The following is a 67,380-nucleotide window of genomic DNA, read 5'->3' as shown; positions in this document are numbered from 1 at the left end:
TTATATACTCACATTTTGTTAACGCATCTAGCAACAGAAGCAACATGCAATGCTTTTACGTTACGTAGTACAGGACGTCGGAATGCGAACTGCAGGTGCAATAGGTTACACACCCCTTGCATGTCTCTTATCTTTGAGACGCTTTCATTTGACCAAATACGATAGTTATTGCATTTGTGGGGATTATGGGGAGGGAGAACAGTGCAAGGCAGGATCGAGAAATACAGATCTGCAGTGCAGCATGAAAGAGAGCTCTCCCATTCAGCGTTTCTGTGCCACAGGGGAAAAAAGCAATACGAGCATAGACAGAAATCTAGGTCTCAAGTTCCTTGCTGGAGCTGCATCTTTCCTCAGCGTTGCAGGAGTTGCTAATAGCCACAGCAGCTGCCAGGGAGAAGGGGACGCAGAAATGAAAGCTTGTCATTTAAATTGATTGCACCATAATGTGGAAGGTGTTCACGTTCTCGCGCAATGTAACGAATACCGCTTCCGTCGCTGTGTTCGCACAACAGCCAGGCACCTTTCTGGACCTTGTGAGAGGATACGATGTCATTGTCGTACCCCCGAGCCAGGTTGGTTGCTTCTCTTACCACCCTGCTCTTCCCTTGGTATTGGGCATGTTCATAGAGCGTGATCTGGGGATTGCGCAGATCCTCAGTGATCATCTGCAGAGAAGTGATCGTATCATTCATCTGTCGACCAACAAAGCCATGTTCTCCCTCCTCAAATACCATTAACCGGCCTGTATAGTTGTGGTGCTCATAAGCCACCCAAGGCTGGCCAATTACTTTCACTGAGGAGATACAATCATTCCAATCTACAGCTTTTAGATTGGCAATGTCATTGGTGAATTCTCTGGAGTAACCTTGGAAGTTGGCGTGCTCATAAACGATGATTTTTCCCATCTCAGTAGGCCTTCTGTAGTTCGGATTTCTTGCTGTAGGAGCTGGATGACAGCCTGCAGAAAAGGAAAACAGAAAATAAACAATGACTGTAAGAAGCCAGACACAAAAAGCTGGAGGGGGCCGGGGGGAGGAAGGAAAAAAGGAAAAGTAAAACATTTTTAGCAGACGGTAAACGCAGCAGCAGCTGGAAAAGAGTGAGGACATGACATAGAAATTTGAATTTGGAAGAAAAAAGTAAATTGAGATATGTACACCAAAACTGTCCAGTTTTATTTAGTTGTGTATTTTGGTTTATGTATATGTGCGAGGGACATCTGAGCATTTAGTTTAACATCTTATTGGTATATCCTAAATAATAATGAAATAAAATACATAATTGCTGATAAATCTTTCCGTTGATAATTGACACTGCGTTTGAGAATTATTTTAGAAATTGGTGTTCGTTGTTTGGACTAGATTTCATGATCCACGTAATATTACAAGTAAAGAAGTAGTGAGACATTCAATTAATTGCTAAATCAAAGTGCATTTTGTACTGTAAATAGGAAAAATATCTATTCTGTTAAGGCCAGAACTGAACTTTTAGATTCACTGGAATACCTCATTCCTCATTTTACATGAAATTCTATTGAAATCAGGATATTTCTGCTGACCTAAGCCGAGAAGCAATCAAGTTCAAAGCATCAGCTCTTGGAGTCAGACTAAATTTCAGGTTGTAAATGTCTTTTTGTAGCACTATTACAAATACTCATATATAATTCCACCCAGTCATCTGGAATCACATAAAGAACCACAGTATTTATTAGTAACAGCTGCAGGAACAAAAAGGAGCAGCCAGTTAAGTTGACAGCTCCCTTTCTAAATCACATAACAGTCATTGAAGCAAAGTTTTAGATTTCAGGGCAAATATATCTGAGGATAAGAAGCAGTTACTCTAGTTGATTCTGGGAAGGGATGCGAGAAGATCAGATCTGCCCAAGTAAGATTAAAAGTCAGACTAAAATTGCAAGACCTGAGCAACAATCAACATTAAAAAAAAGATCTCACTTAAATCTCACTTTAAAAAAAGTCTCACTACATGATTAAAAGCATTTAAGTGTTTTTTCGCAGTTATAATTGAATTTATGGAGGCTGTGGGTACCTGAACTTTAATTTATTGATTGATTGAGCACTAGTATAACGACCTTGTGCCTGCTGAAAAAGTACTAATAATAAGCCAGTTAATTTTGCTGACAGAACATAAAGATCCTATGCCCAATATTAATTTGTAAAATATTCTCACTTTCACCCCTTGGAATTTTGTAGCAATGGCTCTCTCCACCCTCTCCCTTTGTAAGGTACCCTTATCCTGCAGCTGTTTTCTCATCACCTGAAAGATGGGTCAAGTTTCTGCAAATCCAGACATCACATCCTCACATACATGTTGCAGCTCTCAGCCCAACACTTAAACATCTTTCTCTTCAACTGCATTTCACAGTAGCTGCCCAAGAAGCCGTTGAAAGTTTTTGTGTAAAAAGTGTGCATCTCACCTTGATGACAGCGTCTCGGATGGGGAGAGCTGACGGCACTTCCTCCAGCCCGGTGCTGCTGTCTGCGAGAGGTGGCTCGCTTGCCTACATTTATAGCTTGCACAGAAGTCTTGTGAAACACCCTGTTCCGAGAAGTGGCCCCTATTACCCTCAGGGATCAAAAACCATTAACTGTTTTATTTCGGTTTTGATCTTCCTACAACCAGCCATCTCGTTGCTTGGGTTCAAAAGTCCACTGAAGAGCAAACATCTTGATAATTTTGGTTTTGATCTTCCTACAACCAGCCATCTCGTTGCTTGGGTTCAAAAGTCCACTGAAGAGCAAACATCTTGAAAATCCTTAGAGCTTTGGTTCTTGTTTGTCTTCATTCTCCAGAAGCCAGATGAATTACAGGAATAAAAACACATCAAAGTATTTTGTGACGCATGGGCTGTAGAATTTTTTTGCTTGCTGCAGCCTACATTTTTGCTTAACTGGGAAGCACATCTAATACACAATGTTAGTTTTCCAAAGGGTTTCTATGTGAGATGTCCAGGTGACATTTAAGTAGCTTTTTTTTTTAAATTCACTTTCCCCCTTCTCACTGATGTAGCCATTTGAGCAGCCACAGGGATGCAGAGCTGGTAAAGCAGGGTGGGGAGGCTCTGACAGAGCTGCAGTGGCAATATTTTTGCTTATTTTCATATTGCAGGTTTATTCTGTAATATATTTTCAGACACGTTAATTGGCTAGCATGCTGGCAAGCTGTACTACAGTGGGAGGAAACAACAGGATCTTTGTTAGTGCAGAGCAATCCAGATCCTAGAAATACCCACAGCAGTAAAAAGAAGAGGCTTCTTTTAAAGGCTGATTTTGTCTTGGCCACCTCCGAATTTTGAAATCAAGCAACAGCCTGATGAATGATAACGACTGTGTAAAAAAGGAACCAGCTGCACTGCCAATGGAAGCAAATGGGCGACCGTGTAGCTTCACAGGAAGATATAGGCGGGAAGGGACGTATGGAGGTTTTGATTCCACCCCCCCCTTCCTCATAGCTGGGACGAATCTAAACCTGCCTGGGGCTGCTCAGCACCTCGCCCAGGTGACTCCGAACATCTCCGAGGTTGGAAGTTTCCCAGCCTTTCCGGGTGCTGAACCACCCTCAGAGGAAAGCGATCCCTCCCGTTACCACCAGACATGAGAAAGCTCACAACAAGGACTCGGAGGAGATTTAGTGGTTACTGGAGCAAACAAATCAAATCACCCACAGGCTCAGTAGCGGTAGATCTCAAATATAGCTTGGATATGGGCAGACTGGCCGGGCACTGTGTGCAAACCTCCGAGAGGAACCCAGGAGGCAGGGGCTATGAGCCAGTTTTTCATACACTAGAACTCCCGAGAAAGAAAATACATAGTTGTGCTTACTGCTACAGAGCAGATGCTGCCCTAGGCTGTCGTTGAATGTAATGACCTCGATGGGCAACATTTGACAAGCAGAGCTTCTTTCAGGGTCACTGTTAGGACGTGCCCTGCTGTAGGATGCTTCAGGGACCCCTGCTCTGTCAGGTAGGATGCTACTGGAGAAGCTGGGGAGCTGGGAAGGGAGAGAGTTCACCCCTGCCAAAACAGGCAGCCTGTACACTAGCTCCAGCCAGCTAGAGAAACCCATGACTGAGAATTCTTTAACACCAGATCACAGAACTAAGCTTGCACAAAAATACATGGGTTTTTTTCCATGTCGTTCATTCTTTTGCTGCTCTGCAGAGGCTGGAAGTAGAGCAATTGAAATTTGCATTTTGGGGTTTGGAAGAGAGAAGCAGGACCTCACTTTCTAGCAGCAGCTAGATGTGAAATCAGCCTTGCTCTACTGCCAAATCACACCTTTATGGCACGGTTTCATGTGTTGCAGTGAGCAAACCCTACAGTTCAGTGCTGCTGGAAAGGGCAAGGCCCCATTCCGCTCCTGAACCATGGTGTCTACCAGGATAGAAGGGAGAATGAGCACGCCAGTGGGAGGACTGTTTGGAAGAGGGCGTAAAACATCCCAGAATAGGATGGATTTATGCTGTCATTCAACAACATTCAGTCTTCTTACCTTGCTACTGTATTTTACTGATGAAATTAGTTTAGTTGTGTTTCTGAAAAAAAATATTTTTTATATATGCATAATGACATAATTCATCACAAACTAAACATTCCCATCTTTCTCAGCACCTGCAGACTCAGAAAAGCCCTTTGGACAAATGTATGAGCCATGAAGGCAACACAGAGAGTGAGTCTGAGTGTGGCTCAACTGTCACCAAAGCTGGCAGTGGGGCTTTTCATGGTACCGAGGAAAATCAAAAGGTGATATATGATGGGATGTGTTGACACAAAAGCTTGGCAAAGGATCTCTGTATAAACACTCCCAAGCTCACAGAAAAAAATGAGCTCCTGGTTCTAATGACCATCTTTCCTGGTGTTATTGGCATTGGAAACTAAATGGATTTTAATATCGCTCATCTCATTTATATGGTGCTTTATGCACAAGGAAGTAAGCCACTGAACAAAGCAGAATACAGAGTGGGGCTAGGAGTTTGATATTGGAAATATTTATGGCTTGGGGGTTTTATTGGAGGGTTAGGGGTTTTTTTCCTTATGGGAAATTGTGTTTCCCAAACTTCCCCCCACGCTGCTTCCTGCAGAAATAGCAGTATCTCAAAATGAGGAAAAGAAAGTGTGTGAGAAAAGTGAAAAGAGGAAGAAGAAAACTCAAAGAGGAGAAGGATAAACACCTCTTCCTCTATTGCCCTCAGCAGACAAAAAGCAAAAGAATGAGCAAGAGGAATGATGAACATGCAGAGTCTTTGAAAGCATCGAGAACTACATTATGCAAAAAACACTTGAACAATCAAAGACTTATTCTGATTTGGAGCAAAAATTACTAAAAGATTTTTATCTTTTTCATAAAACTGGCTTTCTTTTTTTTTTTTACAAGACTGAATAGTGAGCTTATTTTTTTGTTCTCCCGTAGAATTGTTCCCAAATATGTCAAAACTCTTATGTATTTATTTATTTTTATTTCCTCTGTGGTTGGCTTCATCAACATTGCACTGCAGTAGTCTATTTTCCACTAGATTGCAGGGTGACAAACAATTTCACTTAAAGCTGTGGATGTCACATATGTACCCACTTCACAGTGCTGGAAAAGGTAAAATGGTAGAAAAATTAAATTATCAACAAACTCCTTCCCCACTCTAGACCCTCTTGTGTTCCTACCCTTCTCCACCACAGTGGATACCTTAGTTTGTATCTCAATAATTATGCATCTCTTTTCATTCCTTCCTTTAACATGAGGGGGTTAAAAAGAACAATAAAAACACATATGAACTGCATCTCCCCAGTTTCTGACTGCTGTTTTGTCTGGTAGTTGTGGACTCAAGGCAGCAGGACACTGGTTTCTTTGTTTCGGAGGGGTTTTTGTGGCTGGAGGGGGTGGTTTTTTGGTTGTTACCCTCTTTGCAGTTGTTAGGGCTGGTAGAGTAATTCATCACAAAGATGGAGTCTCTTTCTCACTTTTGGCTCTAAGACTTCTGTTTCTCAAACAAAACAGCCCCCAAAGATGCAACATAGGAACATGCAACTGGACCACAGAGCCCCAAGCTGTGAACAGCCCACCCACCAATAAATACACTCACTGCCAAACCCTTGAGGGAAAAAAGATGCCTCCTTTTTTGCCTAGCACGTATCTCACACACACTCCCCTTTTTTTCCTTTTCTCTCTTTCTTTGCCACTGTGTTTGCTGCACTCCCCAATTGCCAGTGCTCAGTAAAGTGGACTGAACAACACTACTTTTTCAGCAAAGACTAAAAAAAGGGACGACAGCACCCTGTCGGACAAGTGCTGCGTATCCACTTGCAGCACTGGGAGTGAGCTCCACAAAAGATGTGCTGGGAAGAGAGGCACAGCAAACACAGACTGACAAAAGCCTCATAAGTCCCACTTGACAAGACACAGAAGCCAGAAAGGAAGGGTAAGAGCTTTTCTAACTGTTATTTCCTTCCCAAAGTCTCCCCTTCCCAGATAAAGGAAAAGGCAACAAGATTGTCTATGAATAATTGTTTTAGTTCAAAATGTCACAAACCCAACTGGGTTGCTTTCTGTCCCCGTCTTTAATAAATGTGCAAGTGGGTTTCCATGGCATGGTTGCTAAGCTGGACTCCACAAACACAAAGGCCCAGACTAATTAGATGCTTAGTACCAGGAGGGGAAAAAAAAAAAAAAAAAAAAAAAAAAAAAGGCATCACAGACCACCAAAAGGTCCTAGCTTCACAGCACCACATTGGGCTGGGAAAGCCTCTCCAGCTCCCAAGAGTCACACGTTCGGAAAAGGCATCCAGCATTTTGTTCCTCTCGTGTTTTATTAGCAGGTTGTGCTCCTAAACCTTTTAGTGGCCTGGTCCAGGCAAGTGTGACAGGCACGGACCTGCCCTCGACTCAACACTAGGTGTCACTTCTGCTTAAGAAATGCAACAGAGAAATTGAACAGTTTCAAAAAAACCCCTACCTATCAGGCATCAGATTGTCAGGGGATGTCTGTACCTACGACTCTTCCTAAAGTCACGGACAGTTACAGAGTTTTAAAGTTTCACATGTCTCAAATCAGGCATCCAAACGCATCAGAACATACCAGACAATGCTTTGCCATACTAAGCATAAAGGTGACCAGCAAAAGGTTTTAATTCTTATCTTTTGTGGGAGCAAGGAAACACATGCCTACGTGAACAAGGGACTACCATACGGAGAAGCTGCCAGAGTCTGCTCTGACGAAGTGGTCTGTCTTGCTGGCCTGTCTCTGTTGCCGTTTTGCTGCTTTCAGTCCTTCCTCAGTAGCAGACTTGCCTGCCAAAAGATTTCTGAGCATCAGGGACTGACTGAGAGGAGGAGAAAGAGGCATGGTGTTTGGCGTCAGGGCCCCTCGGCAGGCTAGGGCATGAAGAAAATACTGGCAATAATACGGTAAAAGTAGAAAAGATACAGAAGCATGAGGTACAAAGGTAGGGAAAGGAGAAAAGATACAGAAGCATGAAGTACAGAGGAAGGGAAAGGGCTCCCCCTGAGGAGACATGGACTGTACTAGAACCATATTATTTGCTATGTCTTACAGTATCAGAAGCAGGAGGCCACAAAGGAAGAGGTAGCAGTCTTAAAACAAAAGAAAATACTTTGGATATCTAAACACAGTTCTTCTGTGCATCCACAAGACACTGTAGAGACCAAAAGCACCAGCTGGTCTAAAAATCAACAAGACACAGGCAGAGAATAAATTCACCAAAGGCTATTAAACAAGCATACTGATGCAACTTCTGGGTCAGGCAGTCTTTAAAGCAGCAGATTCCTAGAGAATATGAGAGTACCCACTATATGCTTGCCCTTACACTCTTTCCATGAACACCCACTTCATGTCACCACCCTTAGAGCATTCCTCTAGAGAAGGATTGGCCTGAGCCCTTTCCAGACTGGAAAGACTTCAGTGCGCACAGGCAAACAGGTAGGAGCCTAGGACCCAAAACAAGAGATTGGGGGTTGTAACTCAAGAAAACCCAGGATCGTAATGAGGCTCAGCAGCTCAAGATGAGGAAACTGCAGTGGTAAAGCAGAGTATACAATGGCAGCACACCCACCATCTTGACCAGTATGGAAGCTAACGAGGAGCACTGTGACTAGAGGTATAAGCATCTCAAAGCACAAATTTTCTTTTGCTGGTATCTCCCAGCTGGGCATTGACTAAGGCCAACACCAGGAGGCAAGAGATCCTAAGACTTCTTGGGGCCTTAAGCAGCAAATAAGTAAGACACTGAAGGAAGAAATACAGCAGAAACACAGCAAGAAGCGTGGGTGGAAGACCAGGTACTGAACCATCGCCTTTGACCACAGGCCCAGTGCCCTGTGAAAGATCTAGTTTGTGTCCTGTGATGCCCATGGATTTGGTAAAGAACAAAGAAGGGCCTGCTGGGATCCCTCGCATGCTTCTAGTGGCAATAGGCCCTGCCGCTGTTCTGTAAGTTGGGGAAAGTACAAGAGGAGAAAGTACAGAAAGTGCAAAAATTGCAGAGCACGATCATTTATAAGGCCCTCAGCTACCTGATCTAGCAAGCATTCAAGTCAGACCTGTTGCAAGCAGGGGGTTGTATTAGGGACCTCCACACATCCCTCACTGCCTTACCTTTCCGTGAATCTAAAATACTCAGCACCTACTACCCACCCCTGCCGTACAACAGGGCTTGGCAACGGAAGGTGGATGCGGCTGGAAATGCAAACTAGGATCAAGATACTTACAGAGCCCCAGCGCGAGCCTGGTTCGGAGATGGCCAGAGAGGGTTGCAGAGGGCAGGCAAAAGGTGTGAACTGGAACCAGAATGCAGATACCATCAGCCAGCTGCTGTTCCCTGCACCAACACTCCATTTCCAAAGACAATTCTTAACAGGACAAGGTTAGACATGGCCTGGACAGAGGCAGCTCAGTCTTCACTCAGCCCTGGCAGACTAAACAGGGACTGGTGTCTAGGTGAAGATCTGGCCTCAGCAAAGGTAGCACAGACGCTGCACAATGATTTAAGTTGGGAGGGAGGGAAGAAAGTCAGAACAATTTACAGGGAAAGAGGACAAACGGTGACAGCCCACTCTAGCTACAGGGACAGGAAGGGATGTGTGATAGGGAAGGACACCGAGCAAAAAGTCAAGAGATTAAGCCAAATGGGAAGGGAAATTGAGACAACTTGAGGAAGCCAAGGAGAGGAGCACCTGAGGATGAGAAAAAGGGAAGGCCAAGCAGTGGTAACGGGATTGTGAACAGAGAGGAATGTGGTGCAGCAAAGAGGCAAAGGAAATCAGTGGTGAGAGGGTCAGCAGAGAACTAGGGAAGGGAGAACACCTGGGCAGCAGGTGGGGAACAGCATAGGTACTCATGTTTTCTTTTGCTGGGCAGAGAAGAATCTGACAGAAGGACTGAGATCAGTAAAAACCAAAAGGCACATCTCTGACCAGGAGCAGTGAGCATGAGCAGGATGCAGAAGCAGCATTTCCCTTCCTTTTAGACAGAACAAGCAGCAAATTGTTTTGCATGCATTACAGCAATTTCAGAACAGTGCATGTAGGTTTCAGTGCCACAGGGCTGGATGGGAGACACAGGGGAAGCTAGAGCTCAGAAAACTTACAGCAAGAACTATTCTCTGCACACACTTTCTGCTCCTGATTGTTACAGTAGTGAGAGAAAAACAAGCCTGTGCAGGTAGAGGTATGAAGAAACAGGTGCCTGGTGGAAGAGGAAGGGTAAGTGCTCCCTGCCGAAGCTCCAGGTCTCAACTACTGCAGCAGTCAGGTTCCTCAAAGAGGTGGTAAATGTAACACAACTTCCCTCACTGCAGATGGCAAGAAAATGAAAAAAAAACAAAAAACAAACAAACAAACAAAAAAAAAAACAAAAAAAAACTTCACTGACCCCTAAACCTAGGCAAAAAAAAAGAGAGATCTTTTGGCACAAGGAAGCTCTTCTGCTGGCTCACAGAACTGAAGCCTGAGGCTACAGAAAAATGAGGTCCTTTAAGCTTCATTTGCATATCAGCTATCAATAAAACAAAACCTGGGTCAAAAGAGAAGACAGAAACTGAGAGAGACTCTGATGTATCTTTTGAAAACCAGTGGGCTAATACCCCCAGAGATCTGTACTACCCACTGCATGCAGCTCCAACAGAGGCACAGAGAAAGACATCATTTTGGCAATTTTAATTCTCCCCCCTTTATTATACAAAATACTTTACATTTAAAAAACATTTTCCCCAATAGAATCATATACAGATATTTATAATTAACAAGATTCAGTTACACACAAGATGGGGAACTTCTGCACAAAGGAAAACAATGACAGATGATCAAGTGAAAATTAAGACTTGACCCTTTCCCCACCATATTTTGGGAGTGGAGGTTACATTTTAGTCTTTTATTCCTATCACATTCCCTCAAGCCTGAACTCTGGGATCTCCTCTTACCCTGACAGGGTAAGGGCCTCCACCTGTGTCCCTAGCATAAGTACAATACTCTGCTCTTAAAAGGTACACGAAGAGACACTGAAAAACTAGCATCTGGCTGTACCATAACGTTACCAGTATCGAGAAAAGAGGACTGCTGCCCCCCCATTTCCCTAGCAACCCACATATACACACATGCAAGCACATACATGGGGGAAGCATGCTCAAAACCCAGAATTTTTCACCCTTTCACCAAATGGCAATCCCACCCCACCAAAGCAACCTGCACTCGAGACGCATCCAGCAGGTAGTCTCTGCAGAATGGCTGTCATTAAGTCTCATAGCCAAGCTGGGCATTAATGCAAATGCAGCCTGGCAAGAGGGCTGGGTGTTGCCGTCTTCCCCGCTTTGATCACCTGCCTACCAGCAGAGTGTCAGCCAGTCATGGAGGTGAGAACGTGAACCGCTCAGAGATGCTCAGGCCACAACAGACAGGTAGGGGAAGTTGCACGCTTCAGCGGGAGGTCCTTGAAAAAACAGTTGCCAATGATCTGCCCTACCAGAGCAAAGGTATGTATGAACCCTACGGAACATTTCTCTCTCTAAGGAAGGTCACCGCTGGGCTGGGCCAACCCTGCACTCGCAGGGGAGCCCATCCCAGAGTCACTGCTGGAGGCCAAATGCCTGAAGCAGTGTGGGAAGATCATGGGCATCAGCTGCCCCATACAGGTCACTCTGTCCCAGCATGGAGAGGGCCATGCGGAGGGTGCTCCAGATGTTGTCAGACATTGCACCTTGCTGCCCCCGTGGACCTCGGCTCTTCTGCTGCATGTGCAAAGCCTCTAAGAAGTGCTCCACAGCCTCACTGTCAACATGAGAACACACACGTGCTTACTGGAGAAGATGGTACATCTCATATTCCCTCCCCCATTTGCTTCTAAAGTACTTCCCCTCCAAGAGGGTCTCCTCCTCTCCACCAGATCCTGCCCCGCTCTAGAACCATCAGCGATACCCTCTTCCCTCTTAACAGAAACTGAAGTCCAGATGGCCCCTACTCCAACTGCATCTGCATGACACTTTGTTCTCGGGGCAGTCCACACACTCGCTCTGCTCTCCTATGCCAAGGGAAGGCTGCAGGCAGCATGGCACTGCCCTAGCGACCTATTGCAGTCTCTCCCCCACAAACACATGCACACTGATGGGTCACAGCAGATCTGCCCATCCTATGCTCACCGGTGGGCACCTAAGTTGATGCAACTGATGCCCAAGTTGTAGCGAGAGCGGATGTATCCTGGCTGGAGCTCCAGGGCCCGACGATACGCAGCCACAGCTTCCTCACTCCGATTCCCATTGGCCAGGGTGGCACCGAGCTTGTTCCATAAAAGATGGTCCTGGAGGAGGGGGCAGACAGAAAGGGCTCAGATAAACTGGATCTTTTTAAGCTCCAAGCCAACCCTCCCTTCCCCATGTGTCTGTTTTATTCCTCCACTCCAAAAATGTACCCCTCATACAAGCAGCACCTCCACCCAAACCTTCACCCATAAACCTCCAGGTACTGCCAGCATCCACAGCCTGCCCTTTCTTACATTGGGGCGCACACTGAGTGCGGCACTGAAGCAATCCACAGCCTTCTCGTACTCGCCACTAAGGTTGAAAAGGACACCCAGGCCACACTGAACATCAGGATCCACAGTCGAGGGGTTGCTGCGCACAGCTGCTAAGAACAGCTCTTTCACCTCCATGAACAGCGAGCTGCAAGAGCACAGAAGAAGGATATTGGCATACTGTGGAGAGAGCTGGCTTTGGGTTGCTCCCTCTGCTCCTGCCTGGCCCAGTCCCAACCCTCCAAGAAACCTCTCAGCTGAAGGCTGAAATTTGTAACCCTAACTCACTCAGACAGCAGGGAACCTAGGACACGCTTGGAAGGCCCCAGGATTGTCCCCGAGACACCGTCCTCCGGTTCCTTCTCCAGCAGGTGGGCATAGTCCGGTTTATGGCGTAGCCAGTCCCGCAGGGTCTCACATGCCTGTTTCTGCAAGGACTCGTTGGTGAAGCTGACTGCTAAAGCCATAAGTGCCGTGAGGTTCCCAGGCTGCAGTTCCAAGCACCTGCAGGTCAAAGAAAGAAGAGTGAACACAGTATTCAATCAGTCTGGGAGACACCCAGACACAGGCAGTAACACAATCGAGACAGAGCACACCATGCTAGCCATATGGTCCTTGTGGCACTATGCACTAGACAAGGAGCCACGCTCAGAAGCTCTTCCGCAACACTCACTGTCTGAGGGCACTGATTGCCAAAAGCTCCTGTTCATTCTCTGCTTGGGTGGTTCCCAGATATTGCCAGGCCTGGAGAAGACAAAGATGCACCAAGTCAGACTTCTTCACATCCGGAGAAAAAGATCAGCTGATAAACCACAGACACAGAGATTAAATCCACCATATTATCCCACATATTTTTAGAGTGACACCAAATGGACGCAAGTATACACATTAGCCACAGATATAAGTTTATCTCGAAAGACACAGACTTTATGGCACATAGGTCCTCCAGGCCAATAAAACTGGTGTTACAGCGAGAAGTAGTAGTGAATGTCAACCTGGAGATCTATCATAAAGCAACTGTTGGCAGTTTTACACTTTTAAGTCACAGAATCTCCACTTCTAACTGTGGTCAAACTGCAGAGGAAGGAGGGGAAAAAAACAGATCTCTTATTTCCTAAGAACAAAATGGCATAGCAGTAGTGCTAATAATGAGCCCTCCAAGGCAGGCAGTTGTGTATACTTGTGCAGTGGTCCACTAGCAAGCAATAATCTTGGGGAGTTGACCATCAGACCTGGAAGTAGCAGCACTGTTATTTTACTGAATCTTCAATCATCACGACACCAGTACATGAAAACCACTTCCATCTCCAGGCTGCTGACATAGGTAATAGTTAATTAAGGCACTAAATCCAAAGTACCTCTTCACTTTATGTTGATAACCACAACCCTTGCTCAAAAATGGGCTAGAGATAGTTAGCAGGATGGTCAGCATAAAGTACCCGCTTTTTGAATATAAGTCACAAAATGCAGCGTCCACTGTCTCAAGGAAGGAAACTATTTCATTTAGCAAAGACCCAGACACACTGCACAAGACACCACGAGCAAGAGGCAACCTACTGTCTCAAATCTCTAATGCCTCACCATATAGCTAGCTGCAACTCAGGAAGATCTGACCAGTGATAACTGCGCAGCGTTCTGCAGGCAGAAGAGCTGAGATTCAAGGTAAAGTTGTGATTTGGACCAAAGCAAACATGACATTTCTTTCAGCGCAATTGTTCAAGTCTATTTGATCACTGTACCATTTGTGAAGTCTTGACTTCTGTACTTTCTGCAGAGTCATGGTAGAAGAATTCAGAATGTTTTCAATACAGCTAGCGAGAACCGGCCTAAGATTTCTTCCCCTAAGGTTTCAACTGCCTCTCCATTATGCTCAGCCTGTAGCCCACACTGCCTATGAGAAGAGAGTGCCAATTCTAAAGGAATATTAGCAACACCTTTTGACCACTTTAAAGCTAAAGTAGATCTCCAAAACCTCTGCTTACTTTTCACCTATTACCAGTGCCCGAGAAAGTTAGTTGCCTGTATTCCCAGAAGCCAAGAACCTCTGTTCCGAGACGTCACTCTCATCTAAGCCTCAGGATTAACAAATCGGGTATTTCCAATCATATACAATTAGCAGGGCTTGAATCAGACACACTGGGAATTCAGCATCCGTGGGTCCTTGAGGCAGGCAATCCAGAAACAGACAACATGACTGTATATGCATTCTTCCTCTTCCTCCTGAGAATATCCACATCCTCTGCCTCTGGAGAAAGGCACACACACTATTCCATTTCTCAATCCATCCTGCAGAAATTGAAGTGCTTTATGGAAGTAAGTATTCGCTGAATTAGGAGCTGGAAACTTGTCTTCAGTATAAAAATCATTCTCTGGCCCACAGCTTCAAATGAAGACTGTGAAGACACCCAAGCCATCCCTCAACCCTTTTGGGTTACATCTTCTCCTGGCATCTGGACAGAAAACCTAACCAGGACCCCTAGTCTAACAAGCTGCTCAGAATTCGTCTTTAATACAGATACTGAAAACAGTTATCATCTGCCATAAGCATCTCCAAACTTGCAATGTCAATGAAGACTTCCACAGAAGCAACTTAAGAGACGAGAACTCCTTGTCTTGGCTCCATGCAGTTTCATGTGCTCCAAAGATTTTACACAGCTCTGGGCCAGAGCCTTTGCGCTTTTTGTAACTGACATTAGTCATAAACCTCCTTGCCCACAGCTCTCCTAGGGATTCACATACATCAGCTACATACCCAGAGCCACAGAAAAATGAGATGTTTTTGTACTCCCTGCACAGCTCCCAACAGTGAAGCGAGTTTTCCACACACACCCTGACACCTCACAAGGGAAGGATCCAAGTAGCAGGACACCTGACCAAGGCCTGTTATCTCTGCTCTCACTCACCTCCATATGATCTGGCTTCTGTTGCACTGCAGCCTCAAAGAGCAAGACAGCATTGGGGAGGTCACCTTCCGCCAAGCGCTTCCGCCCCTCTTCAAATGCATCTGGGTGATCTCTCATGGGATTATCTTCCTCAAACTGGTAACCCTAGCAGGGAGGACAGACAGGTGCTAATGCTAGGAGACAGGCTTAGGGAGAAAAGCACTCTCTACAGTACAGCACAGTCTGGTCTTCCTCCATCAGAAACACTCAAACTGCAGACTAGCCAGCACCTCGCCCTCTCTGCCAATTTGTAGCAGATCAGAGAACAACGGCTCTTCTTCCTGCTTGCTCTGTGCTGAAAAATTCCCCCAAACCAGACCTGGAATAAGTTGCAAGAGAGACTAAACATCTGGTGCAGGTACTATCAGCCTGGGGTTGGGGTGAGGGGCAACAACACTTGCACTCATTGCAAAGAATCCCACCATTAACTGGTATTTGGTGTTGGAGAGGAACTAGACGGCATTTGCAAACAAGCACAAGTGAAAACAGTGTTTGTTTAACCCCGAGCTGATCTGGGACGAGGGTGCAAGTGACAGCAAAAGATCAGTGTGAGAAGGAATCCTAGCAGCATTTGGGGTCTGTGGAGCTCACCTGTGAGGCAGACATACTGCCAGTCTCCTCAAGGCAGTCCATCACAGCACTAGGGCTGAGAGACCCTGTTCTCTATTACCTTGTCATATGATGAAGAGCTGAGGTCTTCATAATCAGAGAGCCACGGGTGAGCCTCTGCATCTCTCTTGGCCATCTCCTCCCATTCTGCCTGGAGTTTGTCCCAGAAGTCCACGTCTGACTAAAGGGGGAACAGAACATGACTAGAGTATCTCAACCATAAACTGAGCTCTACAGACACCCCAGAAAACACCCTCGTAAGTGTTTCTAGCCCTCCTGTAGCATGCAAAGGAGAGAGGCAACCCTACCATGGGCTCTCAGTTGGTACCCCAGTCCTCCTCCTCCGTCAGCTTTACCTCCACAGCAGTCTTTGCCTGCTCAAATTCCGTATCAAGAGTTGACACGTTCCCAGGTCGCGCAAATTGATCCACCCAGGCATCGGATGCCCCCTGGGAGTTTGGAAACAGAAACACACCTTTCTTTTTAGAATTTGGCAACCTCGGGGCACATCCCAAAACAGCAGGAGGGTCTGTGATGACCCCTCCTCCCATCAGCAAGAACTGATGGCCTGTAAGGTAGAAAAGAGTTCACTTGGATATCCCCTTTCTCCCAGGTGCTATGGGAGATGAGAAAACTCACACTGCCCATATACCTTCCCAGCTTCTGGCTAGACTCTGCTAAGAAGAGCCCAACAGCCCCTCCCTCGCCTCCCCCAGCCTAGTCATTATTAGAGCATTGCTGAGAGTTGGACTTGCCATTCTCCCTCGCTCCCAGACTGCGCACTGTGGCAAAAACCTCTCCTCCTTCAGAGCACATAGGGCTGGGGCTCCTACCTGCTGCTGTATAAACTCAGCTGCCCATTGCTCTGCCTGATCTTGGTCTCTGTGGGTCACCTGATTAGCTTCGATCGATACCCTCCCATCTCCGATCTGGCGGACAAACTTTAGGAACTGTGGCAGAGAAATGAAACAAGGGTGGAGCTGGGCAGATGCTTTGTCAACAAGCCCTCTGCCCACGCCCCCCTCCTTCACTAAGAGCACTTCTCTCTGCAAAGTGAGCACAAAAGGCCCAAAACAGTGGGGAGGACTTCACCAGAGCCATGTGGTAGAGATGGACGGCATCTGGAGTGGATTGTAGGGTTCAACTTCTAGGAATCAGGGAAGAAATGGAAACATGGGACAGGAGGAGGCTTTATTCCTTTGCTGTCTTCCCCCTTCTCAATTCCCCACACCCCTTATTCACACTAGGTATCTGTCAGCCCCAGTCAGGGAATTTCTTACCTCAGAATTCTTGAGTTTCGGATCATCCACTTTAGAGAGGAAATCACTAACGGTTTTCTTAAGATCATCCTCAGGCTGATATTCCTCATACCTGTGTTCAGAGGCAGTAAAAGGGAAAGAGAGAGTCTGACACCAGGCAACAGTGAACTCTTTCACTAACAATGGTCTACACAGTGGGCCAGACAACTATATTGAGTGATAGCACCCCTCCTCAGAGACTCTGGGGTTCTCCTAAGTGATTCAGTACCTTTATTCATCTGTAAAAATTCAAAATTACTACAAGGTTAACTGTGCAAGTGACTGAACAAACAGCAGCAGAATTAAACAATTACAGTGACAGCACAGTTCTGCAGAACAGTCTGGATTCCTTGTCAAGCTCACATGCTATCAGACATTGCAAGTTTTAGCACTACCGAAAACAAGGTCATATATCTAGGAACAAAGAAAGTAGGTTGTGCTCATGGAAGAAGAACAGTGTCTTGGAAAAGCATCAACTCCGCAGAAGATTGAGGGCTCACAGCAAGCACGTAACTCAATATGTTGTCTGGCTTACAGCAGGATAGGACCAGTTCCAGGTGCTACCACTACATTCAGTCTTGGTGAAGTCTTTGGAACTGGCAGCAATAACTCAGGAATGTCCATATTTGCAGAAAGGTATCAGAAAAGGCAAGTGTCAGGAGGAAGGAGAATCCAAATGCGAAAAATCTCTTTTAGGGAAAGATCTAAGAAGCCCAAATTGCTTGCTTGTGTTTTGCTGCTTTAATTGAAAAACTTGACTGTAGTCAACAGGCACCTATACAGAGAAGATCCATGGTAGTAGACTGTTCTTTAATCTACTGCACAAAAACACATGAAAATAACGTCTGGAAGGCTGGAAGTGGTTTGTCAGATAGGGAGAATAAAGTGATGGAAGTTAACAACTAGTAGAGTCTAGGACTCGAGATCTCTAAATCTAAAAAAGCATCTGTTGTGGAAAAAAAGTTCTGCTTGATTAGGAGTTCCTGAACTCACTCCTGCAATCACTTTAAGGAGCTTTGCATTAGGCATGAGGTTAAGCTAGCCTACATGAACACAGTATCTTCCTGGAACTAGAATATAGAAAAGCTAGGATCTCTTACAAACTTCAGTCTCCAAGCACTGTTTCCTCCTTTCTCTGAAACTGCCTGAGAACATCAGCCTAGGTTAAACAACTCAAAAGCATTCAGGCCACAGCAGATGTCTATCACCTATCCAAACTTCACCCACCCAAGTGCCTAGCAGCAGTAACTAGTCTTGAGAAGACAGACTCACCATTTATCTGCCAAAGACTGGTCTTCCGATTCCCCAAGCCACAGTTTCTCCTCTGACTGCTCTAGGTATTCTTCTGCCCACTTAGCAGGAGACACAGACAGCGGATCTGCATAGGACACGAGGAAGAACGGGGAGAAGAGTAAGATAGGCAGACCATCACTCAGATTAACTTCAGATTTTGCTCTCTCACAGTTAGCTAACATACAGAGGAGACCTCTTCAAAGAAAGATTGTTTACACTTGTTTCTTCTAACTTTGTTTATTCTGATCTAAAAATCAAGCCTTAGGTTCAGACCATGTATTAGTACAGATGCCACTGTGCTGCCAATAACCTTGTGATTTTCTACTTTAATTTCACAACTTATTTGTCTGCTCCATGTGGGATACTATGTAGGTCAGGAAAATTAGCAATGCATTACAAGTCTCTGTCAAAAGCACCGCCTACGAAGCAGTAGGTTTTCATCAGAACTTTCTCAAACACCTTTGTAAATGCTGACTTATATTCCCAGAAGTATAAAGAGTGAAGGTCAAAGAATGGGACTACCTGGCTCTCTACAGTGGCCACTCCTGGAGAAGAGAAGAGCATCTCTTTAAATCTTACTCATAACTTCCAGATTAGGTCATGAACAGTAACAGGACCCTATGCCAGCCCCAGCTCTATCCACAATGCAGGATGGCTTTTCAGATAAACTAATAGCTTGCTTGAAAGGGAAAGCTTAACCGTTGGGCCAGAAACATTCACTTGGCACATTTCCAAGGTGCAACAGCTCTCCACCTCCACGAAACTGACAAAAAGTATTTGGCCAAAGCACACTCCATATTTGCCTTTGTACCAAAGGCAAATTTAGCCTTAAGAGAGGGAATTAAGGAATATGTAAGCTAGAAGCAGTACCAGACCATCTCCAGAATTTGCATCAGTTGAGTCATAATACTTTTGCAAAAGCAGTTTGAATAGCCTGCTTCTCCTAAATTCTCCAAGTAACCTCAGCTAAAAACAAAAGACCCTTACACCTGAATAAAAGCTTCCACACCACATTGTTCACAATTTGGCTAAGCCATCGCAAAGCAGCTTTTTTTCTTTTCCCCCCTGTTAAACCTGCTGCAGTAAACACTGACTGCTGGGCCCAAAGCATTACTCCAATTTCACATTCAGTAACTCTCCACTACACACAGGCATGTGACTGGGCAACATCTTGACAGTAATGCCAAAAGGCACCCTTCACCTGTCACTTCAGCAATGAACTCCTGTGACCAGTCAGCCTCATTGTAATCGGAGGAGACATCACCAGCACTATCCGCTGCAGCCAAGAATTCCTGGGTCCAGTTTTCAGACAGTGCCAGGGCTGCCACACCTGGAGCTACAAGAAGAAAAAAACAGTAGTGAGGACTGGAGGACTCAAAGGCATCATTTAAGTATCCCAGGCTAGCCCTCATCATCTCTGATCTTTCCCTTTCTCTTTGTTAGTATAAAATCACAGAAAGACTCCACTTGGAAGGAATCTCTGGAGGTTGCTAGTGTTCTCACAGCAGGTTAACACTAAAGCTAGAGATTAGGTTGCTCAGGGCATTCATTAGGTAACTTCTGAACTTGTCCAAGGCTGGCAATTCCCCAGACTCCCTAGGCACCTGTTCTAGTACTGAACCATCCTCCAAGGGAAGAAATGTTTCCTTACATCTAGTCGGTTCCCCTGTCCGCAAGTTGTGTCCATTGCCCCTTGTCCTTTTGCTGTGTATTGCTGCGAAGATCCTGGCTGTGGCTGCTGAAAGACAGCAACTAGACACTCCACCCCTCACGCTCCCTGCCCCTTAGACTCCTCTTTCCCAGGCTGAGCAAACCCAGCTCCCTCAGCCTTTCCTCTTCACACCACATAGTCCAGTCCCTGGACACCTTATTGATCTCCACTGGAATTGTTCCAGTACGTCAGTGTACTGGGAAGCCCAAATCTGGAAACAATACTCCAGATACAATCTCACAAGTGCTGAATAGATGGGAACCACCCTGCTAGGAGCTTAACCATAACACCAAGATCTTTCCCAGCTTTCCACCTACTCTAGCTCCCCTCACCTCGCTGAGGGGCCTGTCGGAAGCTCGACTGTTCAATCTCTTGCATCTCAGCCAACAGATCATCCATCTTAAAGGTCTGGGGCGCACGGGAGAGTAGAGGGGCATTCTGCTCTTGCAGGAACTCTCCAACCAGCTGCCAAAGACAGAGATGGATTACACGCATCGCATAGAAGATAAGCAGGCAGAGCCATGGAGCATGACAGAAAGAAATGGGATTGTCAGAAGGGAAGATTAGTATCAGGTAAGGGGAAAAATAGCAAACAGTGCTGATGAGAAAAGCAGCAAGGAGATGCATCAACCTGTTCTTACCTCATCTTCGGTGGCCACCCCCAGCGGTTTGGATACCTACAGGGAATAGTGGGCAATTACCCCAACAGCTTTGACCCCATACCCCCCTCCACGCACCCCCTGTGACCCAATTAGTTTACATCTTCCTTGAGCTTAGGCTGCCAGCATTTTCTTGTGTTAGCTGCCTGCTTACGTGGAAGCTAAAGGAGCGGGGATACCCCGAGCGATACCATCCAACCCCCCTCCCAGCGCTTTCTGGGTTCGGGCCCGTGACGGCAAGGCACACAGCTCGCCGCGGCCACCGCCACCCTCCGAGCGCCCACCAACGCAGCTTCCACAAACGGGCCCTCGCCCCACAACCCCGCAGGACAAATCGGGTGACCCCGGGGCCTCCTTCCCCCAAAATAAAAAAAAAGCAACGCTGCACCTACCCGCACCGACCGTCCCCCCCCGTACCCGCTCACCTCACACACACCCCCCCCCCCCAGCCAGCATCCCCCCCTCCATCCCCTGGCTGACTGACCCAGCGGCGGGCAGGCCCCACACCCAGCCCCAGCTCGGCAAACCGGGCGACCGGCAACACTCACGGCTGCGGCTCCGGGAGCCCCGGGGGGCCAGGCCAGCGGGCCCTGAAGTCCCTCCTGCCGCAAGGCTTTGTCCTGGGTGAAGTGGCCGGCCAGCTTCATGAGGGGGTTGGAGCCCCCGCACTCCGGTTCCACCAGCTCCCTCATGGCCATGGCGCCAGGCAGGGAGGGAGGGAGGGTCGGCGACAAACCCCGCCGGGCCTGCACCTGGCCCCGGGGCGGCACGGACACCGGGGTGAACGCCAGGCGGAGGGACCGGCTACCGGGGACGCCCGGCCCCGTGTCCCGACCCCACTACCACCCGCCAGCCCCCCCCCCGCCTTCCCCAGCCGGGGGTGCGGGGGGGGGGGCCGGCCGCGGAGGCCCCGAGCTCGGAGCGGAGCCCGCACGGGCGGGGACCGGGCTCAGAGCCCCGCCGCCGCGGCGCCAGCTCCCCCGGCCGGGCACGGCTGCCGTGGCCGGGAAGAGCCTCCGCCCCGGGAGGAGCGGGACACCCCCCCCCCCCCCCGGCTCCCTCCGCCCGGCCCCGGTTCCCACCCGCCGCGGGCCCGGGAGAGGACACCCGCTCGCCAGGACGGCAAGGCCGCGGCCTCCCCAAGACGCCCCGCGCCCCCGCCAACCGCCCAAGCGGCGGGACCCCCGCCGGGCCCCGGCCGCGGCCCGGGCCGGCGGGCGGAGGGACCGGGAAGGGGCGGCGCGGCGGGGCTCCCCCCGCCCGGCACCGTACCTGGGGCTGCCGGGGCTCTCGGGGCTCACGGGGCGGGGGGGGCGGGGCCACCCCTTAAAGGGCCAGGCTCCCCGCCAACGCCGCACCGGAGCGCCTTAAAGGGCCAGAGTCCCGGCGGGATGCTACCGCCCGGAGGACGGTCCCGGTCCCGGTCCCCGGTCCCTCCCGCCGCCGGCGACATGCCGATGCAGCTGGAGCTCCGCCCGGGTGGCTTCAGCTCTGCGGGTGCAGCCGGTTGGGGGCCGGCGCTGGCGCGTCCCCGTGTCACCGGGCGGCGTACCCCCCCGCCCCGGTGGCTGCACGGCGGCCGGGCTCGTCCCGCTTTTCTCCCGCAGCTCCTGGTTCCCCAGCCCGGTAGCTCCCGCGCTGGACCAGCACGGGTGGCGGAGAGGACGGGCTTTGCCAGCGCCTGCGGCCCGCAGCTTCGTCCTTCTGCGCGGGTGATTCCAAAGGGAGAGCAAACCGCCTGGAAAACCAGAGCTCATCCGTGTATAGCCTCCGAAAGAGTGGGAAAAGCACAAAGAGGGGGTTGCGTGATGTGTACCGCCTCCTGTGACATTAGGGTGCTAGAAATAAACTGTTTTCAGAATCTAATCCCACCTTCTCCTTTTCAAAAGGAACATGCTGCTCTGCAGGATCCTCTCCAGACTTCCCATCTATCCAAGAACTGATGCCTGGTGCTGTTTTAGGTACTATTCTTTGGCAGCAAGTCTTCTGGAGCACCCTCCTTACAGCTTTCAAATACGTATGACAGCTACAGCCACTTCTGTGCTAGCAAGTAGCACGGATCAACAGGAGCAAATCTTTAAAGTGGTAAGAGTTGGGGCTGGAAATCCAACATCCACACCAAACACGTTTGGGGAGCTTTACTTTGGATTGTGTCTGCCCTGGTCCCATGGACCGCACGCCAGTTAGTGGCTGAAATGCATGAGGTGCGCTCCTATGTACGGCACGCCTGCTACCTTAGTGTCACCTGAAAGGAATCTAGTTTGCACACCGAGACTGTTCTGCAGTACAAACCAAAGCCCAGCAAGCGGGGATTACTGGAGGATTCACTCTGAAAGCGTGCTTCAGACACCCATTCAGGCACTGATGTGGAAGTGCCCTACATCTGGCAGGCAGCTGCATTAAGATGGCAACACTTGAAAAGACGTTTACATAGCCACTCTTACACTTACCGCTCTTACGCTCTTGCCACTCTCGCCACTCTCTTACACATGGACACCGAGGCCGCACACTCCATGTCACGTTGGCACAATACATTCCACACTTCCAGATGTCTGCCTTATGCTATTGTTCCCTACTTGCCTGTCAGTCGTAGTCATCCCAGGACCATGAGTGCATTTCCAGAATGAAGCCCCTGGAATGACAAACAAGACTCACTCACTATTACCAAATGTCAATCCTGTATACGCTCAGTGTGATCCAGGTTTAGTAAGAGCACTTGGAGAAAGAGACAGAGGGAGGAGGCTTTTGGACAGAATCCCGAATTACTTTCAAGAAGGACAGACGGACAGTGCTGCTCCTAGGAAAAACAATAGACTGCACAAAGACATGGAGAAGGGGAGTAGGCATTGAGATAAGGCATGGGCAGAAATCCAAAAGCCGTCAGAGACTGAGCAGTGAAGAAGTCAAGATGAAGCAGGTTTGATTTATAAACATGTGTATCAGGCTCTTGGGGTATGCCCATGACACTAGCCTATGATACCTGTCCAGCCTGGCCTACTGGTTCAGGACAGGGACTCTGAAAGACTGCTCTAAAAAAACACCCACAGCCTCCCTTCTTCGGTCTGAGCAGCAAGAACAGGTCCCACAGGGAACGCACCCAGGGTCGTCGCTGCTGCCTGCAGGGACAAGGCACGCTAAAGAAAAATGTATCCTCTCTTCTTTTCTCTTCCCCTCTTTCTCTTCTCCTGGGAAGACAGTTGCGTTTCCCTGGTTCTTGGCTGCCTTCAGGCTCACCAAGACTCTTGCAAAGCAGCGCTCATCGCTGAACCAGTTCCAAAATTAAGCAATCCTTTGATCTACTGAAAGTGTCGTGCTATCATTTGCACTGGCCTGAAGACAGTGTGTAGGAGGCTTTCAGAAAGCATCTTCCAGGGCTCAGTCACAGTTTCCCATTGCCTAAGAGTGAAGCATGGGTGCCCCTCCACCTGAAGGTAGAGAAAGAGACCTTGCAGAGTGAGGCTTTCTAGGTCTTAGACCCAGAGCAAAGGAGACAGAAGGAAAAGTCCCTTACAGTCCCAAAAGACTGTAAGACTAAAGGAATCAGAAGTGACAGTGGTGGCAGAGCATCCAGGACAACCACAGCTATAGCTGTTGGTGGGTAAGTGTAGAAGATTTTAGAAATTTAGGACTATAAGTATTCTGCTGAAGCCACAAGTATTTCTGTTTGCAGGTGGAAAGCAAAGGGTCTGATCTAAAGTCAGCAGGAAAAGGAGCAAAGTCAACAGACCCTTGCATGCAAAGTGTAAATATTTTGGCAGTAAGAACTGAAATATCAGGGGGCCTCAATAACTCTCGGAGAACTGAGAAAAGCAAATTGTACAGTTCCTGAAAATGCTGTTCTGGGCTCTGCATCCTTCAGCCAGTCTGAGTTTGATAGCAGCCAGTACTCTGCTGAAGGTCCTGGGCCTGATGGGGACCAGTGACAAAATGGAGGTCTCTGTCTAGCTATTCCCCATCCTAACTTTGTGAAATTCATTATTTTTTTCCAAGTGCAGAACTTTGCACATGCTTTTATTAAATGGTGTTCCACTCTTTCAGGCCATCTCCCCCATTGATCAAGATTATTTGAATACTAATTTTGTCTTCCAGATATGTTGCAACCCCTCTCAGGTTAGCGTTGTCTGCAAATTTAACGGGCACACTTTCTAGTCCACTGTATAAATCACTGAAGAAACTATTAATACCACACTGAGAACAGATCTCTGCAGGACTCCTTCTTGATACTTTTTCTCCAGATAGACAGCGTACCATTGAAAACCAAACTTGGAGTCTTCTAATCAGCATCAGACTCGCCTAACAGTGATTTCAGTAGATCCCGTTTCCCATGTTTCCTAGCTTGTTTGTAAGACTGTCAGATGAAACAAAACAGAAATCCTTACTGAAGTCAAAATATGTAACATCTATTGTTACTTCCTTAGCCACAAGGCCTGTTAGTCTACCGTGAAAGATTGCTTTGACTTGATTTCTTTTTTTGGCAAATGGAAAATCAGAGTTGTCTACTTAAAGTTTATTTGTTCCAGTATTACAGGGGGAGGCAGTAAAGTAATGCTGGCTGGCCAGTAATTCCTCAGATCCCCCCCCCCCTTTTTTTTTTAAATAGCCAATATATTTGGCCTTTTCCAGTGTTCTGAACCTCTCCATTCTCTAGAGATCTCAAAGATAACTGCCAGTGGGCCTGACATTGCTTCAGCCAGTTCTCCAACCATCACAGAATGAGTTTTATCAAGCCTAACTGGTCTGAAAGCATTGACTTTGCTTAAGCACTTAGAAATCCAGAATGACGTTTACCCACTTGTCTATTGGTGCTATTTAAGGTATTCGCCTAGCCACCATCACAGTGGAGACAAGTGAAAAATACTTGCAACTTCTTGGTATCTTTGGCCGGTTTTCCATTTCACTGACCAGAAGGCCAATGCTTTTACTGGTCTTCCCCTCGCTGCCCAGGCACTATTGATGGGCTGATAGTTCTTTTCTTCTGCACCACACATAAGGTAATTACTCCTGTCCCCTTTGACGTATTTCTGTAGGGACTTGAAGTCAGTTGCCACGTCTCCCCCAATTCCTTCTTCTCTGGACAACACACTGCAATTTTTTCAGTCCTGCCTGGATGGCCCTGGTGAGTCGTTCCCCTCTGTGGGTTCACTCCCCCACATTTGCCCGCTTTGTCCCCAAACCGAACGCTCAGTCGCTCGGTTCTGCGAGCGCTGAAGTCACAGCAGTACAGAGTCGATCTGACCGCTTATTTCATCTGACTTACAGGCTATCAATCCTTCCAGCCACGCAAACTGGTACGGCGCGTTGCCTTTTTGGCAACAGCGTGACGTTGACGTACGTTGCGCTTTTTTCCAAGGAAGAGGGTATTCTGCGAGCTCCGACACCACCCGAAACTTCGCCTTTCCAAAAGCAACTAGAGGATCTATCTTTCGGCCCTGACTATTCCCCAGCTTTGACGTACTGATCCTTCAAACTTCAACAGGAGGGGGTCTAATTCGCTCTGAGGCGTTCGTTTGTCTGAAACACACTGGCCTGTCTTCATACAAAACCCAAACACCTGAGGAAGAACCTGTGGTCGCACTGAGCCACGACGAGAGGCCCACAGACCCACGCTACGCCCCCGCGGCCCCTCGGACATGGCGGAGGGGGGAGCCGGGGCCGCCTCCCTCCTCACAGGGCCTTCCCGCCTCCCGCCTGCCGCCGCCTCCTCCGGCCGGGCGGGAGCCAATGCGCGGGGCGGCGGCGGGGACGGGGACGGCGCCAGAGCGCCGGGCCATGGCGCAGCACAGCACCCTGCTCCACCTGCTCGCCGGAGGGTGAGTGGCCCCGAGCGGGGACGGGGACGGGGGGCCGAGGCTTCGCTGGGCCCGTCTTCCCGCTGCCAGGCCGGGGTCTCCCTCCCGGCTCGGCCTCGGCCTTGAGGAGCGAGGCCTGCGGCGGCCTGCCCCGCTGCAGCCGGCGGAGGGGAGAGCCCGCCTTGCCGCACGGCAGCCCCAGCCCCGTCACCCTCAGCCGCCTCTTCCTTGCGGTGCCGGCTTCCAACGGAGCGGCGGCGGCGTGGCCCGGCCGGGGTGAACGTGTGGCTCTGCGGTTTGGGAAGAAGGGGAGTCGGGGGGGGGGGGGCTTGGCCTGGCGTGTCACCCAGCCTGAGCTTACCGGGCATGGGGGGGCGAGGGAACGGGGGAATGAGGGGCACGGCCGGGTCTCCGCAGCCGAGCAGGCGGTGGAGCATCCTTGTCTTCGGGAGGGCAGGCAGCCCTCCGTCGTCCCGTGGCGGAGATTCCCTGCGTGTCTTCTCGGGCTTTGGATGGCGCAGCTGATGCTGGCGAGGCAGGTGTTTGGGGAGCGGATTCCGGCAGTGCCTCTGAATTCGCAGCGAGACCCTTGAGGGAGTCCCTTCTCGCCCGGCGTTTCACCCTTCCTCTCTTTAAGAAACACTGAAGCCTCAAAACGACGAGCTTTAAGTTTACGATGTCCTAAAGCAGAAGATATTGTGGTCCTCCGGCCCTTGCTGTGTAACTGCAGGACTCCCTTGCCCAGCCAGCCACCGAATCCCTTTCAGAATTCCACCAGCCTGTTGGAGTCCGTGTGACAGTGAGGTCTGCGGTATAGCATGTGCAATAAAGCACATCATTTACTTGCTCTTAATTAGTAAATTTCCAGTTTGCTGCGGCTAATGCAGTTGTGCTACGTTGATCTTTGCCGGTACGTGCTTGCCCTCTCTGTTCCCAGTGTTATTTTGTATATGTTATTCTCTTTTATTAATTTATCCTTTGAACTATATGGTCACTGCATCTTAGCCCTTCTTAATATACTTTTTCACATTTCTTAGCTTTCTTCTTAAGCTTTTCCTCATCCTCATTTTCTGCTTTGGTTCCTGAAAGCCTGTGAGAGTTCAGCTAGTGACAGGAGTGTCGCTAGTGGGAGCTTTGTCAGTCTGTACCCTGTCCTTGCCCATTAAGCAATAATCCTTGAATTACAATTAATTAAAACCCAAGAGATGACTAAGAAGTTCAGGTTATTCCTGCAGTATATAGTTAATATTACTGTTTTACCTAATGAAGCAGGTCTCATTGATGAAGGAACAGTTGTTCACTTTATCTTCTAGTACGAGAATTGGGGACCATCAAATGAAACTTGCGGGAGGTTTGTTCAAAACTAATGCAGGAACACAGCTCTTAACACAGTGTGCAGTTAAACTGAGGGACTCGTGGCAACAGGATATTAGAGGGTAAAAGCTTTTTATGCGTCCAGCAAGCATTTTTGAAAGATTAATGAAAAAGAATGTATTGAAGGCTATTAAATGCAATGCAACGTTTCTGGCTGAGGAAATCCCTGAGTTGAAAATTGCAGGAAGCTGGGAGAGTGTTCTGGAGAGGAGTATTTCTCCTGATCTTCCGTAGGTGATCTTTATTTGCCTGTGTCCTAGGCAGAATCCTGGTTTAACTGCAGGTGAACAGCATTGCTATCCTTAAATGAAGATCTTTGAGCCATCTCAACTTTTGGCTAGCCTAAGTAAGGGCTAAAATGTGAATTACCAGTAAACCTTGTCACCTCTGTGCATGTTCTCATACCCTTTTCAGATCATTGAAAAAATGTTAATGCTGTTTTTTGTATTTCTCTCAACTAATCCTCTTTTTCGGCCACCTCAAACTTTCCAGTTCTCCTTTTAAAATGTGAAAGCAAGGTCTACAGGCAAGTACTCTTTTCTAAGGTAAAATTACCTGCCTTCTTCAATTAGCTCTTTTTGCCACTGCTTTGCTCTGGGAGTACATGTTGTACTGGTTGTCAGCTGCTGCTCTTCATCAGATTTTGCAGGAATTGCTTTTGTTCCTGCTCCTAGAGTAATGAATGACTTCAGGGCTTTGGTTTCGTAAAACCGGTCTCTTTAAGCCCAGCATAAGGACCCTTGGTGACTGCTCAGTTCCATGTGTTTTTTCATTATTTGCCAGTCATTGCAGCTTTGCTCAGTACTGTGTCAATCTTTGTCACCCATGGATTTTATCAAGAGTAAGGTCTTGCCTCCTGTCTGTTGGTGGAAAAACTGAAAATTTTTAGGTCTAGTCTAGAAGTGATTTTCCTAGACTCTTGCTGGACCGCTGCTGCTTGATTCTTTACTGACAACTGGTTTCAGGGCAGGGAAAGACTGGGGCTGGTATTTTTTTTCTTCTTTTTGAGATTTTATGGTCTGATTTCAATCCATCTCTAGCATCTATGCTACAGAGTGCTAAGGCTCTAAGTGTGTTTTTGTGAGATATCAAGCTCACTTTTTGCAAAACTGAGGTATGTTACATCTTTGTAGTTGCTTTTGTGAATCCAGCTTTTTTTTGGTAAGTTCCATAAAAAAAACCAACAATATAGCCGCCACCCGCCCCCAACATTGATTGGTACAAAGTGCCGTTTAAGTCTATAGTGATCTGATTCCGTAATTCTCTTCTGGCATGAATCTCAGGTCATATAACCGTGTAAACTTAGCAGCATGAATTATTACAAACACTCATTTTTTTTAGTCCTGGTAGACATTAGAACTCTTCTAGGCTAGTATATTTCCCCAGTCCCCTAACATTTCTTAAGCATTTAAATCTGTAGGTATGAAGTCTCCTTAATCAGCTATTTTTAATATCCACAGCCATGAGGGGTTTTGTGCCTGCTGATTTTAAAATGTTTGTTCCGACTGGATTTTGTTCAATTTTGCCTTCATTAGTATTGGACTGAAAAATAGTTAATCTCTTTGTGACGAGAGTATGTAATTTTCCGTTTCTCCTGAAACAGAAGAGTTTTGGAGACCTATGCCTTTCATACATTGTGAGCAGCTGTACCATGATGTAGCGCATGGTAAGACATCATAGTTGAGATTTCTTCTGGTTTTGAACAACTGATACACCTTATTTCCTTAGCTTTGTTTAGTCAATGTTTTTTGCTCCCTGAAAAATCTTCCTTAGTCTCGCCATTGAGCCATAGTGGCTCAGAAGTCCCCCTTCACCTCCGACTCTCTTACTGCTGATTAAATGACCACCATGCTAAGGAGTAACAATTTCTTTAAATCTTTATTACTGCTTTTAAAATTCTTCTCTATTTATACGTATCAGTAGCTTGAGGAACTTGAACTCAGGAAAATCTTGTATGTACTGGAGACGTGGGTTCAAATTCGTATCCTGACTGTGCTCAGGTAGGGACTTCTTGAAGAAATGAGATACTATGAAAACATTACATAAAGTTGTGCCTCCTTATGCACTGTTAGAGAGAAAAATCTTGAGGATACCAAGGAATTGCTTTTCTAAATGTTGTCCTGTTGTAGTGTTTGCTCAGCTTTTAGATAAGAAGTTGGAACTGCTCTATTCAGACTTCTTAGACATCTGTCACCACTGCACTCAATCTTCTGCGCTGGAAACTACACTTCTGGTCAAGAAAACAATGGGCCTGTAAGTCTGGAGCCTGTATCAGGCGAATTAGTAGAAACTACGGTAAAGAGCAAGACTGTTGGTCCCCTGAATGAATACGGTCTACTTTGGAAGAATCAATGTGGCTTTTGTAAAAGGAGGCCCTGCCTCATGCAACTCCTGGATCGATGCGTAGGCTGTCTTGATCAGCTTGTTCATCCAGAGAACCTGAGCCAGGACATTTACAGCTTTGCTTTGTGTTGTCTTCTGAGCCCGAGCTAAGTTCTTTGGTCGTGTTCCACCTAATCCCAGACTCCCACTGCTCATCATATCTCCTGAGGGAAAATGCTGCTGATCAGCTGCTCTGCAAGTCATCACCACTGCGCAAATCTGCAAAGTGCTTGACAAAGAAGCATGAGTGTAATGGAGTAGCGTAACTAGTTGCTAGTTGCTGGTATCATTAGCTGCGTAACCTTCTAGCTGCCAGATGTTCCAACTCTTGGACCTCATTGCAATAGGCATCCAGGCCTCTCTTTTTTTTTTTTTTTTTTTTTCTTTTCTTTCTTTTCCTTTTTCCCCTCTAACCTGCAGACAATAATAAATGAAGCCCTAGGAGCAAAGGCTGTGAGAGCAATGTATGTGTACACTGAGCTGTACAGACTTCTTCAAAATAATTCTTCAGAACTCTAGCCATTTGCTTTCCTGTACTGTCAGATGTAATTCTGTTGATATACTTGATTCTTCCCTGATATCTTGTAGTTCTTTGGCTGGCTTTTCTTTCTTTGGAGCAGAGTGAGCTTTTTTTCAGGCTCCATCTCTTGTGAAACCAAGTGAGTTTGGCTGTAGCAGATATGAACAACTGCTTGTTCATCAAAGCCTCTTGCATGGCTGTTCCATGCAAATTCATCTCAAAACAGTCTTTCAGGTACTGAGCATCCTCTAGAAGAACAGAGTTGTCAGTCAAAGGATCTGAAGGGGCCGGAGCTGAGAACCAAACGTGTCGGTTCTGACTTGTCCCTGAGTGGCAGAAAGGGAAAAAGGAGATACGTGTCCTTTCAGCATTACTGAGGTGTGACTGGAATGATTGATGGTGATGGTTCATGAGTTCCAAAAATAGCTTCTGTCTGCTGAAGGTCAGGGTCCTCTTTCATTAAGCAAGTCAGGCTGGGGGTGAGCCTGGCTGTTGTCAGAAAATACAGATCTCACTTACAGGGCCTTGCAAATGTGGGGCTGAATGGGTTATGGGTTGAAGACAGCGGCAGGCTGAGGGGTGGGAGAGGTCCGTGCTGCCCCTCCATGAGCCAGTGCTGCTGTGGGGAGGTGTGAGGCACGGGGCCTGGTGATCTCAGCAGAAGGCATTGCGGTGAGGTTGGGCAGCAGAAGTGTTTGTTCTGGGAAATTCTGAATGCAAAGATCAGCAGCTTTGAGCTGAGGGACTGCTGAGCCCCTATGGACTTGGGACTGTTTGTCTCAAATACTGAGTGAGGTTTCAGAGTGAGGCTGCCAGGAGATGTCCCAAGCTAAGCCCTTATTACGTTAATCAGTGTCAGAGCAGGAGGTCATGTGTGACGCAGGCTGGGGGACCCAACCTCCTCTCCTAGAGGGGAGAGGTTGTGGATGAGCAGGGTCAGAATTATTGCCCTCTTCCTGCACAGGGGTCGTTCTTACATGTCCTGTTATGCCCTAGATGTGGTGGCACAGCTGGAGCCATCCTGACCTGTCCCCTGGAAGTGGTGAAGACACGTCTACAGTCATCCCAGCTGACACTGCGGCCTCTGTGCCTCTCGGAGATACATCTGCCAGGGATGAGTGTGAGGATGATGAACCCCAGCCCACCATCTCCTGGAGTGCTCAAGTTGCTGAGGTGAGTAGGATAGGACGGTGTGCATGTTAGCACCAGGGAGGTGAAGGTTTGGTCATCAGGTGGGGGGGCGGGGGGGAGAGAGAGATGGAAGTAGCATTTGAGGTGAGGCTCTGGAAACTGCAAGTGCAGTAGGAAGTTTTGTCAGAGTGCAGGTACATCTACTTCTCACAGTTGATCTGTGCTTTGAACTCTGAGTCTGCAAGGCAGCTTTTGGGACTGTGAGAAATTTCTCAGCTAGTGGTTTGATCAGACCCAGAGTGATGGTGTCAGCAAGAATAGGCAGAAATGACTGAAGGAGGGAGGAGAAGCGGTTGGAGAGAAAATGGGGCAGAAAAAGCATAACACAGGAGGTGAGGAGAGGATGCTGTAAGAAGTACTGAAGAACAAAGAAACAGAAGGAACAGGAGAGCTGCCACTTAGTTAATTTGCTGATTTCTCTGTTCGTTTCCTCCTGTAGGGCCATCCTTGAGAAGGAAGGCATGAGATCCCTGTTCCGAGGTCTGGGTCCAAACCTTGTTGGGGTTGCTCCTTCCCGGTGAGTACTGCTCCCTGAGGATAGCTCATGCTGTACTCTTTTTAAAAGGACCTCCATGACAGCTATTGCTCCACATTCTGAAAGCAGTCTGGGCCTTGTGCTCATTGTGCCACTGGACCTCTTCACACAGACATTTTCTGGACCTTGTGATCATAGTTGTAAGATAAGATGACTGCTGTGGGCCTAGTATAAATGGTATCTGATGTCACATTAGACCAGCCTATGCTGGCAGTAAGAAATGTTGGAGTGAGACCCCACAGCAGTGCTGTCTCTGCTTCTCACAGGTGAGCTGTAACCTCTTTTGTATTTCTTTCCAACCAGGGCTATATATTTTGCTGCCTATTCTGGTGTTAAGGAGAGGCTCAATGCTGTCCTTGTACCGGAGTCCAAGAAAGTACACATGCTATCAGCAGCCTGTGCAGGTGAGCCTCTTCTGTTTCAAATCAGAGCCAAGGGGTCCTTCTGTCTGTAAGTGTAAACGGGTTTCATTCCTTCCCCATTGCTGCTCCCATCAGTCTTGCTGTCTCTCTTCTGAAATTTTCTCCCTCCATATATGGAGCAGTGAGTACCTTGGGTAACCAAAACGTTTTCTCACTCTTCGTTCTTCTTAGGCTCATCTCTTCAAGTCATGGATCTAGTCTTTACCCCATCAGGAAAAGAGGTCTATTCAGCTGTGAGAGGGAGAAGGCAGTGTGTAATTTAGACCACTCACAGAATCATTTCTCTTGATACATCCCAGTTCTCTTAACAAAATCTTCCCCTCTTGCAAGTTTAGCCCATTGTTTCCTGCGTCTGTGTAACACCAGGGCCTGTAGTAGGGTTATGTTGGAGGCAGAGGAGCTAATTACCACCAGGCAAAGGCTGGAGTGGGGGAGGACGAGAATCAAATAGTCTGCCCTAAATGTCTCTTCTCCCAAGGTCATTCTCAAACTGCAAATGCCTGCAGCTTGCCAAGCAGAATTCAGACAGCTGATAGATAGCACCTCCTCACAAACTGCCAGCGTGATCCTGGTGCTCATGGCTGTCTTCTATTCTCCAGGCATTACCTCTGCCACACTCACCAACCCTATCTGGTTAGTGAAAACCAGGATGCAGCTGGAAGCCAGGTAAGGCAAGCTAGCAATGCAGAACCACTCTGTGTCAAATCGGGACTGGTTTGGGGGTGGGGTTGGATAGGGGTCTGTGACTTGCCATCAGAACATAGGTCTTCAAGGCATGCTGGGGAAAAGTCGTACAGTTGTGGTCACAGCAGCATTTTAGGTCAGTGGAACAGTATGCCGTTTTAACCCTCCCTCCTCTTTACAGGGCGAAGGGGGAGATGGCCAGCAATGCTGTCCAATGTGCCATGCGTGTGTACCGCACTGAAGGCCTTCGTGGATTTTACCGTGGTATCACTGCCTCCTATGCTGGAGTGTCAGAGACCATCATACACTTTGTCATCTATGAAGCACTGAAACAGCAGCTGAGAAACAGCCGTCATTCCCTTTCACCACCGCTCACACTTTCACCAAACAGCCATGATTTCTTTGGCCTAATGGGAGCTGCTGCTGTCTCCAAAACATGTGCTTCATGCATTGCATATCCACATGGTGAGTGGGTCCACTCTCCTTCCCTCTGTTCCCCTCGATCGGAGATGCCATGCCTGTAGGATCAATCTGCTAATATTACTTCCCTTTCTGTCTCTCCAGAGGTCATTCGGACACGGTTGCGAGAAGAAGGGTCACGATACCGTTCCTTTATACAGACTCTGCAGCTTGTGGTCCATGAAGAGGGACCCTCGGCTTTATACCGAGGGCTCCTGGCTCACTTGATCCGCCAGATCCCAAACACAGCCATCATGATGGCTACCTATGAACTCATCGTACATTTGGCCTCTTCCACCTTGTAAGCACACTAGCACCTGGCTAAGGCTGCTGTAAAGATTCAGGGACCTCATGGTCCTGAGACAGTCTTTTTCCATGCTTCGAGAGGTGGTGCTTTTCATCGCATATCAGAACTGGGTCAGGCATAGCATTCTCAGGACATAAGACTATTTTGTGCGAAGTTTTTGGCTCCAACGTGCACAGTGTAGCCTTTCTTCTTTTTGGAGATTTGAATTATCCCGGTGCTTTGAGATGTCAGGGCACTGGTTTGACAGTGCCTGCTGTAAGCTCCCTGTGTGAAACAAGGGCATGGAACTTACTGGGAAGGAGACAAAGGAGAAAGCATAAGAGTATCTTAGCCTCAGCATGTTCACTTCTTTTTTGGACCCAGTAACAACCATACATGGGCACAGTTGGACACGAAGGCAGGCTAGAGCTGAGACATCTGAGAGAACTGCAGCAAGCAGAGATCTTGTGCTGAGACCTTTCTTGCCCTCCGAGGGGCTCTTCCACTCACCTACTGCGCTACCTTCCTGCCCCTACGGAGGATTTCTCAGCCTTGGCTGCCAGCAAATGTCCTAGTGCAGAAGCTTCCTGTGGCTCTTTAACATGTTGCAGCCACTCTTTTTGTCTTGCAAGGTCTGAATAATCAGACCAAGTAGATGAAGGGAAGAAGCACAACTTGCTGTGAAGCACTGTCCTAACAACTCATGCTGCTGGGCTCATAGCCACGCTTTGCTAATACCTGTTGTGTTTCCATGACCTCCATTCCCACCAAAGAGAGGAGGACACCTCCTTCCCTCAGAAGTGCTGGGGCTGTTCTGCTACAAGCTGGAACCCCTGGTGTGAAAAATACTCTTTTTTTTTTTTTTTTTTTTATGCTGGTAAAGAAAGTGGATCAGGTGAAAAGATGGATGAAGCTGAGGATTTGGCCTGTTTCTATTGATGATACACCAAGTGTATGGAAAGAGCCTTATTTTTTTTTTCTGTAATCAAGAATTCAGTTTACTGCATGTGTTCGTTACACTTGCCTGTGACAGGCTGGGATGCTTTCTGTTCCTCTGTGGGTTCCTAGGCCAGTGTCCTGGGGACGGCTACATTGTGTTTACAGAGTATTTTGACTCTCAGAAAGGCAGGGGGGGTAGGGTGTGGGGTGATGTGTTTTTCTTGTTCCAACACATACACTAAAAAATGTAACCCTTCCCTGAGATAAGGCAGTCATTTCAGTAAATACGTGTTCTGGACAATCTCCAGTCTCGCACTAGAGGCTACACTGACTGTTTCTTTCCCTGCTTGTGGTGAAAAACTGCAGAAGCCCTGAATGTTTTATTTGAAATCCATTTATTTTAAAATCCACTTTGTTTCCTCGTCCTTCTTACCTTCATTCATTTAGTTTAGGAGTATCGACAATTTTACAAAGCGACACAAGCTGCAGTGGGGGTTTTTTTGCATGAAACGAGAATAAACCTCAAACGACAACATTGAAAAAATATACAATATATATATATATAATATCTGGGGCAGGGTTGTGAGAGACCCCACTCTGAGCCCTATGGCTGGCTCCTCCTTCCAAATTTCTGTTCTTTCCAAGCCCTTCCTTCCTCGTCATGGTTTGAACTGTGCCACTGTCATGTGCAAGTGCCCTAACACATGTTTCTAGAGAGCCAGATGGGGGGTCAATAACGTGGGGAATGTCCACAATGAGAATGGCAGAAGATGAAGGAACATGGGAGGCAGAAATGACAAATGAGGGAGGAGCGCATGTGTACACGGTGGGGGGAAGGAAGAAGTTAAAAGTAAGACACCTCCTCCTTCCAGCCATATGTTTTGGGGGAATCCATTGGACTGGTGTTTTAAAGCTCCTAGTAGCGGTGAGAGCCGTCGCTTTTGCCGATGATGTGTCGGTCATCCATGTCATTGCTGTCCGGGGAGTCGGGCGTCTCCGAGTCGGTGCTGTCATCTTCGTCCTCCATCCCCTCGCTAGCTCTGCCCTCGCCGCTTTCTGCTGCCCGGTCCTGGCAGCTCTGGTAGGACTGGGGAGGTGAGAGATGGGGTGAGGGGAAGGATCTGGCCCCCCGGCTGCCCGCCCAGCCCCAGCCGCCGTGGCTGCTCCTCACCTCCATGGGGTTGACTATGATGGTGAGGGCCGAGTCATCCCAGAACATGTCGCTCTCTTTGCCTCCGGTGCTGGCGTGCTCCCCTTCAGCAGCCCCAGGGACCTCTTGCCCCACTCCCCGCCGGTGCAGGGAGTGGATGCGCAGGATGCCGAGGATCACCATGAGCGCCAGGAAGCCCACGCACACCACAATGATGACAGTGGCAGCGCTGGGGACCACTTTGGAGAAAGAAAATGAGAAGGTGCGGTTAGAGCCTGCCGCAGAAACGGGCATTTCCAACCTGACCTGCGGGAAGCGGGGTTCCTGGGCAGCGCTTGGGTTTTTGGTCCAGGCAGGAATGCGTCCTGACTTTTCCGCTCCCCTGGGCGCAGGCAGGTCCTGCCTTCAGCGGCTGTATCTTCACTGGAGGCCTGCCTGGTTTTCCAGGATGCCGGGGTCCAGGCGTGCTCTGATGTCAGCCTGGCCTGTAGACTCTGCACATCTTTGGTTTACAGAAGTCGCCAGAATATGTTGCACAGCAGCCATTTGTATCCCCCTCTTGGGAGGGAGAAATGCGGGCTGGGGAGAGCCTCTAAGGGCGCAAGGATCATTTTCCCAGGGTGTGATTTCTATGCAAGCAGTAGAGAAAGAAGGAAGCCAAAAGAAGTCTGCTTTGCATATGGGGCAGAGGTGAGGGCTGTGATGGCCTTCTAATTGGTGCCACAGCCAAAGCGTGGCTTCTCCACAGGAGAAAACTTGAAATTCATCTAAGACCCTCAGCCCAACTCCCATTCCTTTGCTCTAGGCCTGTAGGCTGAGCCTGGACTCCCCAGATAACCTCCTTCCCTGCAAAATCTATCTATCTGGGCCCTCCGTGGATTTGTTCTGGGTGGTTCTGTACAGCAGGGACAACTTTTCCTTTGCTGCTGCCATCGGGCAGAGCTGGGGAAGGGACCGGCAGAGTCTGGGTTGTGGTGGTCTCCCAGCACATCCGTAGGCTGTCCCTGCGGTGGCTCAGGGCCGGCTGCAGGACCGGACCAGCTGGGGATCAGCTGCTGCAGGAAGCTGCAGCAAAAGCTAGCACCAAGGGTGCTTTCCACGTTCCCTACAACGGGACAAAAATCAGCGCAGGGTCTTCTGTAACAGTCCCAGAGCTCTCACAGCCTAGGAGGAGCCAGGTGGACTGCGGTCACGCTTGTGGCACAGGGGTGCCAGCACAAACCAACAAATCTAATCTCTAGTCTGGTTTTCAGGCTTCTCTCTCCTCTGTTTTGGGGGGCAAGAATCCTCCTCTTGTCTGTGTGGTGCTGTCTCCTACATTTTTCTGCCTTGCCGACCACCACCTAGTCCCATCTCTTTTTTTTTAGAGCAGTGGCAGTCTTGATTCTCTTGTTTCTCTCCTGCTCTTGAAGCTTCTTTCTGAAATTACATTACCCCCAAGCCCGCACAGCACCTTTGCAAGGTGCACAAATTAAATGGTACCAGCTTACGGTTGTTCTTTTTAAACCTTCTCAGGTGTAGATTTCAGACTGCCTCTATGTCAAGAAAACAACACAGCAAAAGAGGAGGATTGTTGCGCCAAGCTCTCAAACAGGGTTTGACACAGACTGCAGTCCATTTGCTAATGATGAGTGGGACAGGACAGTATAATGAGAACTCAGTAACATGGGTAGAGGGAGCCTGAAAGGAATCCTCTGCTATAGGTTCTACCAGGATATCATAAAATCAGCATCCTGACCTAAAGGAATAAACCCAGAAGATAGTGTTACTCACTTGGGTTGTTAGGGCCGCTTGCCAAACTGTGCCCAGATAGCTCTGGGGGTAAATGATGGCCACGGTGCATGAACTGCTGGGAGCTCAGAATATGGTTAGGATGAGCAGCTCGGTTCATGTTGTGGAGGACATTGACCTGCAGAAAGAGCAGAGCGAGAGAGACTCAGCCCTGTGTTCAAGGTACATTCTACATATTGTGTGCATTCCCGTCCACCGTGTCCTCTCCATGCATGCACAAGCACCTACGTCTGCGTGTATTTATCTCGTACCTCAACAGTAAACTCATTGCTGGAGTAGCGTCCGTTCATCTCAGTGCAGGACAGGTGAAACTTCCTTTCATAAAGAGCAGCCCCGTGGTTGATGTGGTATGAGACCTGGCGCAGTATTTCCTCGTAAACTGCAATGCTCTCCACACCTGAGACAAGAAGAGACATTGGCGTGGGGCGAGGAAGCTCCTGCTTCAAAGTCATCTGGCGTCATAACCCCGTAGCAACTAGGAGCTATAGAGGAATCCAAGGCAATGCTGGGTTCATTGATTTTAGGGAGCAGAGATGGAGCTGGCTGCAAAGGACCTGATGAAATCCCTGCTTGCATTGCTAGAACAAGTGGAAGGGAAGGAAGGATCAGGAGCAGCAGCCCTGGTAAGTTCTGGAGAGTACAATAGTGGTGTACCAGTCCACAACCTGTGGAGCGTGCTGTCCCCCAGCCACGTCACGCAAAATGCTGCTGGCTCCAAACCCCAAGGAGTAAGTCAGGAGGAGCGATACGAGCCGGGGTGAGAGCTCAGACACCATGCCCTAGTACTGCGGGCTGGAGGAGGACTCACCTCCCCACGGAGATGGCCTGGGACTTCCAAAAGCCGGGAGTTCAACAAACGGTTACACCTCAGAGTCTCACAAAGTACACCAAACACATCTCTAACATCGGGTTAAGTGCTTCTCCCAGCGATGCCCGACAGGCAGTGGGCGAGGCGTAATTAGACCGCTGTGGCCGAGGAGAGGACGTACCTGTGATGGTCAGGTAGGCAGAGGTGTTAACAAGCTCCAGGCCCCGCTGCTGCAGCAGTGCCCCGTCCAGGAGCAGATACTCCCTCTCTGGGTCCAAGTCGTCTCCTACCAACGAGATCTCGCAGCCATCCAGGTTGTGCACAATCTCATCTGACATTCGTGTGTCTGTCACTGAGATGCGAACGGAAAGAAGACAGGGCCAGAAAGCCAGACAGCCGTCAGTGAAGGCAGGAGTTACTCAGAGTGCTACCCACTTACTTAAAAGCGCTCACATCCTACGTAATGATTTCTCTTTCTCTGGCTAGCACTGACCTTGAGTAAAATCAGTCAGTCTAATTACTTGTTGGAGGAGTCCCCCTGGTTCTAATGACATTATTTACGTGCATAATAAAGTCACTTTATTTTGGAACAACATGCTATTATCAGACTGGTTCACGATAACACATCTTGGCTGTAAGGACTCTGTTGACAATGACAATGTGCAAATTGGGAACAACTCTATCAATCACATGTTCCCAGACCCTGAGTGCTTTTGAAAGCTTTCCCCTGCCTCATGACTGCTGGTTACCATGGCTGAGATCTCATCTTCTTTAAAATGACAACCACATTCCATGACTAACTGCTTTCAGCAGGGCTAAGACCGACCTGCTCTATGTCAAGAAACTCATCCTTGTACGAGGAAAGGCAAAGCTGCTAAACAGAAAACTATGAGCAAAAAAATCCCATTACCGGAAGAGATACGAAAGAAGTGAAAGGACATGTAGAGCCCAGAGTGCAGAGAAATAATCTGAGGGTGATGGAGAGAAAGTGAGGGACATGGCATCAGAGGGTGTGAGGAAACCGCCTGGGGAATTCACAGGAGTAAGTGATGCAGAAAGAGATGGGAGGGGGTGAGAAATAAGGAAAGCAGGAGAGAAGGAAGCAGGAGGAGACTGAGTAAGCGCAGGTGTGGAGAGAGTAACAGGCAGGACATCCACCCAGTGCTGGATTCGATCAGGGGAAATGTAGGTAAAATGTAAAAGGGATTAGGAATGAGCAGCCTGGGAAAGAAGGAGGAGAGAGTAGGGCAAAGGAACCGGGTGGATAGAAAAAGTACAGGGAGGAGCAGAAAGGGATAAGAACCGATTAGCCTACATATTGACAGACAATGGGCCTTGCTTCTATATTTGTAAACTCTCTCCTATTTCGGGTGTAATGAGGGGCTCTACTTCCTCTGCAGGACGGCAACTCTTGCAGGGCTTTCCACCTTGTCTCTTAGACCTCGCCCCATACTCCACTCACCGGTACCATGCCAGTTCTCATCCTTCTTGGCCTCCACCTGGTGAGAAATAGAGCAGGTGATCTGGAGGTTGGGGAAGAGGGGGACCCCGTCAGGACCCTCAAAGTCTGGTGCAGGATGAGCAGAGTGGGCATTGCCACTCAACAGGATCTGGGGGGCATCAGGCTGTAGCACCACAACGTAACCTTCCACGTCAGGAATGGAGACACAGGACTCTTCACTGAAACACCTGAAGGAGAGCAGTAGAAAGCATCGGTTGGCCCAAGCTTCCACCAGCAGCGTTGGAAAAGAACAACTCCTGCCCATTACTGCCAGTGAAGGGAACATCCTTTTTCTGGTAGTCTTCCTAAAGCTTCCCTAGAGCCTGCTAGGGGAAATTAAAAACCAGGCCACATGCCGGGAACACCATGAGTGAAGGTAGAAGTTCTGCTACCTGCAAAGACCCCAGGACCCAGCATTACAGTATCTGTTTGGATACTGGATACTTTAATCCTTCTTTTCAGGAAGACTTGTACCCATTTTGAGACCATCAATTAGAACTAAATACAAGGTGAGGGAGTGTGCTTTTAGTCACCAGAGAGGTAACCCTCTTGCTGAACTTAGCCGGAGGTGCCGCTTTGTCCACTCACTTGACACTAGTGGTGAGTCTGAGCGGCCGGACTCCAGGGGTAGCGAAGCGCAGTGAATTCATGTAAGCCACGTGCTGGATTGCATGGTTGAAGGTTTCCACATCGTCACCCTCCAAGGTGAGCAGGGACTGAGAGGGGTTCACGTGAACCTACAGGTGGAAGAGAAGAAAATACTCAGGGTTCCTTGGCAAATGCCAAGAGTCCAGGCTAAGAGAGACACCAAGGAGAAAGGTGGGGAGTTGTCTGAGGCGGGGGAGCAGGCAAAGTCCTGGGAAGCAAGGCTGGGGAGGGGAGTGGAGGAGACCCATGCAAGCTGGGCAGATGGGCGTACCTTCATCCCTTTGCCCAGACTGTCGAAGTCACTGTAATCAAGCCCCTCACGGCAGGCATATAGGCATTCAATAACCTCCCGGCTCTCCAAGCTACCAGGGCGCACAGTGAAGCCAGCCAAGTAACCATGGAAGTAGTGGTGTATCGACAGAGGATCTCCTGAGGGAAACATGGGAGGTGGAGGGTGTGAGAGACATGGCGAGGAAGAGAGCAAAACCAACAAAAGCAACGGTGTGAGGGACAGACAGATGTTAGGGGAGGTGGAGAGAGACAGAGGGGTGCACGGGGCATGGAAAAGCCAAGACAACAAAAGCAACGATGTGAGGGACAGGCAGATGCTAAGGGAGGTAGAGAGAGACAGAGGGGTGCACGGAACACGGAAAAGAAAGACAACAAGAAGACGGGGGATGCTGAAGTAAGGCGATGACCATTTTTTGAATTCCAGATGGGGGAAGGCGAGAAAAACAGACCAACGGAAAGACTAGGGCAGTGAACGGTGGGTAGCGTAGAGAAGTTTCTGCCAAACTGCTGAATGCCAGATGGAAACAATTTCTTGTCCCCTTCTCGCTCTGCTTCCTGTGAGGGCTTTTAAAAGAAACTATACGTTTCATAGATAGTTAGGGATGAGGTGACATCTCCTGATGTCGCTAATGGCTCTTGTGTTCTTCAGAGACCAACTTTAATGATCAGGCATGAGGACTCTTTCTCCACATGAAAAGCATACTGCATCTCTCAAAGCAGGCTGTAGTCCTCCTATCAGCCTTTCATGCTCCACAGATATCAGGGTATCAGGGACCGATCTGCCAAATAAGGGTTTTCCTCCCAAAATGGTGGGAGGTGGCAGGACAGGACCGGGGGAGCTGTATGAGGAAGGCACCATGCAAGAAGTGACAGTCATGCACGGTGAAGTGGGGAAGGGAAGCACCTTCTTTCTTTTCCCTACCTTGTACACTATCAGTGGAGTTCTCATTTCCTTTGATTTTCTCTTTGGTTTTCTCCTCTGCAAAAGGAGAACATGCAGAGAAGCAATAAGGCATTGGAAGAGGGTAGTTACAGGGTCAGGCAAGTATCTATACAAGTGCCTGCATGGGCCAGTCCAAAATAACAGCTCTGGAGTCCTGTGCCAAGCAGTGCACCCTTCAACCCTAGAGACAGCACATCACAGGTGAAAGAGGGCAGAGTCCCTCTCAGGAAGGGGACGGTGAGACTGTAGGATGAGTAACCAATACAAGGGAGAAAGTATAGTTGGGTTTTGGTTTTTTTCTCCGTTCCCAATGATACCTATTTTGGGAATTAATTGATCCCCATTTATGGGACATGGTCCCAGCCATGTTTGCAGAAAGCCAGGTTCTCAACATCCCTTTGAAACTCAGATGGTTCCAGGAGGGTGTCCCAAGCTGGTTAATAATTGTTGGTTGCAAAAAGCCAATCGAGAGCACAGAGCTGTGGGAAGATCACTGACCTGGCAGAAGCAGTACTACAGTAAAGATTTGATCTTGCTAGAAATTTGTGCTGGAGTGAGGGCAAGCAGCAGGCAAATTCCTTTAGTTCGGTCCTGCTTCAGTCTTGCAGGAGAACTGAAAGACCTGGGAAATGCAGCCTTACATCTCCACAGAACGGGTTTTAATCTGGTAGTGGCTTAACTATGTTTCTAACCTGATCTTTGTCCTCCAACCCAATTCCTCTGCTGAACGATTTGTGACTTCTTCATACAGACCCTCAAGACACAGAAATCCCCATCAATACAACCAGCAGCACAAATAGTACCGCCTGCTCTCTGATGAAAAGCTTCGATAGAAACGCCAAAGCCTGAAGGAGGTACAGAGTTTCAACTCTCCTCTGCCTGAAAGCTGGTTATCCATCGCATATTCTACTGCTGTTGTCCACGAAGCTGCCAACGACACTTGTCCCTGAGCTATTATTACCATGGCCTGCTGGCTTGGTCCGTAAGGAAGGAGCCACGTTGGCTTTGGTGCCAAGGAGGCAAGGTGGCAGCAATGTGGTTTGCATCATTTAGTACCGGGTGGTGTTTCTTTCCCCTCTTCTGGCTCTCCCCCCACTCCCTCGTCTCCCATATGGGAAGAGCACGGTTCGGGGAGCGGGCGCTCACCGGTCCAGCAGGCTCCAATCATGAGCGAGGGTTCCCGCCGCGGGGGGTGAATGAGGCCGTTGTCGTGGATGAGGGCAGGGTCATAAGAGACGCCATCCACGTAGAGCGTGACAGTGGGGAACTCCAGGTTGAGGGCGTAATGGTGCCATTCGTCGTCGCAGACCTAGGGCAGGCAGCAGAGGAGGGGATCGGCAAGGGGCAGAAGGAGAAGGGACGTGGGGAAGAGGCAAACGCTTCCTCCCTCACCTGCTCAAGCTTCCAGAGGAATTTCACAGGCCTTGAACTTTCCAGCAACGGCCAGTAGAGGAAAGCGATCCGGCAGCCGTGCACAGCCAGAGAGTAATGCGAGTAGCCATCCTCTGCCAGGGACAAGCACGGGGAGTTAGGTATCGCACCTCGGAGCGGTCTCGCTAGCCAGAGCCCCGAGGCACGCGCTAGCCTGCACGGCTGGCACTCGGCACTGCGCGCTCGCAGCGGGCTTGACTGCTCCCAGAAAAAGCGACACCTGAAGAAGCTGCATTCCTAAGGAGGGACCCCTGCCCAGGTCCCGCTCCGGAACACAAAGAGATTTCCCCCTGCAGGGACAACCCCTTCTAACTCGTTAGAGGCAGCGGGCAGAAGCATCCCCACCCCAGGAAAAGCGTCTCACCGCTCTGCACTGTACTGCAGATCACCGTCTCCTCTTCCCGCCTGCCTTTCCCGGGCACCACGGCATGCTTCATCCATACGGACAGGGTGAAGTGGTCACTCAGCCCCTCGTGGGCGTTCGGCCCGTTCACGACAGGCACCTGGGCAGCCTGGCTGCCATTGAACCAGTAGATGAGGCTGCTGTCCTGGCTGTAGTGCACCGAGAGCCGCGCGGTCCAGTTGGCCGTGGGGCTCGGCACCGGCAGCAGGTCGATCTCTCCTGAGGCAGCGCCTGCGGAGAAGGGAAGGAGTCAGGAGCGTCAGCACGGGAGAATAAGGAGCCTGAGAACTGGGGAACAGACGAAGAGGGTGCTAGAGGGCTCGTTGTAAGGTCTCAGTGGACAGGGAGAGGAGGAGTTGCCTATAGGCCTTCTCCTAGCTGGAGAAGGACGGTGACTTTCCCATCTGCGCTGAGGGGAGTCCCACAGACTCTGCGTACCGGGGCAATGCACAGAAACCTCCGGCTTCCCGGCGAGGAAAGCACGGGGAGCCCCTTCTAAATACGGGCAGGGTGCCCGCTGCCCCTCAGTGCAGCATGCGATCTAGGCGTCCTCCCGGACCGCAGCCGACGTGAGGAACGTGTCCGCGGCATCCCAGCCGCCGGGAACCCCTCCGAGGGAAGGGGCAGGGTGCCGTGCCACAACTGCCCTCGGCCCAGGAAAGAATCAATTCACCGCAGAGTTTGCGTAGTGACTTCTCGGAGTAGTTATCCCGGTCACAGCCCTTGGCCACGTGGTTCGTCTGCAGCTCCACCGTGGCCTGGATGTTCCACAGGGGCTCGTCGCAAGTCTCCAGGTGAATGCTGGGGAAGAGCGCGAGGCTGCCTGCCCCCGGGGTGTACTCAATCCTCTTGTTCCAGCCTAATGAAGAAGAGTGAAAGGGAGGGGTTACGTCCTGCCAAGGACCCAAGGCCAGAACATTTGGCACACACACAAGTGGCATCTAGGGACTAGCCCAGAAACAGAGATTTTTTGGCCCTTTCCGTGTTGGAAAGACAACTTTATGCAGCTGGCATCAGTGCAAGGGAAGATTTCCTAGAAGCACAGGGTCCAAATTCTCATCTTCTACAGCTAATACCAGTGTAGCATCACTCCTTGGATTGTCAACCTCTCTTATCAGGCAGAGCAGATATTTAGCTGTGTTGATTTCCCCTTAACTCTATTGACTAAGGTGAACCTGTAGGCATACAACACCTCTGGAAAAGCCAAATACGCTCAGGATGAGCGGCCCCAAAACCGATCTACCTTGAATACAGTCTGTGAGCCTTATCAAATACATAGTAGTTCACAGTAATCCAGGGAAAGATTTTTCCAATGTTATAATTGCCTTTCAGTGGCTTTGCAACAGACTTAGGTGTCTGCTGCATCCCCTTAGGTGGGACTGATGGGTTGGTGCCAGAACTGAACCCTGTATATGGGCATACAAATTTATACGTGTATATATAAACATTTGCAATGAGTAGGACCAAGTAGTAGTTCAGCAAAAGCAAAGGGAAGACGTAACTGTGTTTGGAGGTTTCATACCCTGCCAGCTGGGCTTGCAGGTGGGTTTCACCTGGATTTCCACTTCAGCATCATCAGAAGCCCGCTTCTTTCCACAGTCATAGGCTGTCACTGTGAATTTGTAGAGACGATCTCCACTGTACTGCAGCTTCTCCGTGTTCTCGATGTTCCCTGGTTAGGAAAACAAAGAGATCAAGGGAGAGGAAAGACAGTGTCCTCAAAGATGTTCCTTCTAGAAATCACTCTTATTTTTGATCAGCTACAAAAACAACCAAAAAGGGGTTGAGTTCCCGCCCCCCGGTGCCACTCCGTAACAAGCTATAGCATCCCACAAAATGGCTGCTGCGTCTCTGCACCAGGAGAGATGGATCAGCAGTGCTAGAAAATTCATACAGTACTGCTCTGCCAGTAAATGGGACTGGCAGAGAGGGAGCAAAGCAGGAAAGGGGGAGTGACGTGCTCGTGGTAGGTGCGGATTCTTACCATCATTGTCAATGAGAAAGGGAATATTGGGGGTCAGGATCTCATAGTAGCAGATCTGGCTGTACTGGGGCGAGCAGTCTCCATCAATGGCCTCCACACGCAAGATGCGGTCATACAGCTTTCCCTCAGTCACTGCCACACGATACAACTTTTCCACAAAGACAGGGGCAAACTCATTCACATCGTTTACTCGAACGTGCACCGTGGCCCTGATGCAGAGAGACATCAGTAAGAACGGATCGGCTGATTAGGAGCCGTACACCACCTAAATTTCAGTGTAAGTCACTCCCCTAAAGTGCACCAGTCTGATTTCCAGCCGTCAAAAGCAAGGGCAAAGGAAAGAGACCTTGGTTTCAACGCAGCAATGTTGGCACACAGGAGGTGGGACAATGGTTTCCCACCCCAGAGAAAGAGCAAAAGGAATGATAAAGTAATCTGGACCTCCTGCCTATATGCAGCAACATAAAACACCACCCTTAGACACAACTGTCAAGCAGCCCTCATTTCTAGTGTGTTCACTCATGTGACTCAGTCAGTGAACATTTCTCTTTGGGTCTTATTAACACGTTGAGTTATAGTATCAAGGCTAGAGAAAAATACTTCTGGCTAAGGGAAGCGTTCCCACAGCAATTTGCATTTGAGTTTCTGTGACAGATCGCATTTTCTAACATGCAGCAATGATTGCATGGACTTACTTGTGTGATTTCTTGGTATTTGCTCCATCAGGTCCCTCTCCGCAGTCGTAAGCCTGGATGGTGAACGTGTGCTCCTTATGTGCTTCACAATCCACTGGTTCCTTGGCCCGGATCAGGCCCTCACCCGTAGCTTTGTCCAGGATCACAGCTTCAAAAGGTACCCCTGCCCCATGGATCCTGAAGCCACAGATTTCACCTGGTACCCGCAAAGGCAGAGGGGAAGCGGAGAAAGAAAAGGACTGAGGAGAGCACGTTATGCCCCCTGGCTTCCCTCTCCCATATTTTCTTCCTTACTAACTTACGCTCCCCCTTCTCCCTTATTATCACCTCTCATTTCCAGCAGTTTTTGGTTGCCTAAGAGTTCCTCCTGCCCTCTCTCACAGCCATCAATGGTGCAGATTGCCCTCTACTGGAAACTACTCCCCCGGCAAGGAGTCCTGACCAGCATCAAGAAAGATCAGAGGTTACGAGGCTCAAGCTAGATTTATTAGTGCTACACAGCCACGGTACTGAGGGAGCACCTTGTTTCTCCTCTGCATCCCTCGGGGAGGCAAAACAGGCCACATATTGCAGATAGACAGCCAAAGCGTGAAGATCCATGATGTCTCATCCACCCACACACGCAGGATGTGCACCGTACTGCAGGGAACTGCAGATAGGGTCACCCAAATCCTAGAGTTCAGCTCACAGGGACCACTTTTCCTCTCCCAAAGCTGAGGGAGGATGCGCGAGGAAGCTCCAGGCACGGCCCAAGCAAGCACCGGGAATACAACCCTCGGAAAGCCTCGTCCGTAGTTTCAGGGATTTCTGCTTACTGTGAGGGGATGTCGCACTGCCAACGAAGTGTGCCCGACCAGCTTTCTCCAGCGCTCACAGACACAGAGCTGTGCATGTGATCTTTGGAAATAGCAGAACTGCGTCAAAAAGTAGCTGGCTCCACCCTCAATTTCTCTCCCTAAGGGAAACAGCTCACGGCATCCTAAATCAAGCTGTGCCCCGACTGCCTCCAGACTTCACTGGGGACCTCCTCCGGAACAAGGTTTGGAGGTGATCGTTTCCTGGAGAGAGCTGGAATCCAGCACAGGGATGAATGTCACCCTGCCTCTGCCTCTTCTGAAGTCTCTCCCTGCCTCCCACCCTTCCCAGAGCTGCCACCCACCTACCTGCATAGCGCAGTGGAGCATCTTTGTCCAGTGCAAATAGCGGTGGGTTGAGCAGGACTGTGTTGTCATTCTCCATGACGATGCCCTGATACTCGGCTTCAATCCAGGGTTTGTGCTTGTTTGCTGAGGTGGATTTGGGGTAAAGGATGGAGCACAGGAACGTGTTAGCCGCCAGTGACAGATTCAGTAGGAAAAGAGCAGAACATCATCCAGTGGCAGGTAACAACCACCCCTCCCCACCTCCCTCTCTGGAAATAAAGAAGTCTAAAACAGGCTGGGAGGAAGAAGTTCTCTTTCTTTAGTTCTACTCTACGTGGCTCTTGGGAGACCTCGTCAGGAACAATGTGTTCCTTCTGGCCTCCTCATTACTATCTTACAAGAAATATGCGGAGAGGCATCTGGGTGCCCAGGAAAGCTGGAGCGGTTAAAAAAATTGAAATCAAGAGGCAGAAGTAGCCTGATTCTGGAGGCAGGTTCCAAATGCTAAATCCTTTAGCTCACTCAAGCCATAATTAAAGGATCCAGGATACATCTTCCCTTGGGGTGTCCCCAGGGGACAAGTCTTGCACGCGGCCATTACCACTTACGCCTCCCATCCTCTGGACTAAGGGCCCTGATCTACACACACCTACCCAGGTACACTGTCAGTCAGTCGCCCTACGCGTAGAATAACCTACTCTGAGAGTCCCTTGCTCCTTCCTTCCCCACTCCATGGCGAGCACCATATTCCCTTGGCCCCTCCTTGCTAATCCCGGTGGCTGGAGCCCAGCCAGGCTTGGCATGGAGGCAGCAGCCAGCAGGAGGCTCTGAAAAATGTCACAGGCCCAGAAATAGCAAATTAATCTTTATCACACAGGCTCCGGGGCAGGGAAAGGGAGAAAAAAAGGGTTGGGGGGGAGGGAAGGGGAGGGGAGAGGAGGGGAGAGAGGAGAAAAATCATTGCAAATTAAAACCCCTTCCCCCATGCCCACTCCCTGCCAAATGGGCCTCAGAGATTATATCCCATGGCCTAGTTACAACCCCCCATTCCCAGATAATCCCCCGCTCTCCCACCCCCCGGAGACCAAGATTTATTACAGCCCAGCGATACTTTGAGCACAGCATGGCTCAGAGCTGGTGGGGAGCAGGACACCGAGCCTTTCCCCTCAAGGGCACTACTTCCAATATGCGAATTCATCCCCTGCAGCACAGCATCCTCTGAAACCACACCGGCATGGCGTGATGTGTTGACTCAAAAGGGCCAGTATCCCTTACAACCAACCGCTCCCGCAAATCAGGGCCGGGGGACGCTGCCGGAGCCGGGCGGTGGGCCAGCAGACAGGGCGACAGGTCAGGGTGGGGACGCATCAGCGGGGCAGAGCGGGCAGACCCAGCCTGGCGTAGCGGCGAAGAGCGTGGGTTGGCACTTCTCCCTCACCGTATTGATTAAGATTATAAAGCATTGCGTAGGAAATCCAGGGAAGCAGCCATCCTGCTCGGTATGCAGGTGGAATCCTCCCTGTGTGCAAGTGCCCACGTTTCACCCCACCCCTCTGTTGCCCCCACTGGATTCCACCCTGCGGACGGCTCTTGTCCACGCGCCACACCACCGAGGTGGGAATCCATAGCTACAAATGCCAAATGTGCCCTGTTGCTGGGGTAACAAGCTGGTGGCAGAGAGATAAATCCTTTGCTGCATCCACCTGCAACCTGGGAATCACCAATCGGATTTCTCGGGAAACGAGTTCCTGGAGATTAGAAAAACATTTTGGGAATATTTTTAGGATACAGACTCCCACCATCTTCAAGAAAGCTCCTGTGAATCTAAAATAATTTGCCAAAGGCGGGGGGGGAAAGGGGGGGTAGATGTTTCAGAGTGTAAATTCACAAAGGAGAGAGAAAACCCAGAGCGTAAGGGGCCTTGCCTCGCCACTGGGCCCCTTGGCACCACAGCAGTACGAATAAATGCCCCTGCCAATGTCAGCGTACACAGAGCTCCGCGTTGCACCCGCCCCGTAGCCCTACCTCTGCCGAAGCACGGAAGGCACCCTAAGGTGTCACATTCCCTGATGACCCCCGAGTCCCTCGCATGTTTTCAGATTCTCCCACCCTGTCAGATTATTGACGCACTGGCTCCCCTCGGACAAATGTCTCACGCCTGTCTCTACAGCCACAGATCTAGAAACCCACGTCCTTCTCCATCGCTCTACGTGGCCAAAGAACATCTGCATTCAGAAGGTTAATAGCTATAGCATTAGGGTTTTGGGGTTTTGTTTTGTTTTTTACACATTTGGCACATAAAATACTGTTTTATATAAGCAACCTGCAGAGTTAACACATAACTGTACAATAATTCCTACTGATGGATTGTAGACGGATGAAGTAGAATTGGAAGATGGAGATAGGGGATGCGTTTTGGAGACCACAGGGGTCTGTGGAGAAGCAACACATTCTCTCCCAGCGGGCTAAGGAAGGGAAGGAAAGCTAAACCCACCCAGCGATAACTGAAACAAAAGCAAGACAAGCGGGTGGAAAAGGGGAAAACGCGAGGGGAATGCCAGAAAGAGAGGAGAGAACGGAGAGGAAACCGGTGGCAGCAGACGGATGGAGAAAGTAGGGAGAGGGGATGGCATGAGGACGCCCGAAGGGGCAAAGGGAGCCGGAGCCGCCGGGGACCGCGGACGAGAACGTGCCAGGCGAAGGCGGCGGGCAGCGCCGAGCCGCATCCGCGGGGGCGGATGGATGAACCGCGGCTCAGCGTGCCCCGACACCCACCACCACCGCCACGACCACCGCCACGACCACCGCCACCCCCCCGCCCGGCCGCGGGATGCAACCCGGGACGGTCCCGGCGGGTCTCCGCCGCTCACCTTTGTTGGAGGCTCCGCCGGGCAGCGCGGCGCAGAGGCAGAGGAGAGGCAGGAGGGCGGCGGCGGACCGAGGGTCGCCCATCGCGGCGGCGGCGGCGGCGGGTCCCGGCCCACCGGGGGGGCTACAGGAGAGCGGCGGGCCCGGCCCTGCCCACGCTCCCGCTCCCACTCGCGGCGCGGTCCCTCCGCCAGCCCCGCTCCGCTCCACGCCCGGCCCCGCCCCGCCACTGCAGCATGACGTCACGGGCGGGGGTCGGCAGCCAGTGGGAGGGGCCGCCGCGCCAGGTGCTGGGGGGGGGCACAGGGGCTGGTTTCCTTCTGGCTGCAGTCCGGGCAGGGCACGGAGCTGGGGGGGGGGGGGGGGGGGTCTTCCAAACCGGTGCCCGGTGTTTCGCCCCGGGAAGCATCCTCGCAGCTTGGGGGGGGGGCGGGAGGAGCAGGCTGGGGATGGGGGGGGGGGTGAAGATGGCGGGGGGGGGGGGTGTGCCCGGGCGAGGGGCTGCAGACCGCAACCGGAGCCCGCCGCCCATCCGCCCCCGGGGTGGGCAGGGCGGAGCTGCCAGCCCCCCGCCGCGAATTCCCGACGGGGCGGCCGGGCCCCGGGGGGGACGCGGGTCGGGGCACTGCTCTGAAGAAGCTCGCAGCCACCGGCGTCACGGTGTGAGAGGGGGCCGGCGGAGGGGAAGGGGGGGGGGGGAGAGGAGGCGGCGAGGGGGGGGGGGTCCGTGCCGCTGCTCGGCCGCCAAGAGCGTAAGACAAGCAGCCCCCCCCGGGGAGGGCGGAGGGTGAGGAGGTGACGGGCCGCTCTCGCGTCCTCCCCGGTCGAGGCGGAGATGCTGGAAGCAGGGGCAGTCCCGGCCTTTTCCGCATCCCCCCCCCCCCCCCGCCGCTGGGACTCTTACTGCAGCGGGGAGTCCGGAGCCGGGCTGCCCCGCAGACCTCGCCCCACCGCGGGAGAGGGACCGGCCCGCCCGGCGAGCGAGCTCGGTCCCAGCTCCGTGCCTGTCCCGGTCCCCGCTCGCTCTCCTCCTCGCCGTCGGTGCCGGCCCTGTGCCCCGGGATGCCTCCCAACCTCACCGGCTATTACCGCTTCGTCTCCCAGGAGAACATGGACAATTACCTGCGCGCTTTAGGTAACTCCAGCCTCCTCGTCCCGCTCCTTTCTCCCCTTTTTGCTCCCTTCCGTCTCCAAAAATGTCCCATCGGGGAAGGGTCTTTCTGTCTTTGACTGTCACTTTTGTGCTGTGGTGGGAGGGGGGTGTCGTGGCTGGGGCTCCCTGGCCAAAAGAGTGGAGGAGCTCTGCGGGGATGCTGCTAGAGAAGGGACCCAGGTCGTCCAGAGATCTCCCTCTCATCCTCCAGATATCAACATGGTCCTGCGAAAACTGGTTTGCCTCCTGAAGCCCGATAAAGAGATCATCCACACGGGAGATCACATGGTCATCCGCACGATCACCTCCCTGCGGGACTACGTGATGGATTTTGACCTGGGAGTCCAGTTTGAGGAAGACCTGGGACCCGTGGATGGACGCAAGTGCCAGGTGAGAAGCCCAAGCAGTGCAGTTCGACAGCGGACTGGGGTGCACTAGAAGTTTAGGGACTCGCTCAGCTTTTGATTCACGAACCAGATGAGAGCCCAGCCCAGAGCTGGCGTGCCCCTGCAGGTCGAGGAATAAGTGGTTCGATGAGTAAATTGCTCACAGCAAAGGGGATGAGCACCAAACAGCCAGAAACCCAGTACTTTGGCACCCAGAGGGTACTATCCTCTGGAGCAAAGCCCCGAGAAGACAGAACGTCAGCCCACTTGGCAGTACTCTGTTGCACTTGGAAGCCAGAGGGTCGTTCACCTCCCCCAAAGAGCATCAGCCCCAAGGAGCCACCAAAGAGTCCCCAGATCAGGGACTGCATTTGAAAACGTGTCTGAGAGAAACAGTCAGCCTCATCGCTGGAAACCTGTATTGCCAGGACCCGCTTGTCTTGGCACCATGTCTTCCCTTCTCCTCCTTTTTTTCAGACAACTGTCTTCTGGGAGGGGGATCAGCTGGTGTGTGAGCAGCTAGGAGAGAAGAGGAACCGAGGCTGGAGGCACTGGCTGGAGGGGGACCAGCTGCATCTGGTGAGGAGGGGTCCGGCGCAGCTTGCTAAATCCCAGTCACGGTGGGCTGGGGGGGACACACACGCAGTGCGGGTGCTCCCGGCTCTGAGCCAGCCGTACGGCTTCCTTCCAGCTCCTCTCAAGACTTCAGCCCCGGCTCCTCCGGGGCAGCCACCGCTTCACACAAACATCCGCCTCCAGGGTTTAAAAGTTAATGCAGCTCAAGAAAGGCAATGGGCCGTTGCCTGTCCTGCAGCCTGAGACGCTGAGGCTTTGGGAGGGTTGGGAAGGTTCCCTGCCCTGCAGCCTGACCTGCCGAGGCTTTGGGAGGGTTGGGAATGTTCCCTGTCCTGCAGCGTGACCTGCCGAGGCTTTGGGAGGGTTGGAAAGGTTCCCTGTCCTCCAGCCTGACCCGATGAGGCTTTGGGAGGGTCGGGAAGGTTCCCTGCCCTGCAGCCTGACCCGATGAGGCTTTGGGAGGGTTGGGAAGGTTTCCTGTCCTGCAGCGTGACCTGCCGAGGCTTTGGGAGGGTTGGGAAGGTTCCCTGCCGTGCAGCCTGACCCGATGAGGCTTTGGAAGGGTTGGGAAGGTTCCCTGTCCTGCAGCCTGACCCGATGAGGCTTTGGGAGGGTCTGGAAGGTTCCCTGCCCTGCAGCCTGGCCCGCTGAAGCTTTGGGAGGGTTGGGACGGTTCCCTGTCCTGCAGCGTGACCCCGCTGGGGCTTTGGGAGGGTCGGGAAGGTTCCCTGTCCTGCAGCGTGACCTGCCGAGGCTTTGGGAGGGTTGGGAAGGTTCCCTGCCGTGCAGCCTGACCCGATGAGGCTTTGGGAGGGTCTGGAAGGTTCCCTGCCCTGCAGCCTGGCCCGCTGAAGCTTTGGGAGGGTTGGGACGGTTCCCTGTCCTGCAGCGTGACCCCGCTGGGGCTTTGGGAGGGTCGGGAAGGGCTGGCAGCAGCATGTGGCCTGTCGGACTCCAGCCAGCAGCGGGAGGGCAGGCAGGGCTGCGGTGGCGGCAGCTGGGGAGGGAGAGAAGTTGGGGACCCAGCCTAAACCCCTCTTTCGCCTCCCTCTTTCCCCAGCGCATGACCGCTGAAGACGAGGTGTGTGTCCAGGTTTTCCAGAAAGTGAAGTGAGCGCTCCCCCCGCCCCGCCGCTCCGGACAGGACCCTCGCTCCCCAGTGTACACTGCCCCGGATTGAAAAAAAGAAACAAGACCCGAGGGAACCAAGCCCCCCCCCCTCTCCCCCGATCCCTGTCACAGCGTGCTTTCTTCTGCCTCGTCTCTCTGCCGGGCCGGGGGAAGGGGGATGGCCGGGGGGGGGGGACCGGGGGGTCTCGGCGGGGCCGGGCCTGCGGGGAGCGGGAGGCGGGGAGAGGAGGCGGCCGGGGCGGGGAGGGCGATGGGCCGTCGGTTGCACGGAGGCTCCTTTCAGAATAAGAGCTGGTAAGGGGGGGGGGGGGGCTGCCCCACGGCCGGCCCGGACCCCCACTCACACACGCAGCTCCCACGCTCCTCCTGCCCCCCCCCCCCCCCCCCGCCCCGTGGCGGAGGGTCTCCCTTCTTCGGCAGCCACCCCCAGCTGATTTTTCCCGGGATGCCACGTTCTTTTCAGGATCCCGGGATCCTGGAGCAGAGAACAGACCTCGTCCACCAGAGCGGAGGGTTTTCATGGGGCGGTGGGCGAGGGCGCCAGCCCCTGAGAGGGTCCCGAGGGTGAGGAAGGGTCAGGTTCTCCTCCCGGTGTGAGGAACCACAGCCACCGCCTCTAGCCCCAGCGCTGCTCCTGGCCTTCCTGGAGGCATCTCCCCACAGCTCCTCTCTACCGCCAGAGACCAAGGGACAGAACCAGAGGAGGTGAGGTCCCCTGAAAAGCCAGGCCCGTGCCAAAGACGGAGGTGTCTTTTAATGAAGGCACCTGGTGGGATGCGCATGAGCCCACAGGCGGATACTCCTGAAGGACACTTGTGGCTGCCCCCCAACAAGAGGTTGAAGGGCAGGGTACGCAGGAATGCGTAGCTACTGACATCGCGGAGGACCAAGAGGCAGGCAGGTTTTGAAAGCCACAGGCCCTTTTCAAGCTGAGAAAATGCACTTGTTTGCTCCAGCTCCTCATCTAAAAAGTAGTATTTTCCAAAGAGCTTCCCTTCAGGGAAGATGCAAAGATGAGTGCCACGAGAAAAGCCTTACTTCAGAACATCTGATAAGCAAGCGGTCGGGGAGCTGCAGCTTTACCTCTAATGTCAACCTCTGGCTCTTCAGGGTTGTCTCTGAGGACATCCCAGGCTGCAGCACCCCGTAAACAGTGCAAGAGTACCACTGGGTGGGACACAATCAAACCCAACGAGCAATCATAGCCACGCCACCCAGCGCGTCATCTCCTCTACGCAGACCCCTCCACAACCCATCATTCCTTCTATCATGAGGAGACTCTACATTACCTTTGTTGTATTACGAGGTTGCAAAAGGCAGAGCTTTGACTGACAGCAGCTGAAGCCGGTTCAACTGTTGCCCTCTTCGTACTCTGCTGTACAACGAGAGCCCTTCTGAGCTGCTTCTGATCCCCACGACCAAGCTCACTTCACTGTGTCCAGACTGATATCTTCCAGACTGTGAAATCAACAACTAATCAACCCATTTCAGGCCCTGCACCAAAAGCTGGTACAAATTTTTATTTTCTGAGCCTACATTCTGGTTTGATGGTAGATAGCTAGTGCCTTCAGGTGGTTAGCCAGACTCTTCCGCTGGCGTGCCAACCATCCACATAATTGTCATGTAAGCCTGTGAGGTGACCTGCCCAGTGGATTGCTTCTGACTGGTTGCCAGCCATCGTATATCCATGACAGCCTCGTGTCTTCAGGAAGCATCTGGTTGTGCCAGAACCATAGATAGGAATCATACCCACTTGATGTGGTCCATGCTTATAATAATCATAAGGGATAGTATTCCAACTTATTCTAGGGCTTCAGTTAGTAACTACCAGCACTAATAATTCACTGTTTTTTCTTTTGTAATCATGCTATAGGTGTGATGCCTAAGTCAGATAGTGACTTTGCACAACGGTACTATATCGCTGAGACATGAGCCCGTGGGAGGTGAGGATGCTAGCGTAAGGCGGGGGATAAGGTGTGATACTGGGAGGACACTGGTTTTGCCCCTTGCTGAGTGGCTAGTGCTGCAGAACTACATCTCTTCTGGGGTATTACACTTGGCTTTGCTCCTTGATTTCAAAGACACAGAAACAGACTGCCAAGATGCTGCTGCTGCTCACCATCCCGTACCAGCGGGAAGACACACTCTTAGAGTCCTGAGCCTTCTTTTGGTGTAGGTCATCTTCTCCATATCAGCCAGAGCTGCAGGAGTGGCATGATTTGTCTGAAAAAGTGGTAAGCCATTCGATAGCACAGGCCTGGCTGTGTGAAACCCAAGCCCTATGGCTAGTGGCAGAGTGTCCCCGAAAGGCTGCGATGGGTAGTCAGACCAAGGGGTTGAAGGTAAGAGTGCCCCGGGAAAGCAGCTGTGTTCACAGGTGAGCCTGGGTCTGTGGCCCTGGTGTACTGTAGGGTAGGTGGTGGAGCTGTAGGAGGCCCAGCAGAGGCATTTCTCTGTCCTCCGCTTCAGCTTTGCAGATAAAGTACCCAACTCATATTCTCCTTCTCAGTGGATGAGAGGGTCTGCACATCAGGGGATGATCTCGTGGCTTCTGAGGCTGTAGAGGAGGTTTCTTTCCAAAGACCTCCTGCAACACACTGTATTCAAAGCAGGAGTCTCTCTCCGTAAGAGGATGTTGGCATCTTTGACCGTGCTGAAGATCTACAGTTTCTTTACTTTGCCCTGATACTGTCTGGATTTATTGTCCAGTCCTCTTGTAACCCTGCTGAGTCAAGCAGGCAGCAAACAGGTGCTAGTTTTGGCGTTCTGTGGTCCTACACGTATTCCGTGGTCCTACACATATTCTGCCCTTAAGCAAAGAAAGGCACGGACATCCTCCCGAAGTAAAAAATGGTACCGGGTATTTCCTGGCTCCTACCTGACGTGAAGAAGAGGATTGCACAGAGCATCTGAAGGGGAATGCCACCAGTGGAAGCACTGGAGCAGGACTGAGGGCATAGCTGACTTGTCCAAATCTGGTGGGTCTATGGGACCTGTATTAGAGGCGGGCTGTTCCACTTAGGCATATCCCCAGGTAACCACCCTTGCTTTGCCAGCTGAAGTACTCTCCTAGTAGCCCACATGGTGTTATCAGGGCGGGGGGAAGGAAATGAAGACACAGGAGATGTGCCTTGAAAGTGCCACAGAACTCACAGTAGTGATCCCTGGATAGAAGATTCCTTGTCCAGAACACAGGGAAATGATCAGCTTCCTTACAAATGATCCTCAATCACCTCTGTCTAGCCGTGCTTTCCCAGGGAACACTCTTCCCACCGGTGACCTGTTCATAACAGATCTCTCAGAGAGTAATTTCCAGTGCTTGCCAGCTACTTTCCAGATGTGGTTTCTGAATCAAAGCTTCCCTTCTGGTGGGACAGTAAGCCAGCAGAACCTGCTCCGGCACGGCACAGCAGTGAGCCTGCCCAAATATGTTTATCATGCAGAGGAGATACTTGGACATCAGGAAGTACTGGGGTAATGTCCCCTGCTTCATCTTAATTCTGATGTGTGTGATGGTGTTATTACAGAGGCACTAATTATATGTTTATGTGATCTTTTTCAGATAATAATTTGAAGATGTTTGATGAGCAGGTTCTCTCGTACACTTCCATAAATATCCCAAACATGCTTTCTTCATTCTTTTTAACACTATTTTCATCTTCTTTCAACGTGTTTTTGTAGCTGGGAATTATTTCCTAAGATTTCAATGCAAGAAACTTGGTAATTGCACTGAAGCCACCCATAATTCTAAAGGAAAACACTAAAAGGGTGTTTTACCTCTTACACCAAAGTCTGAAAGCCAAGAAATTTTAGACTTCACGAAGCTGGTGGCACATGATACATGTCTTGGGCACTATGTTGATAAAAGCCTGAAATGTGTTTGTAAATTGCTCTCTTTTCTCATTTCCCCATTAAACACCGAAGGCCTTCTCTATCTATCTTGTTTCTCCTAGAAATGCTTGCAGAACAAGCAAGGGGCCTTGAAAAGGGACTTGTTCTCAGAATGCTTTTAATTCTATAGGTTTGTTCATTTTTCTCAATACCTGTTTAACTCAGATGTCTGAGGTTTGTTACTTTCCCTGAAGAAGCTCCCAGTTCCCATCCCCAAAAACCTCTGCTCTTCAGCAAGCCAGAACCGAGAAAACTTGACTGTTCTGACAGTTTGATTTTTTTTTTTTTTAGGTTTAATTTGTTAAGACTAAAATTTCTGGTCGTCTTCTGACGCCGGAAAACTGCCCCGAAGGAGTGGGAGAGACTTCCTAAGAGGACATCTTTGGGGGGACACACACACCAAACTGAGAGCAGCCACCAGCTCAGCAGACCGAGCCCTAGGAATGGCCTCTGCCAATCTTTTTCCTGCCTTCTCACCCAGAAGAGACAGACGGCCTTTGCCTGGCTAGGATGTACCAAGCCCCCCCCCCCCCCCCCAGTCCCTCCAGTCCCCCCAGTCTGGGTTTGCGTGGCCGAGGGAACCGGCAGCAGAGGGCAGCACGCTCCGGGCTGCCGGAGCCTGGAGCGCTGCCCGGTTGTTTGCAGCCGGGGTTTTTCTCTTCCCTCCCTCCGCCTTTCCCCCCACCTACCTGCCCGGCCACCCCCCCCTCCCCACCACCTCCCCGAGGCTCTCCGCTGACCGGAGCTCCGGCCGGGGCAGCGGGGAGAACGGGCGGGGGTTGCCCGTGCCCGGCGGGAGAGCGCATGGACATGTGAGTGGGGGCACTGGGGGGGGGACGACGGGACACGGGGGGACCCGCAGCCACATCTTTGCGGGGAGGGGACGGGAGGGTGAGACCCTGCCAGGAAGGAGAAGGGGTCACAGGGGCGAAGCTCCTGCCCGTCTGTGCCTCCGTGGAGGCTTTGTTAGGGTCGAGGAAGGAGGATCTTCCTGGCTGATGTTTTCGGGAGAGCGGTGAGGTTGTTCTGGGGGAACACTGAGAGAGGAAGAGGGGAGATGTGCAGAATGAGGGGAAAAAAAGAGTGCCAGCTTTTGGAGGAGAGAGGGCGAGGCGTCACTGGGTGGAGGACAGCCCAGCAGGCACTGCAGGATTGCTCCTCAGCAAACGGAGCTGGAGCTCTTCAGATCCTCACCAAAGGAACTGGGCAAAGACCCGAAACTGGCAATAACCAGAAATGACCCGCTGGCCCAGAGCCAAAGGGAACTAAACTTCCCCTGGTCCTAAGAGACCCAGCCCCATGACTGCCGGGAACAAGCAGATGTTGCTCACGGAATTCACCCGTGCTCCTTCTAACTGTTTCCTGTCTTGATGAATCTTTTTGGCTGGGTCACGATGCCTTGCTGGAACCTGGGCAGTGCTGGTGTCTTCACTTCAGCTGTCCTCCTTGGTCCCGAGTGACCCAAGGCAGACGTTGGACCTGCAACTAGACCTCCCGTGTTTGGATTCCGTTAGACAGTGCACAAGTCACTTGTGAAGTCTCCCCTGATTTTGGATGACCTAATTTTGTGCAATGTCATAGTTTACTTGCCGTGTTCACAGGCACGTTCCTTTCCTCCCGTGGGCCTTCCTCTTTTTTGGAGTGATCAGTTCCAGTCCTGTCCCAAGAAAGCTTTTTGGGGAGATCAGATCCCCCGGTTACCCCAAGCCGTATCCCAACAATAACGTCAGCACCTGGGATATCCACGTCCCAAAAGGCTATGTGGTGAAACTGACCTTCAAATATTTTGACCTGGAGCCATCAGAGTCCTGCTTCTATGACTATGTTAAGGTATGTGCATGGATACCTGGGCCAAGGGGTGGCTGGAAATGGGAATCTAGTGGCCACCACATACAGTGGCTTTTCGTTCACCAGGCCTCCTCTCATGCTTTCCGCAAAGGAAAGGGAAGGAGTTAAAGATAGAAATGGGTGGAGCAGGTTCTGGCAACTCACAGCTGGGTAATAGTGATGCATGGAGCAGACTGAATCTTATGAGGCTACAGTGATTTCCCCTTAACCTTGACAGATCAAAGCGGACAAGAAGAACTTGGGCCGGTACTGTGGCCAGCTTGGGTCAACCGCAGGCAATCACCCAGGAACAAAGGAGTTTGTGTCTAAGGGGAACAGGATGCACCTGGAGTTTCACTCCGATTTCTCCAATGAAGACAATGGCACAGTGATTCCCTACAGGGGCTTCCTGGCCTATTACCGAGCTGTGGGTGAGTAGGCAATACCCTCAGCATGCAGAAAGAAGCCTGTGTGGCTCCAACCAATTTTCCCCCTTGTCAGGCAAATAAAGAGAAGCTGTAAGCAAGGATATGGATCTCTGTGTACTTTCAGCGTACAGCAGAGAGGTTTAACACTTTCCTTCCCTTGTCCCTGCATCTGCTATGTCTTCAGATCTTGATGAATGTGACCCTAACAATGCTGCTGAGAAAGATGAAAGGCCTCAGTGCCAGCACTTCTGCCACAACTATGTGGGTGGCTACTTCTGTTCTTGCCGGACTGGCTACCAGCTTCAGAGTGACCACCACTCCTGCAAAGGTAAATTGGAATTTTGAAAGATCAGAGGGTTCCAGGGAAGCAGCCCTTCAGCCAGGAAGGGTGGGCGAAGTGACTTGGGGAGCAGTTGACAGGGCTGCAGACAACACAGCTCTACAACGTGACCTCTACTTTCTTCCTCTACACCACAGTGGCGTGCAGCAGTGAGTTGTTCACAGAGGCATCTGGGTACGTGAGCAGCCCTGAGTACCCCCAGCCTTATCCCGAAGACCTCCGGTGTAACTACAGCATCCGTTTGCAAAAGGGCCTGTCTATCATCCTCAAGTTCTTGGAACCCTTTGAGATTGAAGAACACCAGCAAGTCCGCTGTCCTTATGACCAGCTCAAGGTACTGGAGATTAGCAAACTCTACTTCCAACCCTGCTGCCAGACCTGGACAGGAATTGTGGGGACACCACTATTCAGATGAGAAATACGGGATCAGTACAAGGAGAATGCCCCAGCATGAAGGACTGAGCTCTTCCCTTGTCCCTCCCTCAGCGTGCTTAATTACAATTGTCCTGAGGTCGGAGGCTCTGGGTCACAGGCCCCTGTGAGTGAAGCCAAAAAAATCATCCTTCTTCCAGTTTTATCTCCCTTTGATTTAATCTCAGGATGTGCTGATGGGTCAGCCAGCCAGCCCTGTGCACCATCATAGGCACTGTGGCAAACCTGGTCTGGATCGAAACAGGGATACTGAGGCAGAGAGGCATGTGTGGTTTTGATGTGTGTTTCTGTCCCTGTGATGCATGTTTTCCTCATCAGATCCAAGCACCAGGGAGAGAGATTGGTGAATTCTGTGGCAAGGAGTCACCTGGCAGCATTGAAACCAACAGCAATGAGGTGGACATACTCTTCCTCACCGATGAGTCAGGGTACAGCCGTGGCTGGAAGATCCACTACACCTCGGAGAGTAAGATGTTTCTTCTCCAGAGGCTACTGCAGCCTATCTACACCATTTGTTAATACCAACTTTGTCCCATTCTCCAACAGAAATACGGTGCCCACAGCCTGTCCCACAGGATCAGTTTACCGTCATCAGAGACCTGCAGCCTGTGTATCAATTTCAGGACTATTTCATTGTCAGCTGCAAGACTGGGTATAACTTGATAAAGGTGAGATCCCTTCTCCAATCCCTTCAGCCATATTCTGGCTTCTCTTCAGTTTCTGTAAGTCTTTCACCTTTCAGTAAAATTTTCTTTGGAGATTTCACTCATGGCAACCTCTTGCAATTCCTGTTTCTTCCTTGCTTCTTTCGGCTTTCTTCCAGTGGTTTCGCCTTTCCTAGCTCCCTTCCTTATGCAGTTACCCTTTCACAAAGCCCTGGTAGAAGATGAGAGACAAAGATCCCAGGAGGCATTGGTAAACAAGAATATCTCTTTGGACGTATATGAAATCAGACCTGAAGCAGAAGATGTTACCTGCCTCCCTTGCCATCCTATTGCCAGGACTGGGTAGCGCCCCAGACTTGTCACGGTTTTATGGTCGCTGGCTGCTGATATCTTGGCCTGCTGTGAAGAATTTGTAGCCTGTGGCAAACACAGGATAGAGGGAAGGCAGCAAAGGGAGAGGACAGCAATTGGAACAGACTGCAGGGGGCAACTATTGGACAGCAGTGAAAAGATGGGCAGATAGAATAATATTTTAATGTGGGGAAGGGAATGTAAGGTTCTGTACAACCAAGAGAGATGTTTTTCTTTCCCATGCAGGACAACCAAAAGCTGCTGTCCTTCACGGCTGTCTGCCAGGCTGATGGGACATGGCATCAATCCATGCCACGCTGTGAAAGTGAGTGACCTGACAATGGGGGTTGTGCCCCCTGCCATGGCTTTCCCCCTCCAAGAACATGGGGAGTTCAGCCTCTCTGACTCAATTTGTCTGTGGCTATAGACTCATGGATATGCTGGTTGGAAGGACCTGTGGAGGTCCACTGTTGACCTTCATTACATTTTTCCACTTGCGAAAACTTAAATGTTTTTCCTCCCTTACCAGAACGCATGAAATACCACTATAAATTTGCTATAATGTTGTAATATCTAAAAGCAAAAGATCCCAGTCTGGGATCCATTATGGAACAACCTCTCTCTGCCTGCTGTACTAACTGGTCCTTCACATCATGGCCACAATCCAAGTCAAGCCTAAACCTGCAGGCAGTAAGGCTGTCTTTTAATTCATCTCTTTTTTTTGCTTTTTTGTAGTTGTGAACTGTGGCAACCCTGCAGACCTGACCAATGGGGCATTCAGCTATGTTAACAAACCCGCAAACAACAACTACCAGTCAGTGATCACATACCGATGCAATGAGCCGTATTATCACATTGTCACCGGAACAGGCGGTGGTGAGTCCTAATCCCACACAGACATTGAAATCTGTGCCTGAGAAGTCCTCTCAGATTTCCAGTTAGAATTGTCTCTGCTCCCCAGGCTTAGGGCTCATGCTTTCCTCCTGTGAAAGCTCTCCAGTCTTTCCTTGGCTCTCCAGCATAGCTCCTGAGGCTTGTTGTCTCAGCCTGTTCCCACCCTGCTTCATTCTCAGAGTCCAGCGCATCCCTCCTCCACGCTCTCCTTAACTTTTGCAGACTTATTCTCTCCTCTGTAGTCACGATTTATTCCTCTCTAGTGGATTTCATTCTTTCACTGAAATTTGAGGCATGGAGTCGGGAATCACCAAAATCCTGAAACTTCACCACACCAGTCCGAGTTGCTGCAGGTGCAAATAAATAAACTCACACTCCAATCCGCTGTAACGCTGTTTACCTCTTTGGACTATTGTTCAGCAGCAGAGACATCTGAGGGCTAATTAATATACATACAGAAAAATCTATTTTTATGCAGCAGGTCAGAAAAACTAAGGCAACACTGAGAACCATTCACATGCCTCCTTTTTGCACCTGAGACATGATTTGATGACACAGGAGCTTTGGTTACAAGAACAGTATAAGGAGTTCATGATTTCCTTGCCTTGGCTGCTCATTTAGCTTCCACTAAAAGATGGAGATTTTTAAGCTGAATCAGTTCCTGGATATGGTTGCCAGCATGGATGCACAGTTGTGCAGCATGCCTGAGAGAGGTGACATGCTAGCATTGGGGCCAGGAGCAAGCAGCTAAGGAGTTCTTTAAGTTGGTACTGACGTTGAATTTGATCATTCTTGCATCTGAGTTTAGCTCCTTCATAAAGAGTCAGAGCTCAATCTTATCAGAAAAAAATCAGGAGTAAGTAAATATCAGCACCAGCCAAATTCTGATAGGGAGTCATGGTGATTTAGTCAATTTTGAAAGAGAACAGCAAACACTTTCTTGGAAGCATTTACTACAGTGTAAGATAAATTGTATATAAATTATTTTTAGTCACCAGCACAAACTTTCTAAGAAGAGCAAGAACGTTGGAGGTAGTGGAGTTTGTGTTGAGAGGTGACATGCAAGTTAGCTGACCTGTGATATAGCCTCAGAAATAGATACTGAGCATGTACAGTAACTGACTCATCTTTTTCCTGTTTCTGGAACAAACCATCTTATCCTACTCTCTGCAAACTACAGAGACCAGAAACTTGAATCTAGAGTCCATGTCTGTGCTTGTTCTCTCCCTTCTTTGGACTAAATAAGGTCAAACAGTGCTCTGTAAGCATGTGGACTGAGTGAATTAAAACTTCACTCATTGCTCTTCAGGCTTTTCTTCTATAGAAGCAGTGCCTGAGCTTTACTGGTCCCCTGGAACTGAGGTGTTTTGAGATGTACATGCTACCCCAGATGGAGACATTCCAGACCATACCACAGGCGGCTTTTCCTGGGAAAGGGTGCCTTTGGGATGGAAGGGCTGAGTGCACCTTGGAGAGAGGAACCCCTAGAAAATATCTTCTCTTCTCTCTTCTCTTCTCTTCTCTTCTCTTCTCTTCTCTTCTCTTCTCTTCTCTTCTCTTCTCTTCTCTTCTCTTCTCTTCTCTTCTCTTCTCTTCTCTTCTCTTCTCTTCTCTTCTCTTCTCTTCTCTTCTCTTCTCTTCTCTTCTCTTCTCTTCTCTTCTCTTCTCTTCTTTCTTCCCACCCCATGCCTGCAAGCCTGGGTCTCATTCACTTCCCTCTCATCCTACAGACACATTCACCTGCTCTCCTGAGGGAACCTGGGTGGGTCGAGATGGCCAGACGAGGATTCCTGCCTGCTTGCCAGGTCAGTAAAAAACTGACTTTGTCTGGTGTTCACCAATTCATGCTTACAGTCAGTACAAAGCTGGGACAACATGCGAGGAGACAAGTGAGGATGATGGTATCAGTGAGGGAGGACAGGGAAGTCTATCCAGGAAGGCAAAAATAAGGTGAAATCGAATAGTGATGGTGTAGGACAGAGAGAGACAAGCCAAGCGACAGAGGGTGTCCTGATCTCCTTGCATTTCTCCACAGTGTGTGGGAAGCCGGTCAGACCCATTACTGAAGTCCAGCGGATCTTGGGTGGCAAGTCAGCAAGGACAGGCAATTTCCCTTGGCAGGTTCTGATGGGCATCCACGGACGAGGGGGTGGTGCGCTCCTGGGCGATCGCTGGATCCTGACCGCTGCCCACACCATCTTCCCCAAAGAGGCAGGAGGGAACAATGTAAGCCTGGACCAGCTAGCAGAGGAGGCTAACGTTTTCCTTGGCCACACCAAGGTAGAAGAGCTCCACAAGATGGGTAACCACCCTCTACGTAGGATCTTTATCCATCCAGATTACAACCCTAAAGATGAGCACAACTTCAATGGGGACATAGCCCTGCTGGAGCTGAAACACCCAGTAACCCTGGGCCCTACAGTGCTGCCCGTCTGTCTCCCCGATACTACCAACACCACGTTCTACATGGATGGGCGCAAGGGCTACGTGAGCGGCTTTGGTGTGGAAAAAAACTTTATTTCAAATGAGTTGAAGTATGTGAGCCTACCAGTGATCGCTCAAGAGAGGTGTCAGAGTTGGCTGGACGGTAAGAAGAGAGATGTACCTATGGTCTTCACCGAGAACATGTTCTGTGCTGGCTTCCTCACAGTCAAACAGGATACCTGCCAGGGAGATAGCGGGAGTGTCTTCACCGTGTTAGACACCGAAAGCGGTCGCTGGGTGGCTACCGGTATTGTTTCTTGGGGTATCGGCTGTGCCGAAGGTTACGGCTTCTACACCAAGATCCTCAACTATGTGGACTGGATCAAAGGGATAGTAAGGGAGGATAGGCTCTAAATGTTGCTGTGCTACTAGCTGAAGAATCACTGATAGCATATAAATTTCCAGACAGAGCAGATCATATCTAAAGCTTTTGATGATGTCCCAAAGGCTTTTCAAACACACAGACCATGTAACCTTCATCCTGAGCACTTCTGAAAGCCACCATACTGTTTGGTGAATTCTTGGTGGTACCATCAAAACTTACCAAAGCCGCTGTTCTATTGGCAGCTTGTGGGACGCCTTTGTGGATATTCTAGTTCTTCCAAATCTTATTACTGGGTGAAGCCTTAATAATATCAGGAAATCTCATGACAACAAACCTGTTATTGTTCAAAGTGCTGACGAGATCGTCAGACTACTGCAGTCTACTTTTGTACTCTGTTGTGTGGGAAGGTTGCGGGGCAGCAGACTTTCTTGAAGGATGTGGTACTTTGTGCTGAGTACAGTGTGCATATGCCCACTGGCATCAGTGAGATTCTATGAATATTAAAATCATTGCTGGAGAAACCAGGTGTGTTATGTTTTTCTGTCTTTGTTTTTAACAACTACTAAATAATCCCCATCACTGAAAGCAACTTACGGACTTTATATAGGGATTACTCTACCTACCACTAAAGTGTTTCCAGTTCTGCAACGGCATGTGGTAGTTGCTCACCTGTCACAGAACTACCGTTAGCTTACCCAGTCTGAAACTCCAGGTGGCTTCAAGGGAGGCAAAAATAAGCTGTCTGTGTGATGCCACATTCAAAAGACAGGGAAGACACCAGCCAATCTCATGGAGAAAAGAGCCCAGGAACCTTTACTGATCAGAATTTGAGGATGGATTTTCTTTGTGTACTATATGAAATGAAGCTCTGACTGCAGGGCAGCAGCTCTAAAATGATGCTGACTCAGGGAGAAGATGACCCCTCTTGTGTTGTGGGTATTCTCTGGAGTTGTCTCTTGACTAGTTTTGCTCCTGCAGAACAACCTACCTTTTTCTTGTGGGTCACTGAGAGAACTGAAGTCTGCAAGAGCTTGACAGGGGAACTCGGGGCGGGGGGGTAAGGTCATAGTTGCCTTCTCGCACTGTTTTCTGTGAGATCCAGCTCCAGGTCTTCTCAGGTCTCAGTGTATCTCATTTGCTTTTGAGATAGTATACCCTGGTGAGTGATCTGTGAAATTGCACATCTGATATAAATTCATCCATGATCTCCAGGGGTCAGAATTCTGTTGATTTTTCCCATTTGTATGGGCAAGAGGGGAGCATGAGAGGCAAGAAAAGCATGGAAAAACAAGGTGTCCGGTTGTACAGGAGCAATGGATAAACCCTGGTCCGGGGAAGGGAAGGGAGAATAAGGCATACGCAACTGGGGGGTATTCCAGGTAAAGACCAGGGAATTTCTGGGATGCTCAGTGAGTACAGGTGACAAGAACAACAACACACCTAACTCTTCAGTCCTTGTAGAAATTGGGAAAAATTACTGAGAAGCCATCTTAAAAGAATCTACCGCTTTGCAGGAGACTAGAAACTTTGGGAAACTGAGGCATGGAGAATAGATGATTTGCCCAAAATCCCTATAGGAATCTGTGACCCTCCTAGGAATAGCAATCCCAGCTAAGTAAGTATCTTTCTTGTCTCCTGCTCCTGGACCATTCAGCCACATTTCTGTTTCTCTTCTCCTCTGCTGTCCTGAATTGATTTCAGCAGCTTGTCTTCCTGTCCTTTTC

At 50.1% G+C, this 67,380-nt stretch overlaps 6 protein-coding genes across 9 annotated transcripts in view; 3 read left to right on the top strand and 3 right to left on the bottom strand.

Annotated features, from left to right (window-relative positions):
* LOC128145278 (epidermal differentiation-specific protein-like) overlaps positions 1-2,567 on the bottom strand; it is a 2,669-nt gene extending 102 nt beyond the window's left edge. Inside the window, exons 1-2 of the mRNA XM_052795122.1 lie at positions 2,435-2,567; positions 1-958 (exon numbers count right to left, since the gene is read on the bottom strand). The exon at positions 1-958 is cut by the window's left edge and continues 102 nt beyond it. Of these exons, the coding sequence (XP_052651082.1) occupies positions 369-905 (537 nt within the window). The 5' untranslated portion in view covers positions 906-958; positions 2,435-2,567 and the 3' untranslated portion in view covers positions 1-368. The remainder of the gene's footprint in view (positions 959-2,434) is intronic.
* Positions 2,568-10,164: 7,597 nt separating this feature from the next.
* On the bottom strand, positions 10,165-21,834 carry PEX5 (peroxisomal biogenesis factor 5). 3 transcript variants are annotated; one of them, XM_052794980.1, is made up of 16 exons: positions 21,810-21,834; positions 21,086-21,289; positions 20,520-20,555; positions 20,211-20,343; positions 19,369-19,503; positions 18,147-18,252; positions 16,857-16,947; positions 16,410-16,526; positions 15,933-16,025; positions 15,638-15,757; positions 14,929-15,072; positions 12,699-12,769; positions 12,314-12,529; positions 12,008-12,173; positions 11,655-11,812; positions 10,165-11,286 (listed from the first exon to the last, which is right to left on the bottom strand). In XM_052794980.1, exons 2-16 carry the CDS (start codon positions 21,233-21,235, stop codon positions 11,085-11,087), a joined length of 1,938 nt encoding a protein of 645 aa, XP_052650940.1. In that variant the 5' UTR covers positions 21,236-21,289; positions 21,810-21,834; the 3' UTR covers positions 10,165-11,084. The 3 variants fall into 3 exon arrangements, with proteins under 3 accessions (XP_052650940.1, XP_052650941.1, XP_052650942.1); XM_052794981.1 differs by lacking the exons at positions 15,933-16,025; positions 21,810-21,834 and having other exon boundaries at positions 21,086-21,395; XM_052794982.1 differs by lacking the exons at positions 16,410-16,526; positions 21,810-21,834 and having other exon boundaries at positions 21,086-21,395.
* Positions 21,835-26,268: 4,434 nt separating this feature from the next.
* On the top strand, positions 26,269-35,433 carry LOC128145216 (solute carrier family 25 member 36-like). Of its 2 annotated transcripts, none has more exons than XM_052794991.1 (7): positions 26,269-26,347; positions 31,599-31,775; positions 32,233-32,310; positions 32,632-32,732; positions 33,350-33,416; positions 33,616-33,899; positions 33,999-35,433. In XM_052794991.1, exons 1-7 carry the CDS (start codon positions 26,307-26,309, stop codon positions 34,196-34,198), a joined length of 948 nt encoding a protein of 315 aa, XP_052650951.1. In that variant the 5' UTR covers positions 26,269-26,306; the 3' UTR covers positions 34,199-35,433. The 2 variants fall into 2 exon arrangements, with proteins under 2 accessions (XP_052650951.1, XP_052650952.1); XM_052794992.1 differs by lacking the exon at positions 26,269-26,347 and adding an exon at positions 27,017-27,130.
* Positions 35,434-35,496: 63 nt separating this feature from the next.
* Positions 35,497-50,989, bottom strand: CLSTN3 (calsyntenin 3). The gene is made up of 18 exons (XM_052794976.1): positions 50,776-50,989; positions 47,927-48,049; positions 46,764-46,959; positions 46,069-46,277; positions 45,607-45,756; positions 44,758-44,943; positions 44,046-44,315; positions 43,643-43,755; positions 43,397-43,559; positions 42,230-42,286; positions 41,288-41,445; positions 40,957-41,105; positions 40,330-40,556; positions 39,049-39,219; positions 38,311-38,456; positions 38,042-38,177; positions 36,290-36,507; positions 35,497-36,205 (listed from the first exon to the last, which is right to left on the bottom strand). The coding sequence occupies exons 1-18, from the start codon at positions 50,855-50,857 to the stop codon at positions 36,035-36,037; spliced, it is 2,925 nt and encodes a 974-aa protein (XP_052650936.1). The 5' UTR covers positions 50,858-50,989; the 3' UTR covers positions 35,497-36,034.
* A 513-nt stretch (positions 50,990-51,502) lies between these two features.
* RBP5 (retinol binding protein 5) lies at positions 51,503-54,114 on the top strand. The gene is made up of 4 exons (XM_052794998.1): positions 51,503-51,908; positions 52,138-52,316; positions 52,790-52,891; positions 53,949-54,114. The coding sequence occupies exons 1-4, from the start codon at positions 51,836-51,838 to the stop codon at positions 54,000-54,002; spliced, it is 408 nt and encodes a 135-aa protein (XP_052650958.1). The 5' UTR covers positions 51,503-51,835; the 3' UTR covers positions 54,003-54,114.
* Positions 54,115-58,548: 4,434 nt separating this feature from the next.
* Positions 58,549-66,177, top strand: C1R (complement C1r). The gene is made up of 11 exons (XM_052794978.1): positions 58,549-58,722; positions 59,512-59,740; positions 59,976-60,168; positions 60,350-60,493; positions 60,643-60,839; positions 61,256-61,403; positions 61,484-61,605; positions 62,200-62,278; positions 62,689-62,829; positions 64,578-64,652; positions 64,883-66,177. Exons 1-11 carry the CDS (start codon positions 58,715-58,717, stop codon positions 65,683-65,685), a joined length of 2,139 nt encoding a protein of 712 aa, XP_052650938.1. The 5' UTR covers positions 58,549-58,714; the 3' UTR covers positions 65,686-66,177.
* The last annotated feature ends 1,203 nt before the right edge of the window (positions 66,178-67,380 follow it).

The sequence above is a fragment of the Harpia harpyja genome, chromosome 8 (assembly GCF_026419915.1).
Source record: "Harpia harpyja isolate bHarHar1 chromosome 8, bHarHar1 primary haplotype, whole genome shotgun sequence".
Taxonomy (NCBI): domain Eukaryota; kingdom Metazoa; phylum Chordata; class Aves; order Accipitriformes; family Accipitridae; genus Harpia; species Harpia harpyja.
The sequence above is the reverse complement of the archived record's forward strand: the minus strand, read 5'-3'. Positions and strand labels throughout refer to the sequence as shown.

What these genes read in the sequence shown, in the direction of transcription:
- PEX5 (XM_052794980.1), bottom strand. Translation starts at nt 21,235, where the DNA reads ATGGCCATGAGGGAGCTGGTGGAACCGGAGTGCGGGGGCTCCAACCCC. An exon ending in GTTCATTGCTGAAGTGACAG is followed by an intron (nt 18,253 to 19,368) that starts GTGAAGGGTGCC and finishes TGTCCTATGCAG; the next exon opens with ATCCGCTGTCTGTGTCTCCT. An exon ending in GCTCTTCATCATATGACAAG is followed by an intron (nt 15,073 to 15,637) that starts GTAATAGAGAAC and finishes CCTCCCTGCTAG; the next exon opens with GGTTACCAGTTTGAGGAAGA.
- LOC128145216 (XM_052794991.1), top strand. Translation starts at nt 26,307, where the DNA reads ATGGCGCAGCACAGCACCCTGCTCCACCTGCTCGCCGGAGG. An exon ending in GTTGGGGTTGCTCCTTCCCG is followed by an intron (nt 32,311 to 32,631) that starts GTGAGTACTGCT and finishes CTTTCCAACCAG; the next exon opens with GGCTATATATTTTGCTGCCT. An exon ending in GCTATCAGCAGCCTGTGCAG is followed by an intron (nt 32,733 to 33,349) that starts GTGAGCCTCTTC and finishes TCTATTCTCCAG; the next exon opens with GCATTACCTCTGCCACACTC.
- CLSTN3 (XM_052794976.1), bottom strand. Translation starts at nt 50,857, where the DNA reads ATGGGCGACCCTCGGTCCGCCGCCGCCCTCCTGCCTCTCCTCTGCCTC. An exon ending in CTTTCTCATTGACAATGATG is followed by an intron (nt 45,757 to 46,068) that starts GTAAGAATCCGC and finishes TTTCCTAACCAG; the next exon opens with GGAACATCGAGAACACGGAG. An exon ending in CTGCAAGCCCAGCTGGCAGG is followed by an intron (nt 44,944 to 45,606) that starts GTATGAAACCTC and finishes CTTCTTCATTAG; the next exon opens with GCTGGAACAAGAGGATTGAG.
- RBP5 (XM_052794998.1), top strand. Translation starts at nt 51,836, where the DNA reads ATGCCTCCCAACCTCACCGGCTATTACCGCTTCGTCTCCCAGGAGAAC. An exon ending in CAATTACCTGCGCGCTTTAG is followed by an intron (nt 51,909 to 52,137) that starts GTAACTCCAGCC and finishes CTCATCCTCCAG; the next exon opens with ATATCAACATGGTCCTGCGA. An exon ending in TGGATGGACGCAAGTGCCAG is followed by an intron (nt 52,317 to 52,789) that starts GTGAGAAGCCCA and finishes CCTTTTTTTCAG; the next exon opens with ACAACTGTCTTCTGGGAGGG.
- C1R (XM_052794978.1), top strand. An exon ending in GCTTCTATGACTATGTTAAG is followed by an intron (nt 59,741 to 59,975) that starts GTATGTGCATGG and finishes TAACCTTGACAG; the next exon opens with ATCAAAGCGGACAAGAAGAA. An exon ending in TGTCACCGGAACAGGCGGTG is followed by an intron (nt 62,830 to 64,577) that starts GTGAGTCCTAAT and finishes CTCATCCTACAG; the next exon opens with ACACATTCACCTGCTCTCCT.